The sequence below is a fragment of the Megalops cyprinoides genome, chromosome 16 (assembly GCF_013368585.1).
Source record: "Megalops cyprinoides isolate fMegCyp1 chromosome 16, fMegCyp1.pri, whole genome shotgun sequence".
In the NCBI taxonomy this organism is placed as follows: domain Eukaryota; kingdom Metazoa; phylum Chordata; class Actinopteri; order Elopiformes; family Megalopidae; genus Megalops; species Megalops cyprinoides.
In genome coordinates this window covers 16,722,330-16,783,277 of record NC_050598.1, presented here as the reverse complement: position 1 = coordinate 16,783,277, position 60,948 = coordinate 16,722,330, and the positions used below count along the sequence as shown (strand labels likewise).

Genomic DNA, 60,948 nt, shown 5'->3' with positions numbered 1-60,948 from the left:
AGCAAGTCCAGTTTATGTAGAATCCAGCTTTTATTCCCTGACAGTGTTTGTACATTGTAGTGTTTACTGTAGAGAAGTGTGGTGTTAAAAGCAGTACTTGTATAGCATCAAGAAAGTGGTAGGTGTGAGACTTTCAAAGCCTTCTGAAAGCTTTAAATTACTTGGCTGAATCTCTGGAATGTGCTCTTTCCTTTAAAAGTGTAGACATTTTTTCACTCTCTCCGTCTGTCTTCATATGCGCACTTAGAACTTTGTAATGGATGTAAAAAAAAAACAACTGCCATTTTCCTTGAAGAGAAACCACGCAAAAGATTTACAATTACATTAACGACACTAAGGATTGAAGGCCCATGTTCTCATGATAAATTGAGTCAGAATACGAACTGTGTGCTTTTTGTGTGAGAAGAGGGAAATTATGCCAGTTCCATTTCGTCCAATTTCTTTCTACTGTCGAGACCAGTTAAATATCAAAAAATCAGTGTCCGCCTGTAGTGCATTATATTGGGCTGCATGATATGTTTCCCTAAGCATAAAATAAATGATAAATAGATGTTCACTTGCTGTAGCAAATGCATTTTTCCTGCTGTTCTTCCTGAGCTTCTCTCTGCCTTGCTCTCTGGATTCTGGGACGACTTCACATAGGTCATGTGCTAAAATGTGACATCAATGATGTCTAAGGAGGATGACTGCAGGATTGTGTGTTGTGCATATGGAACATTCAAAGGTAAAAATTGCACCTGTGGTAGACATTATGATGCTGTGAGTAAAATTCTATGAAAGGTCTACACTACTGTTCAAAAGGATTACTCTACATCTGTGGATGTTCGGAAGTATCCCATGTTTTCAGTCGAGGTAAAGGGCAATTCTTACTTTTTTAATGGCCTCTCAGTGTTTTTGTCTGATACAGACATAGGTACATTACTGGTGTTGTGGCAAGTTTGCATATAGGCATTCATTTCTTATCTGCCATTAAATCTTCGAAAAACACTATAGTGGTTTCCTGTTCTCTCCCCAGTCCACTGCCTCAATTACAAATAGCTGGAAGCCCAAAAATCCCACTCCTCACACCCTCATGGCCAGCCCTGGCAATTAACACAAACCAACACCGCCTCAGCTGCAACTACATCCGTCAGAAGGACCGTGATATTTCTCCCTCCACAATGCTGCTCATTAAAGGAACCTTAGGACTGAGCCCAGCCTTCCAGAACACAATCGGGCACTTCACCCGACCAAGCACCAGTCGAGTGAACGTCAATCAAGCCAGTGGTGTTTTTGAAGAAATTGTCCACTAACAGCCACTCCCATGCTATCACCACGGTATGTATAGGGAAGCATGACTTGTCTCTGGAGTTTCTTACAGCACACATATTTGTTTTTTTTTATACCAAACAAGGATTCATGGGATATGCTTGCGATAAATGCCATCATGGACAGCAGGTAGATAAGATTTCTATTGATGAGAAATGATAATAATCACACCTACAATCTAAAACAATCTACAATCTAAAACTCTATGTACTTAACATCAAAACATACTTAATCTTAAATCACTGCTGGTAGCTCACTGGGCAGCAACAGACCCTACACACTAGCCATAGCACTCAGCATCAGACCCTACACACCAGCTATGCTGCTCTGTTCTGCAACTTTAGGACATCTGAAGACCTGCCACTTCAGACTATACCTTGCCTCCCCTGCCCAAGCATGAACTATCGTCCCTCTTCATTTGTGTAGTTTTACTGTAGACTATGTTGTGATTTTGCTGCATTGTATATTGTAACTTTTCCGTAAGGTGCCATCCCTACGCACTAGTTATCTCAGCACTCTTGGGGGCTGATATATGTTGGGACATGGTCAGTTGTGTCCTGTATGTCCAGTCTTTCATTCCACTTTAATAAATGCCCTTGGTACTTGCACTTTTTAAGTTATCCTGGATAAGAGCATAATTTTGAAAGTTTTGTCCCTGCGTTGTTGCATTTAGAGTTCCATCACTCCTAAGTTCTACAGTTTAATTTGTATCTGGAGCACTTAGTCTGGATCAGCAAGGAGCACAAAGGAACACAGTCTCCCTTATGATGAAGGGTACCTGTCGATATTGCTATTTCTGCTGTGTGTTTGTGCAGGACTAGTCCGCTAGTACATTTGTACGCACATGTTACCAAGGCAACAACAAATCTTTGCTCCAATCAGTTCTTCACTTAACTGAAAAGTACTTTTAATTGGAGGTCTGATGGGAGCAATAAATTCCTGCACAGATCCGGCTTCAGAGGACCGTTCTGGGATTAGCTGGTGCGCTGCTCTTTCTTCCAGCGCTCAGTCTCTCCTGTGTTACATGATCATTCTGCAGCAAGAGAACAGAGGAACACATTAATGAGAAAAGCCAATTGCGGTAGACTCCAGTCCCTCCACACTGACACCGCTACTCTGGGACTGGCTGCGAGAGTCAGCCGGGGAGCCAGGCAAACGAACGGGGGATGGGGACTGAGAGAGGAACCCATCACACGTAACATGTCACTCTGCTTCAGGAGCCGTCCACGCAGGCGGGTAAAAAGCAATCTGTTTGAAAAGGGAACCGTAATGCACAGTGGCAGGCCTCAGTATATGTGCCGGATCGTTCCTCTGGCTCCTGGATCACTCTCACAGACAGGGACAGGGAGGTAATGTTGGAACAGGGGCACCAGAGCATGCAGGGGGGAGCATTACTCATAACTGGCCGAGATTCGCAACATTTAGCGCCGCGCATTCAACAGCGGCCTCTCTTTCATTTTTGGGGTCGCCAGTCATCCGGCCTGGCATTTCAAAGATGTGCAACATTGATGCTGAAACGGTTCCCGGTAGTTCAGGCTCAGTGGACCGGGCCTGGAAAACATAATAGGGCAAAAATTGACAAATCATTTCAGTACAGGAGTGGGAGGGGGAGTTTGGACAGTGAGATTGATCACACTGAGCACTGAGACAGAGGTGCTGGGTGGGGGGTCACTTTAAAAATGGCTGAACAGGTCCACCAGTGATTCACACCTGGAGGCAACACTGACCTTTGCTGACCTCTCAATCATGGTAAAGTTAATGTGCATGAATAGGCTTTGTTGGCATTTGGTGGTGCTATTTCTATGACAAGTAAGTATCTATGAAAAGCATTTTTCTGGGATGTTGCTGTTATGTTAAAAATTTGTACCCATACAAAACACAGAGAACTTATTTTAGAGAAGATATATTTTTGCACATTCTATATATTGAAAAAAATTATTGCATTATGACTGCAATTTATTTGTAAACATTAACATTATTATATAATACAATAATAATATATCCCAATATATTCTTGGAATGAACAACATATTTCTCAGTACATTGCAATATATACAGTATTTATATTTTGTATGGGTGGTTCTATTGGTCTCTTTTGTGTGTGTTTTTGTATTATCGTATTACTGTAACCTGACCATGAGTGCAGATGAAACTGATGACTGGCAAGTACAATAGTGTCTAGTACAATACTTCAAATATTTTCATTTATGCAAGCAGTAGTTTTAAATGAACACAAGATGGTCTATTCCTTCACCATGAGCTGGAATGGAATGTGTAGGTTTTTGCTTGACTGGTGGTGAGAAAAACACTAAGTCCATTGGAACATTATGTACTGTCAATAAAGAGCACAAATCTGTGGAGTTCGCAGCTGGGCAGTCTGAGGACCTCAGCGGGTAATGCCCATCTAACTATGCCTTCAGAATAAAGTAGGACATCTCAGTGTATGGAATAGTACTCAGCCCCCAATTACACAGAGTAGCATCTGTTTTATGTTATGGTTCTGGCCTGGGTCAGGGATTGTAGAAGTCAAGCCAAATTTGTCAGTATAGGTCAGTTGTGTTTCCACTAACCATAGGTTAGTATGCAAATTTTCACCACTTTACAAAAGAAGTGGTTTTAAAAGTTGTTAGTTTGTCAGTGTGTCTGTGCTGGTACCCAGCAATGTCAAAAGAAATTACAGTTTGTGAAGTCACTACCGTTTGATGTGATTTGTCATTTTTTCTTGATCCGTTAGATCAATTACTTTCTCCAGAAAGCTTCCAATTATTTATAAGCTCAAATTAGATATGCATGTTAAACAAACAAGAATGATAAACTGCTTTCAGGGAACGGCCCTTGCTGCCCTTTAAAAAAGTCAATAGCAACAAACTGAACGCTAGTCAGTGCCCTGTGTGTGCGTGCGTGCATGCGTGCATGCGTGCATGCGTGCATGCGTGCGTGTGCGTGTGCGTGTGCTGTGTGCTGTGTGTGTGTGTGTGTGTGCGTGTGTGTGTGTGTGTGTGTGTGTGTGTGTGTGTGTGTGTGTGCCTGTCTCTCTTCCAGGATCCAAGGCAATTAGTGGAATACACCATATGGCAAATACAAGTCAAAAAATGTCTCCATTCTGAAATTACACAGCCTGTTGGATGACCAGGTATATTAGAAAAAGACAGAAACAGAAAAAAGACTCATTTCAGAGAGCACAAACATAACACTCAAATTATCAGAGGCTGGTGTTGAGTATTGGCGTGTCGGTTTGGAACTTTCTTCAGGCATTAAAGCAGTAACCCTCTCAGGGAGCTGATTACATCCACAATTTATAAGAGGAAGCCCTGGAGAGAGGAGTCATTAAACAAGGCTCAATTAGGCCTGTGGCGTGATTAAGACACGGCAGCCATTGGCTGAGAAGGTATGCAGACCGGAGGTGTATGAAAGTTTAAAACGGTCTCGAGCAGGTTTCGGCGGAGGAGCCGGGGGCACGCTGCCATGGCTTCAGACACCAGGGGCCCGCCGAGACCGTTTGCTTAAATCCTTCTCTTTCACTGTGATTCTGCTCAGGGATGGGATGCGCAATCTCGCAGATCTCATCCCCACTTTTCCTCCATTCCTGCTTGCCCCACAGCCTTACTGGGTCAGGCCAGGATTTGATTACTTTCCTCAGAATCTGAAAGTGAGGACTCTGAAATTTCTCACAGCCATCTAATCTGGCAGTATGTAGGTGATGGGTTTTGAGGACGGTGCCGAGCGGACCTCAGTCAGATTAGAGTTGAAAGGAGGCTGGTGAACAGTGAGGAGGCAGTTCTGACAGTATTTAACATATGTTGGTCTCGTTGGTCATGTTCATATTTGCACCATGCTATGTCAGCTACAGGCCCCTCTTTTTGAATGAGCAGGTATATTTTATCCAGCGCTACAGTACCCTGTACTTCAGCATAAATAAAGAAATCCACCAACATTTAATCTCCAACCAGTTTTCCACATTGAGGGTCCAAATCATCTCATGCAATTACAGTCAATCACAATCATATTGGGGAAGATCCGGACCAGTAGCATGGAGTAGGAATGGCTTTGAGGATTACATCTGATGCTGAAGGGAGAGAGAGAGACTAAGAGGGGGGAAAGATTTCTTCCAATCCCAAGTGGTCTGCTTCTGTCTTTCTTTGTGTGGCTCTCCTTCCTATTCAGTCATGTGTCCTCATGGTAACAAGATACAGCTGTGCTTCAACGGAATGAGTCCCAGCCAACTCTCCGTTCAGCACCCGGACAGCTCCCGCGGCTTTCAGCTGTGCACTTCAGTGTCCACAGGAGTGCAGCTGAGGAGGGAGCTGTCTTCTGACCCAGTAGTGAGTCTGCCAATACAGTTTAATGAAGTAGGTGATTACTTAGCTAGTAACATCAATGTACAACTGCACCATATTGCAGAGTTCTCCTTCTGAACGTTTTGTAAGGTTTATAGCCATAAACTATTCCGGAAAAAAAATATTTGCTGCATTGTTTAGTCATGGGAGTCTTGTGCTAAGGAAAAAATACTCTTCCTGCCTCAAGGTAAAAAAGTCCACTTTTGCCCACGCTGAGTATCTTATTGGAAGGTGAATCTACAGCCACCCAGTTTTCCACAAAACAGAGACAGCAAAAGTATTGCACATTTTGATTTGATCCTGAAAATATCAACACATTTAAACACCCAATGTACTGTAGTTTCATTTTCCACTGTAATTCCTCCTGTAACTCAGCGAAGAGGAAAACTAATCAAACCTCATAACCTAAGCCTAAAATAGTTTTTTTTTATCTGACTTGCAGAAATTGCATTCACAAATAAAGAAGCTCAGCAAAGTGTATTGAATCATACATCTACCCACATAACAAAATTGATTCCATGGCTGCAAATGAATGTGGATTCATTATCATTTCTTTTTCTATAGTTGTATGGCTCCAGTATTGCAGGGGGACAGAGGTCCAGACCAGTCTAGGTCCACCAGGTTCCACCATTCTGTGGCCATAGCAGGGGACTGTTATTGTTGTAGGCAATGCAGCGTGTGAAAAGATGCATCTGTACATCACCTCAGCGCAGGTCAGTCAAACGCATGGAGAAAGTGTGATACAAGGTAATACATTACTCCCTCACTGCAGTGTTCACACTCTCTGCGTGAATACTATGTATGACAGTCTACCATGTTTTTGTTTTATTTTTTCATTATATGGGTTTTTTAAATGCATCAAACCCACAAATAAGACATTATATATAGGGAGGGACTGAATTTATGCAGCACCTTTCAACGATCCCACAATGCCTCACTCATCAGCCCATGTCTGTCATCTCCCACTTGAGTGATGCAAGGCAGTCGTTTTCAAATAGATAAATAGACCTTGGGGTAATTACTTACCCGTACTGGGGATATGCCCGGAACACTGGAGTTAATAGCCCTAGTCCTGGGACAAGTGCCATGGGATTACTATCACAGTGAGTATCAAGCTCAGTTTGCCATACCATCGGAAAGATAGAACCCACTGTAACACGGTGTCACCAGCAAACCACAGCAGATCCTGGATTTTTGCACTTTGCACAGAGTTCCCCCTACTGGCCCACCAACACTATATCATGCAGGAACTGGATTTTCCTCTGTGATTTCCCATCTAACTGAGATTCTTAGTGCAACCCTGTTTTGCTGTAGCCCTTTGTTGAAGTATTTGTAGCATAGTATGTATACAGTTTTCATTGATACAATTACAAAATATAATAATGCACGGTATCATTTGTCTTCAGTGACAATGTTTTATAAGTTGTGTTATCTGTCGGAGATTGAACATTCTCCATCTGAATATATACATACTGTTCACTCTGGTTCTCACATGATGAAACTCTTCCCACAAAAATCAAGAACTGGAAGAATGCTGGTTTTTATTTAGTTACACATGTAATTGTTACAGACATAGTACGCCTTTGGGTTCAGTGATTGTTGAAGGGTATGGGAATGTTTTTGGTTTTTTTTTTTTTTTTTGTCAAGATTTTCATTTTTTTTAAAGGAGATTTTGAGAAATTTTTGAGGGATGTTGTGGGATCATACTGGTCAACATGGTAAAATAGTCTTTTTACAAAAAAGAAACATTTTTCAGATGTGAGATGTTGATCAGTACAACCTGAAGGAATCCATCTAGGTCATTTTTGTGTAACCTATAGAAGAGCAATAAAAAGTAATATACGTATGTAAGTCTTGCACCTCGGTACAGCCTCTGTCATCACCAGAGGGAACTACAGCCTGACAAGCAATGGGAGTGCAGAGCACAGTGGCATTGCTTACCAGCATACACAAAGCAGTGGCGTATGGGGGGAGTAAAGCTCCACTCAGCAGGCCAGTAGCAAACAGTCCCAGGATCACAGACACATTCCTTTGTGTTTTTGTTCTTTACCTGATCTATTTTAATTGATCCCATTGATTCTTGTAACCCAACCCTTAGCAATGGGGTCGCTGTGCCATTACTCCATTAGCTGCTCAGCGCAGTGCCTGTGTTCAATTATTCCCATTGCAGAGCTGAGGTCATCTCCATGCCGAGGATCAACAGACACATTTCTGAGGCTGCAGAGTCGTGGTTCAGTTTCCCTTGTTGCCTGACAGTGACTCGAATAGAATATTTCTCCCCAGCACAGAGAATCCTCTATAGCCCGCAACAGTTGTATGAATGCAAGTATATGCATGCACCTGTGTTAGGCAGGGATAGCCCAAACTAAAAATGGTCTCAGGTGCTGTACAGTGTACATCAGAGCAGTTTCTGACCACCAAATCCTGTAATAATCTCCACTAGGAGAAATATCTAGTGCCGCATAGAGTGCTGTATGGTGAATTTTCATCTGTGGGAATAATATCCTCATTTAGAAACCAGATCTAACAAAACAAGCTGCAGAGTTTATTAAAAGCTATCAGAGCAGAACTGTGGTTCATAGTCCATCTTTGTTGCGTTTTTCAACTCCTCATTGAAATATTTATTTATTGTACACCCACGATCCCTCTATGTCTCTTTGAGGACCAGATCCCTGTTTTTGAATGAATGAGGTTTCTAACAACACATTTCCAATGCGGGGCGCATTCAGAGCTGAAATGGAGACATATGTGTTGGCGGTGTATGCACTGAATAGCCATTGTTCCCAACAGCAAGCAGCTTTTTGTGCGCAGCTCATTACAGAGCTGAAAGCCATTAGTGGCCTGCCGCAGATCTGCATAATGGAGGTATTCCAGGGGTGATGTGCCTGTGTGCTTCAGCCTCTCTGAGTCTCGCCGCTGACAGGCGGGCCGGGTCGACTCAGTGCTTCCGCTCTCTCTGCCGGCGCTCGGATTAAAGCACAGGGGGGATGTGGAAGATGAAACTGCTCGAACGCAGCCTACCGTGATATTACAGCAAGCCCCCTCCACCCCCCACCCCCCCGACTCCACTGACACCGCCCTTCCACACTATTGCCACAGAGAGAGCAGCTGAGACGGGGCCTTTTCCGCCGCCTGCACTCCCTGCCCACATCCGCACGCGGATGGCACTTCGATAGAGGGCGTGGAAATCTGTTCAAATTGCCGCGCGCTGTGTGAATGAAACCTATGCTGCTGTTTATTCAAACCGACTGGTAAATACCCAGTGTGTCGCCTGGAGGCGGGGCCCCCGTCCTGCCCGTTTGCGGTGCACTGTGATGAAGAATAATGTTTGCCTTTGCTCGGCTCCCGTCAGCTCCCGCCCTCTCTCAAAATGAAACCTGAAACATGAAATAAGAAACGTCCACGCCTTCTTTTCTATCGCATCGCAAGTTTTCAGGGCCTCCCCTTGCTGAAAATGTATTTCACAGAACACAGCATACGCAATGAGATTCAGATAGATATGATAAGCACTAACTATGACAGCCATTTTTTTTTTCAATCTCTGCCATTATTGACACATCCGGAGAAGTCAGTCTGTGACGAAAATGATACTTTTCACTTTTGCAAAAGTGGAAAAACCCGGCTGAACAGGTCTGTCTGTGGGAAATTGGCAATGAGGTGACCAAGGTGGTTTATGCAATCACTCCTGCTGGTGACATGATTCTGTGACAGCAATGTAACCACAGCTTGCTTTGGCAGTCAGGTCTTGGTCACAGAAGCCGAAAAGGTTCCATCAGACTGTAAATGTAGGAACAGAGGAAAGCCCCTGGTGAACAGATACAGTCACAATACATGGCTCAGGCTATTCTGAATGGTGAACCAGTTCAATTCCACAAGACCTGTAGTGCTAATTTCAATTCTTCTAAAAACCATCTATAAAAGTGTCTTGAGCTTCAATAGCTTTAATGTTTAGGCACAGAAAAAATGAATTCAGGATTTCATTCATTGTATATAATGGTGCGCTGAATCGCATTACACAGTGACATTAATTCTTCATTGGGATATTAAAATCCCAATTAATGGAGAATTGTGCGCACTTTTTGATTAAGTATGGAAATTAATAAAGAGAGTGTCACAGTAAAACTGTGCTGACCCCATTAGGATTCTAATACTAGTGCAGCAATACAGACCTAGTCCATGGCTCAGCAGTGCTTTGGAAGCACATTTGACCAATTTTGTTGTTGGTTTCTTTGTTTTGTAATCAAGAAGAGCCTTCATGGCTAATTGCAGCTGCTATCCTATTGATGACTAATTTTATAACAGTGACTAGTTATAATTTCTTTGTTCTGTATTTACATTACAATACATTATTGCCATTTAGCAAATGCTTTTATCCAGAGTGACTTACCTATGCTACAATGTTTACATGTTATCCATTTATACAGTCAAATATTTACTGAGGCAATTAGGGGTTAAGTACCTTGCTCCAAGGTACAGCAGCAGTGCCCTAGTGGAGAATGGAACCAGCAACCTTTTGGTTACAAGCCCCTCTCCTTACAACTATACTACACTATGCAAAGAATGTACAACAAAACGACACAGAACCGTTTCCTAATCAACATGACAAGGTGAGACAAAATCTTATCCTGTCATTCTGTACATTCTCCTGTCCCGGTGGTATCACTATATACAGTAAACACAGCCCCACTCCACCGATACTATCTTCACAGGTAACCCATCAGCATGTTTCACACAGCGCCATTCAACAGCTGTCGGTAGTAGTGTGGCGGAGAGCCAGAAACATGATAGCCATGATATGCTTACAACAATCAGTTTAATTTAAAAATTGCAAATCTTTATTTTTCTGTATTCTGTTAGCGAGAAACTAGATACAGCAAGTGTAGGGAACGGAATGTTCAAGAGATCATCAATACTACTTCTCTGCTCATAAGTGCTGTAAATAAATGGTTATTTTTCCATTCTCTTTTGTTCTGTTTGCTTTTTAAACTGTCATTCCCATTTAGATGAATATTTTATTTGGCCTTGATCTGTTTGTAAAAGATTTTAGGAGCTGTCGGATGAGATTTTTCTCTGTGCCGTCTAATGGCTGTTATCTCTGCACTGTGCATCATAGCTTCTTTTCTCATTTTATTTTCAAGGAGTAAAATTTGTTCTGGTCCCTACGCCTTTCCACCTTCTCCAGTATTTATCTGGTATTAATTACAGAGTTGACCCCCCCCCCCCCCCCCCCCCACCGCCCCATCTGTCAATACTCACTCCACTGTGTTGCAGTTAGCTGTCAGTCTCAGAATCTCACCATAGTGCAGACACCATTTATTTCTCTGTTTTGTTCTCAAAAGGTCCTATCTATAAATAAATACGTCATGTACATCTGTGATATATCCTCGAGCATGTTCAGACTGTGTGTGTGTGTGTGTGTGTGTGTGTGTGTGTGTGTGTGTGTGTGTGTGTGTGTGTGTGTGCATGTGTGTGTGCGTGTGTGTGTGTGTGTGTATGTGTGTGTGTGTGTGCGTGTGCGCGTCTGTCTCTCTGTGTCTGTTTGTCTGTGTCCATGCACTGTTTGTGCACACGTGGGTCTCCTTGTGTCCACATGAGTATGTGTGCATGTGTGTCACACTATTCAGCCACATAAAGAAGCACAGATGTCATAACTTCACAGCAATACTGTATATCAGAACCTTGTGAGCTAGACTTGCTACCTGTCTTCTCAAAACAAACTCCTTTACAATGTGTCTTTGAGACCATGAGCTAGAACCAAATCAAATCAATCTGCAAAAACAACATTTTGTTCTGGATGTTGAGGTATTTATCTGTAGATAACTGTGCTTGTAAATACAACAAAATCCAATTTGTCTACCTAGGCTGATATCCAAGCACATGTTCCTAATAACCTTGTCAAGAAATACTCTTAGGACAGAAATTTTGTACATAACTCAAGCGTAGACATTGTCCCATGCAGTACAAATTTAGTCTTCAGTACCTGTCAATCAGGAAGAGGAACCAACACTGTTAGAAGATGAGGGTGAAGCAGACATTGGATTAATATACTGCGCTTAATCTCTTAAAGATTTCCTGTGAACTCTTTAAGAGATTAAGTTAATCCACAATGGGGGTTAAGGGTGAGGAATATTTCTGCAATAGACTGTCAGCCTGCATCGTGTACAGGGATGCTTACTCCAGTTTCAGGAGACACCCTTTCTATTTCAGAATTAACGAGCTTCCACTAAACAACTATGATACAGAGATACTGCTCCTCTAGGTCTTATCTTATACGCCTCAGTCCTGATCTGAAATGTCGTGTGTCCAATACACTGGCAGACAAATAATCTCTCTCTCCCTCTCTCTCTCTCTCTCACACACACACACTTGCCAGCCCTGCCTTGTCACAGATGCACTCTAAACTGAAGAACGTAATGTATGCACACAGGCCATGTAATCTAAAGCAGTGGGTGTAAATCACTACATAAATCAGCACAGCCGCAGCAGGTATTTCTTTTTACATAAGGGACAAGTGGGTATCTCCTCCCTGCGATCTGGACATATTTAACTCAGTTAAGCACACTGTTATCATGGGACATATTTAAGGACAGCTGAACGAGGCAGGCCTGACACACAACTGATAAGTAAGGCTAGCACACGTTCACATACCCCTTTACAGTATTTCCTTTTCAAACTTATCTATGCAGAAGAACAGATACCGAGATTGCGGTCCTGTCAAATAGAGCGCTTAATTAAAAAGCCCTTTTATTATTGACAGCGCTTGCGATCGCACTGACCTTCATTTCCGCGCATGTACACTCATTTGTCTTCCTAACGGAACAGGGTGATTTATTACCTGCCCCTGACAGGTATGGCATTCCGGTGATTTGCATTGGGTCAGTGGTGGATAAGGCTTCAATGTGACGTCGTCTTACTCAATGGAGTCCATGCCCTGGGGTCAGGGGTCGTGGGGTCAGCTTTCGATTATTTCAGACTGGCGCTGTTTCAGACTGGTGACTTTTTATCCCGTGTTCTGATAGCAGACATTTGTTTTCCAGGGCAAAACTCCTTGAGGTGTACCATATTGTTTTCAAGAAACAAACAAAGCTGCAGGGGGTCATCTTTATTTAGCCAATTAAACTGGCAGTGATTAGATGAGCAGATTTCAACAAAGAGACTGGGGGTTTGACCAGAACACTAATGAACCCTCTACGCATTACAATTAGTGCAACAGAATCTTTAATAACAACACTGAATCAGTGTCTCAGTTTGATGTCTCATCCATACAACAGTGTTTCCAAAAACAGAGTGTCTCCATCAGTGTACCAGTGCATGTTTTTTTTTTTTTTTTGTTTGTTTGTCTTTATCTACGTAATCCACAGCGATGATTGCCTTGCACAGATCCACCTACTGTACAACCATTACTTCCAAAAGTAGCATGGTTTTTTCCAATGCTGCAAGTGTTTCATGCAAGCACAAGCCAGCCCAAGCCCCATTTTAGCTTCAGTGGTTTGGCAGGGGAAGGCAAGAGCGTATTGTGGTTCCTCTGTATTCAGTTGGAGAGAAGGTGTTAAACAGTCCAATCAGTGTTTGATAAACACAGCAAGATGTGGAGTCCTGTGAAGTACTGTTCAACAGTCCTGCTCTCATCTACTATGCAGCTGACATGCTAATGCATTATCAACTACCTCCAAAGGAAGGTAATAGAATGGACACTGGGGTTATAGACAATGACTGTGTCAGCTGTAAGGGTAGTCTTAGGGACTTGTGTGGGAGGAGAGAACAGCGTTAACATACAGGTGAGAATATAGCTACAAAAAAAAACATAGGTGCTATGGTGTTCATCAAACAGACAATATAGTTTGTGCATGAGGGCAAAACCAAGCCAAAGGTATGCTGCCAGGGTCCTTCTTCTATGCAAAAAAAAAGCCTGTATGAGTGTCTTGGTGAGTGAGGAAAGAGTCTTATCTCATTGTCACCACAAAGGGACAAACTGGGCAAAAAAACAGCCTTACCTCAAGAGACAATGTTTAAATATTAGTTATTTCAATACCAATGTTTCTGTTTTTTTTTTTTTTTTCTATCGGGAACACCATTGGTGCACTTGCCATGAAATACATAACAACAAAAACTGGAAGCCATATTCAAGGTAAACATTTACAACTATTGTACAACAAACAGCAGATTATTCAGAGACAGATGTAATCTCTGAACTGCATCATCAATTAACTACGTAGTATAACCATGTGCAGGTGTAGCCTTCTGAGTGGTGAGACTACAGAAAGTGGAGACGTTCCTGTTGTTTGTCTCAACTGAATTTCTAAACCACTAGTCAATACCCTTCAGAGGAAACAGTGAAGTCTATAGCTCAAGCCACTAGACTTCAGAAGAAGCAGTGTATTTTTTATTGGATTGTGACAAATCAAGTTGACAGCTTCCATGGTAGCAGCCTCAATTCTATCACAACACCCCCCAGCCCCTTCCCCATTCCCCTGATGCATTTTGACCAAACAACTTTTGAACTCTTGATTTTGAAACACTGTCAAATAATGCTGAAACCAAGTTCAAATGAATGACAGAACACAAATAAAACAGGAGTCTGTGTTCAAGTGCCTGAGTAGCTAGCAAGCCTCATGCAAAGAAGAAATTTTGGTCTACCTACTTAGCAGGCTATCCACAGAACACCGTAGCTTCAGACAGTGGAGAGGGCTACAGCGAACAATGTATTAATTGCATGATTCCTGTTAGCTAACTATTTTTTTTTAACCAGAGTGGAGAGCCAGGGGAGAGGACAGACTTGTTGGACTGAAAACAATGCATTGGACACCGTAAATTTCGGACACCAAATAGAGGAAGCTAGACAGCAATTTTAAAATGTAAGTTGCAACAGGTTTACAATGACAATGTAATTTTTGAAATCTTATTGAAATTAATTACCCAGCAGCATGCCTTGGAAACATGACCCAATCTTACGGTTTGAAAAGAGCAAAATTATGTGTTGCCTTGTTCTCAGCTGATGGATATAGTGGCTCATCTGGTTTGACAGTCCATATTCCAGCAGCTCTAACCCCCACAAGCTCCATAGCTCTGATAACTTGTACACCCCCGTCCCCCAAGACTGGGTGGCAGTTCCCCACACTAACAGTCAATCTCCACCTAATGTCACACATCTTTCACACCCCAGTGGCTGTTGACAAATTTAGCTCTCTGTGTACTAGTTAAAAACTGGGGTGATGTTTCCAAGAATCCCCACACTGATGAATTTGTTTAAACATTTGACCTGCTGTCATCAGTGCGGCTTTACCCACAGAACAAGGACTGATTATTATTATTATATTTTTTTTTGTTAGGTTTTTTTTCCATCTAAGGGAATTCAGGAAGAAACCTTCATCACATTGCATGTGTCACTCACCAGAAGTCTGAGAATGGCATGAAGTAATATACCACATGTCAATCACTGGCCTGTCCACAGCAGCCCCTGGTCCCCATCTCCCCTATAGTCCCAGCCTGCTATCCCATGTTTGGGAAAAATCGATCCCACCCATGTAGCTGTGGGCAATTTGTCCTCAGCCTTGACAGCAACTTCAGTCAATAAAACTATTGCGCTGCTTCTTTCTCCTGGGCCATAGCAGGGGCCCATGCTAGACACAGCAATACTGTTGACTGTCATGATGTACAGCAGTCGCATTTCCACTCACTCACCCAAGCGCAAGCATCCCAGAATGCATCCATCCATCTCTCTGTCCTTCTGTTTTTCCTGTGTTGTGAGTCCCCTTTGAGGAAAACATGCTTGTATGAAGCACCAGCAAGTGCAGATGACGGGAAACTCACCCTTATCTGTTTGCTTAAGTCAGTGATGACTATCTGGGGACAGAAATGAATGTAAAAGGGTGGGAATAATTTTAAGTTCTCACTGTGCACTTTGACAAGAACACCTTCGGAGTGAGGAGTGGTTTGGTTTAGTGATACATAAACATGTTCTTCAAGGCTATCAGTCACAGGAAAGTGGTGTGTCCAAACACTCATAAGTCTTTGAATGTCTTACAGCTTGTGATATGGTTTTGGTCATCATCACCAAATTGATCATATCATAGGTTACTTATCATCAACAAAGGCTTACATTCCACTGGCTTACTGCTTCTGTCCAATTCATGCCAACTTTCTGTTTCTCTACTAGTCTTTGCTTTGCCTCTGTGAAAGCTGTGTGATATCAATGGAATAGATTTAGATATATAAAAGTCTTGTTGAGTCTTTTTGAATGTAGAACATTCGAATATTTGAATGTATGACATTCAGGATTGTACAAAGATAATTGTTGTCATTCAAATTAGATTGGATAGTACAGAAGTAAGTATTTGCTTCAGGATACTTCATGTTCTATGTAGAATATGCAGTGTAGTGAAGTTAATAAACTGGATGTTCGCCTGTTGTCTGTGCTGGAGATGTTAATACTGAAAATGCACAAACTGCACAATGGTCCAATTTTGGCCATGTATTATGGTGTTGTTTGGTGTTAATTGTTTCTGATTTCTCTGCATTCAAATTAGATTGGATAGTACAGAAGTAAGTATTTGCAATACTTCAGGATCATTGTGGTTATTTCTATAGGACAGCTATACTATTTAGGTACAGGATATGCCAGGTCAACCCATGACTTGGCAGAAGGCATAATTGCAACTGTGCAGTGCAGAAACACTGTTAAAATGGCATTTCTATTGCTTAAACATTGTCTTCATTGTTCCAGTACAGCAACCCTCAATTTGCTGATTTGTTCTAGATGTTGCTGATATGTTTTAGATGTTGTGTTTCAGCGCAGCTGAGAGATTTGAAAATATACCACTGGCAAAAGTCTCCCCACAGTATTTTACCCACTAAAATTGTTGCTGCTGCTGACCGCTCGATTGGATGATGCATTATTCTGATAACTTTTAGCCTTCCAGAGTTAGCGAGGGGGAGATATTATTTTCTCCTTTTTCACATCAGATGACAATAAATCCTCATTTTGTGCTGAAAAAAAAAAAAAACACGTCTTGGTGTCCTTCCAAGGAGGCAGACATGATTGAAAACTTTGTGAAACTGGGTCGCATATTTCAACTTCTGAAAGGAAAAAAAGAGAAAAATACTGCGAGAAAAAAAGGAGAAAAGAAGCTTCACTTTGCGTATGTCTGTGAAATTTAATTTGGCTAGAGAGATGTGGTTTGACCAGTGACTGTCTCACAGTTTAGTGTAGCTGTGGCCACAAGGCAGTGCCATCAATGCTGACCTCTGGACTGACATTTCTGTGCCCATGATCTGCTGAAAACCACTTGGACGTATCACTGATGCCAAGCTATCCATCAGGTCTTGTGACTCGCAGCACTGTGTGAATGTTCAAATGGATGAGTGAAATACTTTTAATATCTGGTATATTTCAATATAATCTCAAAGATATATTTTCTATTATGACATTGCAAAGGCATTGTAAAGTGTCCCTCATCCAAGGCAAAAGTATAGGAATTGATCACTCTCGTTTGCTTCTTAATGTATTGCACTACATTATTGTCATTTTGCAGATGCTCTTAGCCAGAGTGACTCACATAGGTTACAATTTCATCCATTTATACGGCTGGATATTTAAGGAGAAAACTGTGGGCTGAGTACCTTGCACAAGGGTACAAAAACAGTGTCTAAGCAGGGAGGGTGTCAAAGCAGCAACCCCCTCAGTTACGAACCCTATGACTTTCAGTAAGTGAATGTTCATTATGTATGGAATAGGCATATCACAAAGGCCACTGCTGGGAATTGCATGCTGCTTCTGTTTGTGATGCAGAGCCATTCTGTAACGACAGAACCATCAGGTACTCAGAAGATTCAATTCTGGCTTTCCTTCAGAACCAGATGCTGAATTAGGGAGAGGTGCACATTTCACCCAGTGGTAGTACGTGCATGTAGAGGGTCATGCAATGGATTGGGACTGACTGCTGGCAGCTACTCTAAAATGGAATGAGTGAACAGTCTCTACAAGTGGTAACAGTGCAGGTTTAGACCATTTGTATCAGTAATCACAAGCCATAGAAGGCAATGCCAGATTTCATCATTTCCAAGATCTTTTCCATCTTTTTCTTTTGCACTGGAGGTCTGTGGTAAGGGATTAGCTGTACATTTTAGGCGCGGTTCCAGTGTGGGGTCTGGTCTGTGTGTTTTCATTAGGGCTGTGCTTGTGAACTGGGATAGTGAGAATGCGATTATGTCTCTTATCTTTGTTTTCTAGGTACACTGTTCACCCCACAGCCCAGCTTTGCTCTGCAGTTTGTTCTTGTTTTCATTTCCCAAGCCCTTCCAACCGTAGGAGTGGAAGCCATTTACCACACAGCGAAATTACCATAAATTAACATTCTAACAGCTTTTCTAGGAGTTATTCTTAATATATAATATGATGTTCGGGTAATGGAAACAGTATACATAAATCTAATATTCTGCTGTAATCTTCTTTGGAAAATGAATTATGTAAAGAGAGGTAAACTAAGGGGAAGAATTTTGGTTTTACAGGTTTGTATTGTTTTGTTATTTGTATTTGTACTGTTATTTTACATACAAGGTCAAATGGCTGAAACTTTGAAAATATGAAAACCAGGCTGAATACAATGAATAATAAACTGCAAATGTAATTCCTGGAAGTATGTGGCAGCATACTGAGAATGGATAAATTTTAATTTGGTCACACACAGATTGAAAGCAAATAATCAACAAATACCCCTGTGGTCTCTAGTGTCTATTTAAAAGGGAACTCTGTATGTGGCTTAAGATGGAATTTTTTAGAGGCTGCAGCCAGATGGGTTCGGGGTGGGGGGGCTGTTGCAAAGATTGGTGAAAAATTAAGAGGACCCTGATTAATGAGGAGGCAGAATAAGAGGAAGTTGTTCTCAGTGAGTCAGACAGTAAGCAGCTGCACACTGGACCCTCTGCTCTGAATTCAATGTGACGAAGACAGAAAAAGGGGAAGCTGGAGACCGTATGAGCCGAGGTGTGGTTCTGGCCTCTGTCTGTCACGCTGAGCCTAAATCAGTGAAGTGGCCACTCTCAGCTTCCCTTTCAGAGAGACACTCCCCTGACTGGGTGTTTTCTGCACCGTGTCAGAATGTGTCACGGTGAGTGGGGAAAGAAAGTGGAAATCACAGACCCGGTCGGACCAGCAGTCTCACTGCAGATATACATCACAGCGGCGAGACAGCATGGTGTGAGCAGCACAGGCTTAGCTATGCCACCTCAGCTAGGATGCTTCTGTCATGATGGACTCCTTGTATTCAGTACACGTAACTGCAACATGGTGAGCCAGTGTAGCATAGTGGTAAAGATTCGGAATAGAGCTTGTAACTGGAAGGTTGGTGGTTTGATTTCCCACTAGGCCACTGCTGCTGTAACCTTGGGCAAGGTACTTAACCCACAGTTGCCTCAGTAAAATATTTGTATAGCTGTACAAATGGATAACATGTATAAATTGTAACCCACTTTGGAAAAGAGTGTCTGCTAAATGCCACTAATATAATATAATATAAACTTAAGATGATAATAATAATATATGGTTGGCCTGTAGAGCACTGGCACATTTGGGATTGAGACAGTCATGTTTTCATGGGAAGGTCGTCAGCGCCACTGGCCTGTTGTAACCGTGAGGCCGACTGTAGCCGCCAGTGCACGTGCATTGCCGCTTTGTGGAGTTCGGTTTTGGTGTTTGTGATAGTGTCATTGCTACGCTCAGTTGCACTATGAACATGTGCGCGTATTGTGGGCGTTCCAGGGCAGCAGATGCCATCTCGCAGGGGGACAGGCTGTTGTCCGAGGAGGAGCAGGTGACCCTGATCACGGAGAGCATGTCGGTCACCTCGGCCGACGAGGAGAAGCTGCTGCTGCTGAACAAGAACACGGAGCTGCGCAGACTCAACAAGGAGGTGAGGGACGCCGCGGGTGTGGGTGCAGGTACAGCGGGCCCCCTCCGTAGCAGGATGCTCATCCAAAGTGTTACATTACAGTCATTATCTGCTTAGCAAACACCCTTATTCAGGGTGGCATATGTTGCTTACTTCTCATGTATTATCCGTTAGTCCTGTTGCCAAAACATGGTGAGTCACTACCATCAAGGGTTGGCCTGGGAGCCTAGGAGGAAGGCAGGGGGAGGGGGAAAGGGGGGATGAAGAGGGCGTTAATACAGTGCATTTATTGGATTGCACGCCTGCGTCCGCACGCTGGAGGCTGCACATCGGTGTGTGCACGCAGCGGACTCTAACCCCCCTGCTTTGTGTGTGTGCCAGCTGATGAAGCTGAATGAGGACTGGGACCACATCTACCGCAGCACCACCATGGGCCTGGAGCAGCGTCTGGGAGCCGTGGAGCAGGAGAGCTCCGCCCTCAAGCAGCTCAACAGCAGGCTGCTGCTGAAAGTGGAGCACGAGCAGGTACCTGCGTGTGGAGAGCGGGAGGCTTGGGAAGCGTGGGGTGTAGCGCTGTCGAGGACCCTGTGGGCTGCGCATGGGTGGGCTGCTGAATTCAAGTGTGTGTGTATGTGTATGTGTGTGTGTGTGTGTGTGTGTGTGTATGTGTGTGTGGGTGTGAGTGTGTTAATAGCATTGCTCCAAGGGGCTAGTGGTATGTGTGATGTTTAAGTGGATACCTTCTCCACAGACAGAGATCTATGAGGCCGACTACAAGATGGAGCACAAGATGTCAAAGTCACAGTGAAAGTCACAGTGTTTCCATATTAAAGCCGGCTGGTTCAAATGGCATGGTTTTGCCATCAGTTTTGCATAAATTAAGTACAGTATGTGTACTCATGTATTGGTCCGCACGCATGTGTGTGTGTGTGCGCATGTTTCTGAGACTGCCCACTGACACACGCTGTGGGTCCTGTTTCTTTAGAGTAAGAGGGAGTACTATGAGCAGACTCTACTGCAAGAGCTCAAGAAGAACCAGCACCTGCAGGAGTATGTTCGACTGCTGGAAGCCCGTCTGCACCACAGCAAAACTGACAGAGATTGGCTAGGGGGCGCTCTGGTGAGTATTTGCATGCTTGTATCTTTACCCCTCGGTGTGCTCACCCCTGTCTTTCCTGATTTTACTCTTGCTTAGAAAGTTGTTCGGAATAAGAGCATCTGCTGAACGGATACATGTAAATGTAAATGTCCCCTCTTGCAGAATGGATTGGAGGTGACTCGACCCCCACAAACAGGCAGCCCGTCTGAGTCTAGCCGAGAGGAATGCCAGGGGTCCAGCTGTAACCCCGCTCTGCCGCTGGGGTCACCCTCTGCTGTTTCAGGCAGAAGGAGCAGGAGCCAGGCAAACAGGAGCTCTCCCTGCAGGGAGTCGGAGGAAGAAGCAATCACTGTGAAACAGGTGCAGGACCTGAAAGATCAGCTAGAGGCACTGCGATGCCAGGTGAGTCATCAAGACACAGCTGCATGCACACACACACACACTCACTCACTCACTCACACACACACACACGCACACACACGCACACACATACACACACACACACACACACACACACACACACACACACACACACACACACACACACACATACAGACACACACACACAGGTTCAAAAGCACAGCTAATCCCTTAAAAACAGTTAAATGTCTATGTGTACTGTGCTGATCACATCCACTATTTAATACTGTATTTTAAATTATTTATTAAAAATAAATTATTTATTAAAAATGTATTATTTCTTATCACGCTTGTCACTGTTATAGAAATGGGGTGTAATAAAGCATGCCAAAAATCTGAGATTGCAAAATATAATTATTAATTACTAGCAATGATATCCATTGAGTCTCCCTGCCACCTCACTACCCCTGAGCTCCTGAATTAGTGTGACACTTCTATATAGGTATGTAGACAATCACGTAGATCATTTGTCCCCATGCAGCTACAGCTGTAAAAGATTTCTGAGCTGGACAGCCACTCACAGAAATGGTGTTGTACAGATTTACATTCTTGTACTGTTCCTGGATTTTGTTTTCTTGTACAGACATTGGGAGCCCTCACTGTCATGGTAGCATCTTGCAACATTACCATCTAGTGGTCAAATAATGTAACCACAACAATCCCCTCCCTTGTGCAATTGTTTGGGCTTGTAGCTTTGGATGCTGTATTTTGTTAAATGTGTACAGTTCTGAAACGCTATGGGGCAATTGCTATGTCAGCTAGCTTAGCTGCGCTTTAGAACTATACTACTTAAACCGGAAATATCACGAGTTTAATGCGCAGCTGTGTGTTAAGATAAATCTGATCGCAGTTAAACTGTATGGAAACTGGAAGCTGGAGATCTACCCAGAACCAGAGCCCGTCTATATAGATATTCTCTGCCAGAACATAGAGTGAACAAGAATGCCACTTAATGACATAAATTAGGATTCTTTGGATCCTTGATGTAATATAAATATTATAGGCTATTGTAATTGTTATTAGGTTTATATATTTCTTATACAATTGACATCATATCCGCCAAAAATAAAGTTTAGTTCCCTGCAATGAATAAATAATAAGACCCTTCCTGGATCCTGTCATCACTGAAGTGTCTGAAAGGGAACTAAAGTTACGACTTTATTGTAACCCTCTATTTATAAGCACTTTGGTCTGGACCGTGTTTGAATTATTATCATTACTCAGGGATGTGCATACACATTAAATAAATGTGTTTGATCGCTAAATTGTTTGTTGTATATATATAATCTTTTTGTTGAGTGCTGCAAGGCGCAGAAATCCTGGTGATGAATAAAGAATGCACTATTTAGATTAACCGTGTTTTGTCTGTCTTTGTGATTAGAAATAAACAGCCTACAATTTTTCAAAGAAGATGCAGAAAGTTATCTCAGCAAACCTTAATTATGTGACTATATAAAGAGATATGCCTATATAGCTTTTATTTCACACAGTCAAAGTAAGTGACGACATAGGCCTACATGGGGCCAGACACAAAATATTACTACAGTTTGTGTGTAGGATGTGATGTAGGTCTCATTCTGCAAATGAGATGGTTTAGTCGCTCCTTAAACCACCTCAGTGTCAGGTTTAAGCAAATATACACAAAAAGTGACCTCTAGTGGATGATATGAAATTTCTTGAAGACACAGCAACTGATATCAAGCTAAACCTCAGCAGTAGGTTAAACCACCTGTACCGATGACACAGCAATTGGGCTTAAGAAGCCACGTGGCTTCTTCCACAACATGCACATTTAAAACCGTGTTAAACTCTAAACCGCAGCTAAGCTAACAACAGAGCAGTTGCCCCTATATGGTTGGTACATATTTTACGTATGTAGTAAAGGATATGATGTTATCTAGCAACCACATAAAGTGTGTGTGGGTCAATATATGAGGATGTCTACAAGACATGGCTGTTGGCTCTGTGTGTATATCCATGTGTGTCTGTATATGTGTGCGTGTGTGTGTGTGTGTGTGTGTGTGTGTGTGTGCATTTGCGCAGGTATGCATGTGTGTGTCTATGTCTTTGTGTTTGTTTATGTGTGTGTGTGTTTGTGTGTGTGTGTGTATGTTTACACAGCATTGCTCCAAGGGGCTGGTGGTACATGTGACATTTAACTTGTTACCCTCTCCGCAGACACGGATCTATGAGGCCGACTACAAGATGGAGCACAAAGGCCACCAGCGCATGCTGTTGGAGAACAAGAAACTGCGCAGGAAGGAGGGCGAGATGCGCCAGCAGATGGCACTGTTGCAGGAGCAGGTCAGTGCTTGACCTTATTTTATCTTCTGGACAGAGCTGAGCCAAATGTGACATCCCAAAGCAAAATTAACTTTGTGGCAAGTGAATATCACAATTGTAGGATTATGTTTTTTCATATTGGAATCATGCTTTATATATGGTTTGGAATGGGTCCATAGTTTGTTCTACAAGGCTACTGGTGGATCCCTATCCTGGTGGGCTAAGCAGCAAGTAACTTAACATAAATAAAATAAAGTTTTATTTCTATTAAGTAAAAAAAAAAAAATTATTTCATCTACTTATTTTTTATGTCTGTGCTGCAGCCTACTGTTATATGAATATTGGCTTGACTTCTACATGACTCCCCTCGTGTAGCTGAAGGTTTATGAAGACGACTTCCAGAAGGAACGCTCAGATAAACAGGTGCTGCAGCGCCTCCTGTTGAAGAAGTCCCCTCCCAATGACCCCGTCCTTGTCCACCGCTGCAACAACGACCAAGAGCACCCAGTAGGGGAGAGGGAGTGGCGGAGGGACAGGGAGAAAGGCGGCACACGGCACCCTCCCTCCACCAAGCATAGCGAGCGGCGTGGGCACAAGGCAGACTGCCCCCACCACCCATGCCCTCAGCGGCATGCAGAGGACAAGTCACCCTTCTCTGTAGACTACAACTAGACCCCTGCACTCAGACACAAATGTGCAAATACAAACACAAACACACACACTCAAACGGTACACATATACACATACACAAACACACACATACAAATCTGAATACAGATATCCACACATATACAAATACACACATAATCATGCATGCATTTTTGTTATGGGAATAATGTTCATGTTAGCTATTTACAGGTCTTTTATCATTGCAAAGGAATGAGGATCAGGATTTTGTTTCATAGAGGTAATGTATGAATTCAAAAAGGGAAAGCTTATCCAGACCTCTGTACACTCTATCTCAGAATGACTGGTGCACTCTGCAAAAATTTGACAAACTAATGTGATTGGGAACATTATCAGTGTTTATCACACTCAGGAAATACATTTTTCATTGCATATTATCAGTTTTGTTGGTTGGATTTTCTGTTAGCCGGGAATGATGCCCAGTCAATATGATGGTAAAGGAAACCCTACTCCTACATACACACTGATTGTACATTACAACTATAATGTGATATTTTCAGATTATATAAAGCTTTGTACAGTATGTGTCCTGTTTTGTCAGGCCAAATTACAGGCAGCTGTTCTTACTTATTGTGTGTCAGGAAACATTTTAAAGCATGTTCTACAGAGCCTGAAACAGAGCCAAGGTCAGTGTACTGGCTGATGTTCACCTTTCAATAACTGTTAAGAGCCTTTCTTTTTATATTGAGCTGGCAATATTTTAATATAATAATATTAATATTTTAATATAAATTGAGAGAGTAAGAATATTTCATAGATGGTCACTGAACTGACCAGAACTGAATTAAACTGAACTGAACTGAACTGAACTGAACTGAACCATTTCTGCACAAACACTGGTAGCACCAGGAAGGAGTAGCCACCATAAGTGGACCGTGGTCCTGACTTGTCTGTGACAGGAGTCATTCAGCTCAGTCTAAAAATCTGCAGTATGCATAGATCACTCCATGGAATGATGAAGGACACAATGAAATGTTTTGTACTGACTATGAAATGCACACCTTTTGGAGGATAGAGCAATCGGCTTGAAAGGTGTCTCTGTTAATAATATATTCTGCTAAAACCATTTATATAGTCTTTGTGTGTCTTACATGCATCTGTATATAACCACTGTGCATTGTTTGATTAACAACTTCTTTAATGTTTTTTAATGTTTAATGCATATTTGAATCTGTTAGAAGTATTCGAATACGGACATACATTCTAACATTTGCAACATGAATGTACAAAGAAATATGTATTTATGTGTATGTTATATATTATATATGTGTGTAATTTTTTACTATTCGTGGTCTGAAGTGTTATTACTTATACTGATACTTTTAATATTGATTTGAACTGAGGTTTCATTGCTGTGTTTTAGTGAAACAGCATTTTTAAATATTTTTATATATTTATATTTTCATAATTCTTTATGACATCTACCACTGTTGTAATGTTTTCTTATTTTTGCAAAGAAAAAGTGTGACATTGCCAGTGATTTATTGACTGGACAGGATTACCCTGGAGGCAAAGAGCAGGTGCGAAGGTCTTTTCCTTTCTCCTTTCTTTCCTTTGTCACAGATGTTTCCTCAACTGTCACAGCTATCCTTCATAGTCACCTCTGTAAATGCATCTCCTGCCACATTATATTAATGAAGATGTAATAATCACAGAGAATTAAAGGAGCTAAACTTCTGCAGATACTATCCATTTTTAATGCTTTGGTGAGCTTGAATGGAGTGTATTCATCTGAAAAAGTAATATACTTTCATATTAAACATGCTTCGCTGTTGTTAATCCGCAAAAGAATTACCGAAACATCCTCTAAACAGTGTTACGAAAGAAGGGACAGCTGAGCCACATGAATCATTTTGTGGGAACAGATGAAGCTGGGGCCTAATGATGTGGTTAGAGTGTGATAAGTCAGGACGATGCAATGAGGATGTGTGAGCTGGAAACGGGGAGGAAAAAACTCGCCTTTTATCTGTTACCTTGATAACTAATTGGCCTATTTTTTTTATTGTTTGGTGTGATTAATGAGTGAAGTGAATGTAAAAGATTACCACTGCTGATTTCCTTTTTTATTGCATCTGACATAGGGCCATATCACTTTAAATCACGTTAAATCATTACAATTACAAACTTGGTGTGTTAAGGACTTTTCATTATGAGAGGGAAATCAGATGTTCGTCTTGACTTCATACCAGTCTTTTTGTCATAATTAAAACTTTCATGTGAAGTGCACCTTCAGTGGCATCTTGCATCAGTATTCATGTGGCGTGCTTGTTAATCAAGCAAATAATCAAAAACACAATGAGGACACTTAGCAGAAAGTAATCTTTTACCGTCACTATTTTCACACAGTTGCAGACAGGGTCACAGAGGAGGACCTAGATGCCTACATTATTTTCAGTTCAGTTAGTCAAACTACCTCTCTGTTACCTGTATTCATATAACTTTTTTCCTACTTTTTTATAAATTGCCTGTCCCTTTTTACGTAATTTCCATCTGGCTTGGGTAATGTGTAAGACTAAACATTTATCCAAGTGAAAAATGTGAATAAATGAATAATTAAATTGATGCAGAACATCAGTGCATAAACCAGTGGAATTGTGGCTGTTCCGCCAGGAGCTAGGGTGGCAGTGTTTACCTCAACAGACTTTTACAGGACACCAAATCGTCATGGCAACAAAGATTTTGTTCTTCAAAGTTTTTATGCAAATATATTATAGTAATAATAAAAACATGCCATGAACTGAATCTGGAGATAAAATGAAACATTGAAAATGCGCACTCAGTGGCATTTGGGTTTACCAGTAAGTGTGTTAGACAAGAGGGACACGGCCTTGGTTCTGCAGTGCAGCAGATGTTTCTGGCTCTGGTTCCATCCAAGATCTTAATTAACCAGTTGGGTCAGATGTCACATTAAATTAACACAAGTGAGCCTGACACAGTCCCTGAAGTTACGAGTAAAATGAGTACCACAATCATTTTGTTGTGGTGCATCAACTCGTAGTACAGAAGTGAGCTCACGGTTTCCCCTTCAGTTACAGGGAGTTTGCAAATCGCTGATTTGAAAAGTCACCTATCGTAAGTCTGAGGCAGAATAATCTGTGAAAAATGTAATTTAAACACTCTGGTGTCAGACAAGCTGCAGCACAAACAAAATTAATCCATTGGGACACTCTCAAGGAAGCAGGCTGAAGTGCCCCAAACACAGTACACTTTGATAGTGTATCTGAATGAATAACACACCAAGGACGAGCCGGTGAGCACAGCGTTACGATATTAATTTAGATTTCCATGTAAAAATAATGTCAAAATAAATGGTTCTCATACAAAGCTTATGAAAACAGCAGTGACATGTCAAACTCTTTGCCAGGATTTGAATGGCAATGGTGTTACTTGTAAAATGAGGAAGTGTGACAAAAATTAATCATCCCTTCTCTACTATTACAATAATCCCTTCTCCAATATTTCCAATTAGGATTAAATTCTTGCACAAATGGTTTATATGGAGGTGTTGTAGGTGTTGGCATGACTGCAGTGTGTCTTTGATCATATAGGTTTTGATTGAACAATGAAGGCCTTGATGCCCAGTTTCAGATTTCCAGGTGTTACAGGAATGCCCCCATTGTTTACCTTGTCAAAGAATGAAGGATTGTTTTCTTTAAATGGAAAATCAACCCATATTTAAACATTTTCCTGGAATAACCAGGACCTGTTTCCTTGTTGGTCACTTCCCCTAAGACAAGGGCTGTCGTCAAGTATGATTATGTGTATATATAAGAGATAAGTCTTTGGTTTCTTGCCCATAGGTTTTCCCCCGCTGGCCTTTGTCCCTGAGTGTCATATTATGTCACACCTTTGTTTTTCTTTCAGTTCTTCCTCACACACCCCAGGTAAGGAGAATCACTGTGGTTCTTAGTGAGCCGTATCCCATTACCCCGATGCAGTGTAGCAGTCAGGATTTCCTGAGGTTAGAAAAATTGCCACAAGGTGGCAGTACACAGTCACGTTTTCCTGCCCGTAAGACCGTTAAAAAAGTTCTGATTCACGATTCAGCTACTGTTGAGCTTGCTCAGAAGCACCTTGTGGGCTAATGATGAGAGAGCAGTTAAGACAAAGTAAAAAAATTAAATCATAATAGCAATTCATTTTCTACTGAAGCATTAGTATATGCTTATCTCAGCACTGCTGTAAGCAAAAAAAAAAGAAAGGAAATTGGCATAAGACCTTGTGGCTCATAGAGGGCCTTCCTCTTTTGGCTTTTACATCTGCTCTCCTTTAATTCATCCCCTTTTTAGCAACTACAGCATGTCTGCTGCAAGTCATCTGTCTGGGTTGCTGATGCAAGATTCATTCACCAAGAAAGAGGGGTCCAGAAAGCTGGCACTGCCTCATACAGTTAAGATGCACCTTCCGCTGCTATAATACAAGATGTGTGATCTCACTGTTTGTGAAGTGGGTTTTGGTGCTGGACCTTTGTTTACTAGTAGGTGACTGTTTGATTGAACCATTCTAACCAGCTGGGGTTCTGCTTAACTATGACCACAGAATCCAGCTCTGAGTGTGATTGAAGAGACACTGGATAATCCCCAGATCTTTGTGATTCCTGAGCCAAGCAAGTGAAAGAGTGAGCATTAATAACCTCCACAGCTGAACAGTGAAAGATAAATAATGTCAAGTTAAAAGTTAATAATTCTTTGGGTGTAACTATTAACAAGAACACTATAAAGCAAAGTGAGATATTAACAGTTACCTCTACACGATATCCTCTCAGGGAGACTCACGTGAGACGCCTAGGTTTCCAATGTTTTTTTTTTCACATTTTATGATGCAAGCCATTACATTGTAGGGTTTTTTGAGGACAGCCATTGTGGGCCCTTTCTCCTCTGTGTCATTCTGAGGATGGTTTAACAGTCACGAGACATGCATTGTGTTTCAGCCAGTGATCACACCACCCTAACACATTCCCAGGTAGCTGGATTGTCCCACTAAATCAGGAAACTGGTTGAAGCATGAGGTGCGGCGATACCCAATGTGAAGAAATTCCAGTGACTCAGCAGGGGTGTTGTGACCGGCCTAAGCCCTTGTGGCATATATAGGGCCTTCCTCCTTTGGATTTTAAATGTTTTCCTTTCGTTTCAGAGTCTCATACCCTTGTAAGCATCTGTCTTCCACAAGTCGTCTGTCCTGGTTGCTGGTGCAAGATTCACTCACCAAAACAAAGCGGTCCAGAAAACTGGCTCTGCCTCATACAGGTAAGATGGATCCTCCGCTGCTATAATACAAGATGTGTGACATGAAGCGAAAAATGGGTTTTGGTGCTGTCCACCATCAGCTGTACCTTTATTTACTGGTAAGTGAGTGTTTGATTGAACCATTCTAATCAGATGGGGTTCTGCTTAACCATAACCACAGCATCCAGCTCTGAGTGTGACTGAAGAGACACTGGATAATCTTCAGACCTATGTGAGACAAGCAAGTGAAAGAGTGAGCAGTAATGACCTCCACAGCCGAACGCTGTGTCCCACTATTTTGGGCACTGAACCCAAGCACTGTTGTAAGGATGATAGCGTCTGTGTTTCACAGCTCCCCGAAGGGAGGAGGGCTCCTTGTCTGCGTAACCGTCAATATGTTTTTATCCCATTAAGTCCGTCACAGCACACTTCTTCTGGGCACATTGGAATGTCTTGCCCCTCCATAAACAACCCAGAATAAATTTGTCTTGAATGGAGGGAAAAGAGAGAGAGAGAAAGAATCAGACAAGGCAGTTTTCAGAGGAAAAAAACGGAAATGCCTCTGTCACACTAGCTTTTAATGGGCTTAGCACATAGCTCTCTCTCACTCTCTCTCTTTCTCTCACTCTGGCTCCCACCCCTCCAACAGGAAGACATCGCAGGTTATAAAAACAGCCCTCCACTTGTGAGGTTGACACAGTCGGGCCAGAGCTACGGCGCGAGAGCCGGCCAGTGTTGTGCAGGAGCGCTGAAGAGAGCCGGTGAGACCACCACACAGAGAGGGGGCAGCAGGGCCATGAGCACTTCCACAGCAGAGCTTCACTCCTCCTTTGCGCAGCAGGGATTCCTGACGGGGGTGCCAGTGCTGAGCGCTGCTGAGCTACAGGCAGCCAGGGAGGCCTTTGGCGAGCTGGAAAGGGAGTTTGGTGAGTGACTCAGTGGAACAAGGAAAGAGGGAGAAGGGAGATCCCCAATGCATCCAGCAGGTAGCTTGTAACCCATAGTGACAGAGTGAGGTTCCACTGTAAACGCCTGCAAAGTGAATGAAATTGCTCCAACTGAATGTAATTGCTCAGTGTAATTGGTCAGAGCTAAAAGCCATGTCTGGTTCCATGTGTACCATGCAATGCCAGGTGCCTTTTAAATGTTGATTATTTTTGCACTCACCAGTGGATTTGTATTGAAGCAGACTAGGAGTGAAATTTTGATGGGACTGAGCGTTTGTGTGATATGTCTATACAGGTGAGGAATACACCCAGTACAGTCTACACAATGTCCATCTGAAGTACAACTGGGTTATGTCCCTGGCCAAACATCCCAGAATCCTGGACACCATCAAGGCACTCCTGGGGCCTGATGTCATCTTGCTTGACTCTCGCTTCATCTGCAAATACCCTGCCCTGGGCAACAGCACCCCTGGTGGAAATGAGGGGAAAGACATCACAATTTTGACCGAGGAGAAGAGAGAGAACTCTGATGAGGACTGGAATAACAAAAGACCCCACACTGAACAGATGGAAAAATCAGGTCTGCCCTTTGTTGCCTGGCACCAGGACATGAGGTAAGTCAATATGTAAAGGTGTATACATATGACAGTAGCACAATTAGCTATAAGGGATTTATAATTATAGTCCAATTGTGACCTGGTTACAGGTACTGGGGTGTGGATGGAGGACCGGTGCTCTCTGTATGGCTGGCACTTGATGACTCTCTGAAGGACAATGGGGCCCTGCAGGTCATTCCAGGTATTGCAGTCTGAGGGGTTTCCAAAAAAATCCACAGAATCTCCTGCCCCTTCTTTGTTGCTTGGTTGAATGTATGGATTTTACTGTTATACAACATCCTCATAAGGTCCCTGAGTAAAGTTTAAACATGGAGTTGTGTCTTAGACCAATTCGTTGTGTTCCCTGCATTCTTATTAATACTTCATAAAAGGCTTTCATTTAAATTTAGCAGCGCTGTGGGTATGACTCAAAATTAATACTGGAATAGACTCTTCTCTTGTGTGCAAACACAGGGACTGAAAGATTTCTGAATTGCTGGCTTTGTCTCTTTGAATAGGTAGTCACTGTTCTGGGATGTTCCCCCATCGGCAGTCACTCCACCCTGGAAACATGCTGTCCGTCAATCAGGAGATCCCAGAGGAACTGGTACCAACTGATGAAGCTGTACTATGCCCCCTGTTGGCAGGGCAGATGTCAGTAAGTGCCACTTTCAGTCAGTATCATTCCCGTATTGCTCTACTCATGCATTATTACATTATATTACTGGTATTTAGCAGACACTCTAATCCAGAGCTACTTACATAGGTTACAATTTTTTTACATGTTTTCCATTTATACATCTGGATATATACTGAGGCAATTGTGGGTTAAGTGCCTTTCCCAAGGGTACCACAGCAGAGCCCCAGCGGGGAATCTTTGGTACCGTTTGGTTACGAGTCCTGCCCCTTACCACTATGCTACAGTGCCAACCACATGCTTATGCCTCTTATTCCTATGACAGTGTACAGGTCCACATCCTGCTACATTATTCAACTGCCTATACAACTGTATTCAAAGATGTTATGCCCTCTGACCTTTGACTTGTGCCCCTCGGACCAGGTGCATGATGGGCTTCTGATTCACGGCAGTGATCCCAACACATCAGGAAGAAGGCGCTGTGGGTTTGTGATGCGTTTCACCCCCACCTGTGCATATCCTATCCAGGTGAGCAACACTGTCCTGTCACGACACCGCAGATGCGGCTCGTATCATCTGAGAAACAGATATTAATGCATGCTGTGTGTCTCCCTGGCAGGATCCGGATCGGCCACGACGCTTCAATGCCACAGTGCTGGTGTGTGGCAGTGACCAGTTCAGGAACTTTCCCAACAACAGCCTCACACTGCAATAAGCGGAACTGCACCAGTAGCTTCAGAGTTCCTGCTGCTTCCTTGAAAATGGCTTCATGTCACTCTGCTATTATTATTATTTTACCTATAGGCCTATATACTATGTTTGACATGAATTGCATCAAAATTGCCTGTCATAGCTTCGGTTTTCCTGTGTATGATACAATATTGGTATGTAATTTATGATTTACTAATAAATTATTCAGTGATGAACATCATCTTATCTAATCTACAGTACTGATTGCATATTATCATAATTACAACTCTTCTGTGCAGCTATTGCAGAATGAATGTGTCCTTTGCCGTTGCTAGAATTCTCCCCACTTGGTTGGAGAGTACACAAGCAGACAAGCAGCCATAATGTTTTTTGATTAGTCCATGGCACAACTGTGACTCTCACTCCATGCTGCATGTGCATAAAATCTCACCATTTAAATTAGCTGTTGTCAGCAGTGATCCTAGGGCTGTTTTTCTTGGCTTCTTACTTGCCTGTTGTCTGATATTATATCATCTCCCAATAAAGTAACTTTAAAGTAGTAAAGTGATTATCTCTATTTTTCATTAATTTCTCTAAGTGACCCACATCTTCTTCCAGTTCCTCTGTCTGCTTTCATGCATCTCATGGTCTGAACTTTTCGTCTAGCTACAGATGACTTTAAACATCCTTTTTTAATTGAATTCATGTGTTCCTTTGTGTGTTCTATATAACTGAATAATACATTCATGAGAGTATATTACATGCTTGGATTGGCAAAAGAAGTCATTTAAAAAATAAATAAATGAATGAAAATTAAAAACCACACAATATGACTTATACCGATCAGCATGAGCCAGCATATCTGTATATGTGATTAGATGAAGATTTTAGTTTATGGCCACACCACAAAATATGATAATGGTTTTATCCTGTATTTTTGTTACAACTATAGAAAAAGTCAGAACTCTCACTTCTGATCTCCAGTTTCTCCGAATAGAAACACAGTAAAATAAAAAGAGTGCAAGGCACAACTGTGACTCTTACCCTAATACTGCACGTGCATTCATTCTGTAAATTTGTATCTTACAAATTAATTTATACCTACTGTATTTTGGATCCTGACTGAATATTACAGTCTACAGAATGTAGAAGAAAAGACAATATGGCATATGCATGAAAGGAAAAGGAGCAATGAATATGAATAAATAGGTATTAAGATACAGTAGATTTAGATAAATTTTATGAAGAGGGCCTGGCCTAAAAAGGAGTACTAAAAAGTATTTAAAAGGTAGCAGTCAAACCATGGGTATTGCTCATAAGAAGGGGTCATAGCAATTTCATTTACTCTATGATTGACAAACCAACATTTATTTTTTTCCCCCATTTTTTTTTATTGAATTGAAACAAACAAAATGCTCACAAATAAACAAAGTAGGCAGATGAAAATCAAACACAAAAGTCAGACACATTGCAGTGTTTTTTTTCTTCTTCTTCAGTCAGTGTGGATAATGATTGATTATGGTATAATAAACTGCTCACACTGGAGAAACAATAGCTTGGTCTCAATTCAGAGAAATGTGGAATTCAATGGAGGGTGTTGATGAGAGATAAATAAATTGATAAAACATTCAATTTGTTTCCCCACTTCTCTAGCCCCACTGTTTCTAGGCCAGTTTGAGTACCTCGGTTACCATGACACCCACTCCATCAAATATCTCGTGAATTGGGGCATTGCACATGAAAGCGCCGGTGGTCACTAGCTTATTCTTGACATCGACGTGCACCTCCCCAACATTCTTATTCACGTGCTTGCAGCCCATCTCCTTCATAGTGCAAGCAGTCTGAGCATAGGGCCACCTAGTGGTGGGAGGAAAAAGACCAACAAGCGTCAGTTACAAGGAAGGACAGGCAGATTTTACAGGAGATTTATGCCACTCCGTGACTCTCCCTTTTAATTGGTCATTTATGGAAATGGAATCTTGTCTATCATTTACTGCCTTCCTGCATATCCACATTTGATCATTTGGCAGACACTCTTGAAAATGTCAGACCACATTTCAATGTGCCATAATGAAAAGGGAAGTTCTGCAATAATCAAAGTGTCAGCAACAGAACTGACATGTCAATTTAGAAATCACTGCCATAGTACCACTTAAGCATCACACAGAAAGCAGGACTCAAGCACCAGGGTAATTTGATTAGAGGAACAAAGAGGCAGCTTCAAAAGGCCATTACTGCTAGCAGGTGGATGGAGATGAGTAGAAAGGTAATAATATTAATGTAGGTCAAAGAGTCAAGTGGCCAAGCTTTGCCCTCATGCACTCCTATACTTACTTGTCACACTCCTTGTCATGGCCCACGGTGATCTCACAGCCTGGCAGGATCTTGGCGGCGAGGACAGGTGAAATGCAGCACAAGCCAAGGGGCTTGCCCACCTTGTGGAAGCTCTTGATGGCCTGCTCCACCTCGGGCTGGACTGTGCAGTCCTTCCCTTGTGTGGCCCAGCTACAGAGGTTCTTAGCCACTCCAAAGCCCCCTGTAAAAAGACAACCAGAGGAAGTTTGAGCGCAGTGTGTGCAGGGTTTCTCAGGTGGGGGAATTCCGTGTGTTCATTTAGAGGGTGTGTCTGTGCGTATTAGTGTGTATCTGGACTGTGAGGGTGTGTTCTCACTTATGTCTCATTGTGGGTGCTAAGCGTAGCGATGATGGTTCGGTGTGCCTGTCCCCAGCACTCACCAGGAATGATCAGAGCGTCCTGGCCTGCCACATCCAGCTTCTTCAGGTCGGTGACATCGCCGCGAGCGATACGGGCGCTCTCCTGCAGCACGTTGCGCTTCTCTGTCGTGGGCTTGCCTTCTATGTGGTTCACCACATGCATCTGTTCCACGTTCGGGGCAAACATCTGAACCTGGAAAATGAAGCACAGCAGCTCAGGGACACCATCCACAGAGCTTGGGCTCTTAATCAAACCACAGTCTGCCAGGGACTTTGTGTTATCAGATTTAATTAAATTGTCTTCTCGTTTACTGTATTTAAATTACTTAAATGACTGTAATTGAAAAATTTTCAACATGTACAATATTGTATAAAAAATGTGATGTATGGCTCATGTGTGAAAAAGAATGTAATGTAATATAATGTGTCTGTTGTGTGCCCATAGAATTAATCTTTGAGAGATATATTCAAATGTTTATGTGTCAACTTGAGCGCTACGTCAATGTGCATGAATTAAAATTGCATGAGTAACAAATAGCAACCTGACAAGTTATTCATGTTTGTCAGGCATCAGATATCAACACAGAGTACAAGAACATTCATGGAATGCTATCTCCAGTCATTGTTAACAAATCAAACAGTAATTTGAATACCTGCAGGCTATAGTTTTGAGGGGGCAGAAAGTGCTGTACTCTATGAAGCATGAGGAGTTTTTATTAGGGGCACTGTAATCTGTCATGCTGTAGGTAGGAATGTCTGGGTTAGTGCATTTGTAGGCTCTCATTCTGTGTGCATGCAAGCCTGCGTGCATGCGTGTGTGCGTGCATGCGTGCATGCGTGTGTGCGTGCATGCATGCATGCGTGCATGGTTCGCCCCTTACCTTGGCCCCAGCCCGGCTCAGGTGCACAAGCACAGCCGAGGCCTCATGGACCTCTGTCCCATCATACACTCCACATCCTGAGAGCACCACTGCTACACGTTTCGCCATGGTTCCTGAGCCAGAGGGAAACCAGGCACAGACTGCTGTTTATGGCCTGCCTCACACTCTCAAGTACAAGAGAAACCTGAAACCTCACACTTGTAACATACAGATAGACAGCAACACCAGCATGTATTACATTTCACTCATTAATAAACCACCATAATGTATGAACACACAGCATTTTGCACACTGTAGTAACATTATATACACAGTGCTATCCTGTAACAATGTGGAGGAAACTAAAAACAGATTAATACAAAAGGCAATGCATTTTTGCCTCTTGTCCTTGGCCGCTCCATTCAGCCTCAGCTGCCAGGTGGAGCAGTGTTACAGGTGAGCCGGGGGTGCTAATGAGTCAGCACCTCAGGTCACTAATTATTCATATCTTCCTGTGTGCAAATAAAGCCTCTGAAAGGCTTTGCCACGGCAACCTATCCTCCCAGCTCACATGGTATCCAAGGTGCTGGTGTAACCAGGCACAAGGGAGAATGAGGAGGCGCTTGCCTTTAACAGCAGCTTTCTACCTTATACTCCAAAACTGGAGGTAGGCAGCCATACTTTCCCCACCTGCACAAAGCACCCACATGTAACAGAACAGCTGGCTGATGCCCTACATCACACTCATAAATTTTCCACATTCAGAGTGTTTAATCCTCCTCAAGGGAAGCAATAATCAATGAACTTCTTTCTTACACTTCAGCAAGAGCAAGCAATGAACAAACTGCCAGAGAGGCCTATATGATGTACTCTGAATTTGTGTGGTTGTTCTCACCTTGTTTAAAAAGTAGACTGAGCAGTGAGTTAGAGATGTGTCTTTCGCTTGATGGCTCCTCCTGTGTGAGTGGTTGGGCTGGCTGCTGAGAAATGCTTTATATACTAACCCTGCGCTGTTACCATGGACCCACCCATGAGGGCGGGTCTGGGTTTTCCAGCACCGCCCTCAAAGCAGAAGTGATCTCATTCGTCCCTGTTAGCAAATAAGGGGGTTTGCATACAGAGAAGGAAAAAGGAAGTGGAACCACGACTACCATGACTAAAATAAAAATGCTAAGTCATCCCTCATCCCGCCCACTGAACACTTGCATCAACATTGATTGGAAGTCTATGAACAGTACATCTATTATTCGCAGTGCCCGCATTTTTTATCTAGATATTTACCTGATATTTACCTAATATTTACCTGTGTTATCATGCTTTTTTCTGTTTGCTTTTTTAACCTTTTAAGGCGAACTCATTGCTCTGTGCCATTCTCAGTTTTAACCCGATGCATTTTGTTGGGAGTGCCAGAGAATTCTGTGTAATGTACCCTTTATTCTCTTGCTTTCACACTAGTGTGCAGTGTGTGTACTGTCTCAGGGGTACACACTCTCTGAAAGAATGATTTGAAGAAGTTCATGTTTCAAAAGTTGTCAGTAGTTATAATAGCGGACTTACTTAACTAAAAATTTTATATTAGCTAAGATTATCTAAAATTTATTTTCATACAGTAATTTATGCAACTGTAGATACGTGTACAACATATAGCATTGAATGTATGTAGTATGTTCTACAGAGCATGAACTATGTGCAATTCAAGCTTTTCATAATTGTGGCATTTTAAAGCTGTTTCAGCTCACTCATTAAATGCATTTTACAAATGATTATACCTGCAGACATGGGAGGAAGTGAAGAATTAGTTGATGGGAGTGACTCTGAAGCACCTTTTGTACATAAGATTAGTGTTCTGGGTGTCACCTACAGTAAGTTATGTAATAATGTCATTTCCTCATACAGCAATGAAGTGTGCACATCTTTCCCTCACACTGTGTTAAGTATTCAGTGGATAGCATTGGATTGACCCCTCTTACTTACAAAGAATCAATCAGCCAGTTAATCCAGTTTCGTTTAAAGTAATCTCTTGTAATGACACTGAAGCAGACTGGTACAAATGACCATACATGCCACTCAACGGGAGTCAATGGGAGATTTCGAGCTGAAAAGTAACCCACCAGTGTGCATGCCAATACGGTAATATATGTGCCATTCTCTTTCTATGTGGCAGAATTCCGTAGCTATGTGTTGCGAGGACATCTTTCTCGGCAAAGGGGAGCTGGTTGACATAGGATGTAAATAGATTGAAACCTCCAACTTCCCTTTTCATATTTTTGTCTCAGCCTCAGCCCACCAACATTAAAAATAACCTGTGTTTGATGTCTGGGCTGAGAACAGAAGAGCTTCCACCTCTGTTCTGCACACCCAGGAGGGTGTCATACCACACTGCTATTAATGTTCCACCAACTCCCCTGTGACGCAAGCTTTGTAGCTGAAACATGAATAATATGTGATCTGGAGCTGGACAAGGGATTGTACATGTAGAACTATCTGTAAACATTCCATTTTGTACCTTTATTACCTTTATCTACTGCAAAAATATATTCTATAAAGACATTTAGAAGACCAGTTTTTTCCCTCAGCTTGTGCTATAAATTCAAACTTCTTTACAAAAACACGCATTTTCTGAAGTGTAGTAAATACTACCCTAATCCTGTTGAGATGCAGCATGCAGGTGAATGTATGTATTAGCTAATATGCTGCTGGCGTTACTTGTGTGTATGTGCGCTGTAAATCCTGTTGAGATGCAGGTGAATGTATGTGTTAGTTATGCTGCTGGCGTTACTTGTGTGTATGTGCGCTGTAAATCCTGTTGAGGCACAGGTGAATTTAGTTATTGTGCTGTTGGCTCCAAATCAACCTGTGTACCTGCCCTGCCGGGAGGGGGGGCCTTTATGCGTCCGTGCCCAGGGGCCCATTGTCTCATAATCCGCCTATGGTTACCCATACAACAAAAATGCGGAAATAAACCATGAGGAAATATTTCTTTCGGTCTGCATTACCATACAATACAATATGTAGCAAAAGGCGCATTGCTATAATTAGACACTATTTCTTCAGAAAAATGTGAAACAATAACTTACAAAGATTTCCTCACCCTGTGACACATTTCTCCGGAAGAAAATATAGGCTAGTAATAAAACGGTTTAGCAACCTCTGAGTTGCCAAGAAATCTCTTCCTTGTACAGTTGGTGTGTCTGTGCAAATGCGCGGGGTTGCGCTAAGTGACGTAAATTGGGGTGTGTTTAAAATACTTTTACAGTTATCCGCGTTTGACTCAGGCATCATTTGTCTGTCACCTGCCTGAAGTTGCCATGGCCGAGCCGCGGGTAGAAGTCGAGTCGTTGCATTTCTCAGTTGGTATCCTCGGAATCACTGGAGGTAAGGATTTTTCTGTTTTTCATATTCGTCTTAAAGTATTAGCTACGCGTACTTAAAAGTTGGTGAGAGTACACCTTTAATTTAATTTATAAAGGGAGTCAAAACTACTGTAGATAATATTTTGCATCAGGTTGTGATGTTGTACCACGCTTTATCATTCGTTTATTTGTTGTTGTCTTTATTCACGTTATATTTTAATAATTGTCTTTATTGTTATTTGGTGTTCGTACAGTTTAATTGGAATGCACTTACACAAGATTGATGTTTTCTCTATAACGATATTCCTGTCCGTATAGACAACCACGTTATCATCAAAAGAAAATAAAGACTAATTTTATGCGAGAACGTGGCTTTATTACCTTAGGTATACTTCTATACAGTATTTGTATGTTTTTATTTGTTCGTTTGTTTTTGTACCTACAATGGATATGGATTGCTCTTTCTCAAAAATAGTCTTGTAAGGCTTTTTTAAATTGTATGTACAATGGAAACGTGCAATAAACCTACAGCTCGATATCTTTTAAAAGTGATAAAAAAATAACAATGTCTAAGATTCGGCTCTTTAAATCTTTGAAGCCGCTGCATTTTATTGGTGTTATTTGGAATGACTATAGTTAATACCAGAGAATGTTAGAAAACATTATTTCAAAAGAAATTAGCAGTAAGGGATTAACACAGAGGAATTGCCTCGGGAGATAGCAACCCTCTGTTGTAAGTGAAGAGTGAATGAGAAAACGTGTTTCTTTATTAGCCACGCATTATTTCAAAAAAATATTTTCAGCCCAGAACGTCTAGTCCAGATTTTTGTGTTGAAGAAATTTATTAATTTTAATCTGTATGTAAATTATACCATGTATAGAATCCATTATTTGTCATTACATTACATTATTGTCATTTCACAGATGCTCTCATTTAGATCGACTTACATAGGTTGCAGTTTTTACATCACATTCTCTTATATGGCTGGATATTTTACTGAGGCAGTTCTGGGTTAAGCACCTTGCCTAAGGACACAATGGCAGTGCCTCACTGGGGAATCAAACCAGCAACCTTTTGGTTATGAGCCCTGCTCCTTACCACTAAGCTACACTGCCACCCCTCATGTTTATCTTAAGACCCCTCTTCAACCTACTCTTGACCTATCAGTGGGTAAAAGCCCCCAGTTTGTGTAACCCTGCTGCCTTAGACGAACGCACATCTGTGTTAGTAATTGTAGTTCACAGACATCACCAGCAGAGGTCAGAAATATAACTCTGTTTACAACTATGTTTGTAGTTTACTTTTGCAGATAGGTAGAGGAGATATTGGATGGATTTTGGTCAAGAGCCAAAACTGAATATGCACTGATTTTCCCTGCAGGTTCTTTGCTCCTTCTGGTGAATGATTATGCCCACACTCCTGGAAATGACCTCATCCCCAGTACTGCACTGGGTGTCTTGCTACTCATCATCGCCGCCCTGTTGGCCTACGCAGGTATATTTATAAGGGTGGAAACAGAATCAACTGAAAAGTAGTTGCAGATGTATTTAATGACACCTAACTGTAGCATAAAGAACATTTGTATTTCCACCACCTTTTAAATCAATAAGCATCACTGAACTGATTGAGGTTTTGATCTCTGTCTCTCTCTGTCTATAACAGGAGTGCGCCGCAGTCTGTCCCACACCCCACTCTTTGTGTCCCTCTGCCTGTCCATTTCTGCCCTGTGGTGTGGCTCAGGGCTGGTGCACATTCTGGTGGGGGAGGGGGTGGTAAAGGGTCCAGAAGGGCTCAGGACAGCCATGGTTCCGGGGCTGGCGGCCTTCACACTGGCACTGCTGATCATCGGGGTGGTCGGGGTCCTGCAGAGAGAGGTGGTCCTCTCAATCATAGCCTTTGCAGTCAGCCTGGCCTGCGCTCACCAGATCGCTGGCCTGTTTAATGTCAGCTTTGGCCTGGGTGCCACCGCTGCCAACTACCTCCTGGTCTGTCTGGTGGGAGCGTACTTTGGGAGCGGCCGCCTGCTCTCTTACATCACCAAGGGGAAGGTGCAGCCGCCGGGCACAGGGCTGCAGAAGAAGAGCAAGCTGACGCCCTCTCAGGCTCAAGAGCGTAACGATGCCATCCCCGTGGGTCTGGTGATGAACCTGCTGTCCGCCAGCGTGCTAGCCTGCCCCCTGCTGGGCGTGGTGCCGCAGCTCACCCCCGGCCTGGTGCCGTGGCTGTGGACAGCCGGTGTTTTCCAGCTGGGCGTGTGTGTCCTGTCCTACCGTGCCATGGACACCCTGGCCGCCACCTTCTATGGCTTCATGTCAGTGCTGAAGTTTGCAGAGGGGTACAGCCTACTGCTGAAGGCCTTTAACCATGTTCCGTACTCCCCAGTGCCTTTCCCCACTGTCTTTGCAGTGCTGTTTTTCATCTTGGCTCTATTCAGCACTCAGAAGAGCCTTGTGGAGGGGCTGTACCAGTTGTTCTTCGTAGCCTACTGCATTGCCATCGCTGCCCAGCCAAAGGGATTCTTTCAGGGCGGCACACAAGGTGTGGCGGCGGCCATCTTTATAGCGACTGCATTGGTGTTCCTAGTCACCCTGCACAACATGGTGTCTCCCTGGAGAGTGCCCACAGGTGAGGGCCTGCTGAGGGCCGCCCTGAGCCGCAACAGCCGCCTGACCCTGCGCCCCCATGACAAGGACCTGCACGCCCCCTACCTGGGCTACTCCAAGTATGCCGACGCCGAGGTGCTGGGGCATGCATGCAGCGTCCTGGCGGCCTTCGCCATCACCGCCACAGTGGGCGCCAGCGGGCCCCTGGACGTGCTGGTGTTGCCGTGGGCCGTGGTGGCAGGCGGCGCCCTGCAGCTGCTGTGCGGCTCAGTGGCCTTCGCCCGGGGGAAGACGCTGGAGAGCACCGCCTTCATCCTGTACGGCATCATGTGGACGGTGTGGGGGCTGACGCGCTATGGCGGGCTTTACGGCACCACCCGGGGCTTCAACGTGGCCGTGGGCATCATCTGCTTCATGCTCTTCAACTGCTTCGTGACGATCGGCGCCCTCTTTCTCAGCAAGGCCTGGTTCGCCTACTCTCTGACCTTCCAGCTCATCCTCATCAGCTTCCTGCTGGACGCGGTGGGCGCACTGCCCTACGGCTACGACATTGGCGTCACCATCATCTTCGGCCTGGTCAGCTTCTACTGTTTCCTGGCCAACCTGTTCAACAGCAGCTTCCAGACCCCGCAGATGCCCCTGGGAGACCCCTTCATCAAGCTCAGTGGCTTTGGTGGAGGCAGGGAAAGCTGTCCGCATGTGCCAGCCCGCAAGGCCACCTCTGTCCAGCAGATTGCAGGTGAGAAAGCACCCTGTTGAAAACACTTGTCTCTCCCCTTTAAGTTTTTACTGTTTTGTTTAAAGGTGTGCTTTTTCTCCATCTCTTTGTTTTCAGAGATCCTGAAGAACGGAGGGACTTGTGGGATGCCCACAGACACAGTGTACGTGCTCGTGGCAGCTTGCAATAGGCCTGACGCAGTGGAGAAGGCCTACAAGTAAGTCCCTTCTCCAGGAATGGCGGGAGTCGGGTCTTATGTTGGCTGCTCCGTATCTTTAATGGTGCAGCGTGTGTGATGACAGTCAGTTTAATGGGATTCTTCTGTGCGGTCATCTCTGCAGGATCAAGGTGCATGCCCAGGACCGGCCCATGTCACTGTGGATCTCCAGCGTGAAGCAGCTTGAGCCGGCCAGACACCTGATCGACCCTGTGCTCTGGGACTTCATGGAGGCTGCCTGGCCTTCCTCCATCAGTATGGTCATCCCCAGAGGTGGGTGCAATCATCAGACAGTGATTGCATGATTGGCTTGCTTTGCAGATTACAGTGCTTGCATTTTTTCCCCTTTTTATATGGAAGTCATTCATACACCAATATTGTATAATTGAGCTAACGTCCCTTGTATTGGAGTCACCAGCAGTGTCCCATCACAGGATGTGAACCTCTAACCCTCAGGTGTGGAATTCAGTGCTCAGACCACTTCCCCATCACCACCTTCCCCTTCTTACAACCAACATTTCTCCATCACAGTGACTTGCATTTTATACCAGATTGGTAAAGTGTGCAGGGCTGAACGCACAATCCTAGCCACACGTTAAAACGAGATGCAGATAAATGTGTGAATTTAGGGTGAGGTGCATAATACCATTCATTAAAATTGGTGTGTCAGGGGTTAACACGGAGCTTAAGGACAATGTTGCATAAGCGCGGGGCATTATTTTGAAGCAGCGGCTGCCTGTGTCTGTGCCTGCAGGTCCCTGGATGGATTGCTTTGGTTTGGGAGAATCTGCAAAATACATTGGCACGCCGCAGAGCATCGCCATCAGAAACCCAGACTGCACTGTGGCTACACACCTCATGGACCTGGTATTTTTAATTGAATGCAACTCTATGAAATGGCAGTTATTCTCCATTGTGATGTTGATACCTAGAGGTGGTAAAATGAGGATGCTTTGAGCAGGCTTGTCCATCTTCATCCCACAGCAACCCAGTCTGTGTTTTTCAGGTGGGACCCATTGCTACAATGTCAGCCAATCCCACAGGCGAGGCTGACACCACACATCACAACCAGGTGTATGCCAAGTTGGGTGATAAGGTAAATGAGTGCAGTAGACGTGACCAGACCATCTGCCTTTAAGCGGCCCTGATAACATAGCCTTTTGTTTCACACTGTTTTGCATAGAGTGTTTGCCTCTGACTCGATTACCAGTGACTGAAGCTGTTCTTGCGACGCTCGTCTCTAGGTAGATGGAGTTCTGTGTGATGGGCCCTCACCAGAGAACATTGCCTCCACTGTGGTAGACTGCACCAAGATTCAGAGCGGCCAAATTGGCTTCTTCAGAGTTGGAGTCATACCTAAGTCTCAGGTATCCTCTCTTTCTCTAATAGCCCAAATAACCTTTTCCACAGTAGAACTGAAAGCTGGCTGGCTCACTTAGGTCAGGATCTGGGTGGTTTTCCATTAGCCTTATTTAGTGTGCTGAAAATTGACAGCTCAGCCAGCTGGTGTTACTGAAGCTGACCTATATAAGAGAGAACTGTGTGCAGGATCAGCAAGCTGTGTAATTATGGCACTGAAAGCACAAGAGATTAACAGGGAAAGGAGCATACCACCATCACGAATCAGAGAAATTAACCAGAGAAAGACAGAAACAGCATGAAGGCTAGCCTTGTTATTTTTTATGAGAAAACTCAGTCCAACCAGATGCCAGCATTCAGTGGGAATGCCATTCGCTGCAGTGCTGGTTGCTGAATGTTTGACTGAAAAGAAGCTGTCCTGTATAGATAGCACTAGAGTCAGGGACCACATGTTGTTCAACCTATATGTTTAAACTCTTACTTCCTTGTGCATGATGGCTGTGTTGCATCTGCCTGTTTCAGGTGCTGCAGATCTTCGAGGAGGTGCAAAAGAAACATATGGCAGGGCAGGTGAATCCCACCTTTGAGCCAGATGTCTTGGAGCCCAGTGAGGAGGAAAAGGAGCCTAAGATAGAGACACTAGTGCCAGTCCAGCTGAGCCCTGTGAAAGAGGAGGAAGAGTCCCTTTAGCTCATCCCCATGACTGTAAACCCCGATACAGTCCCCTCCTGTCAAAAGCACAGGATGTGGTGTAGTTACGGAACTGAGCTTGTAATCAGAGTGTTGCAAGGCCCTCGTTACGGCCCTGCTGGTGTACCCTTGTGCAAGGTACACCGTTGCTCTGTTAAAACATGTCCTGCAGTATAAACATTCATTATAGATACAATAATGTATGCTTTGGGCTAGTTCTGTGCTTTATGTATTAGTAATGATTGCTGTCTTCAAGCTTGGTTAGGACAGGTTGTGAAGTGTCTGCCTGCAAAACATTTCCTGGCAAAAGTCCTGGGTGTGGATGGCTCTCTGCTAAAACCACATCATTGATGTCTTACTTTCTTGCCATTTTTGTAAAGCTGAGCACCTTTTGTTTCAACTGAAGAGTGCCTTGTGAACACGTCAGACTGGAACAACTGAAGCACATGTGTGTATGTGTATGTGTTGGCTTAATGTATGTCCTCTAATTATATTGATTTAAATTTTGTGGTTTGTTATGGTACTTGTTTTCTGATATTTATGGGTCTTCAACAACATGTTAATAGAAGTAATTAATCGAGCTGAGAGTGTGCAAGCCTATTCCTTTCAGGATGACTGTAAAAGAAATTTTATCTCTGTGAGCTTGAAGATTGTTGTACTGTAAAAGGCATTTTTAAAATTAAATTATTTTTGCAGACTTTTTATAAACATAAATTATGCAGTGAGTGTTTTCGTTCCAAACAATGCTGTACAGCACTGCTCTGTACTCAAATCACTTGAATATGACTATATAATGTAGGTCCACACATCATGAATGTGCATAACCTTATGCATGGCATTTGTCATGTGCCTCCATTTCTTAATTGAATTTTCTATACTCCCTCTTGTATTCTGAACCCACAACTCTCTGATCAGGTGAAGAGACCTCTCTTCTCCTGCAGTCCAGTGGGGGCTGTGGTGATAATATCAATGTCAGTAACTGTTTCTATGCAATAATACTGTGACCAGGACAATGAAGATCTGAAATCTGAAGTCATAAAAAGGAAAGTTTAATTCAAAACACAGCACATCAACAAAATATGCTAATCTGTTTCCACAACAGTTGAAAACCACATACTTGCAGCATCACGGGTTACAAAGTATATTGCTATATGCACATTTCTATCATTTCTGAAAAAGTGATGTAAGCATGACCTTTGCATCACAGAAACATATTTTAGATTATTTTACATATTTACTTCAGCAATTTTATCTGAAAACATTAAGTGCTAACTCATTGAAATATGATGATGTCATACCATATACATTTTCTAAAAATACATAAGACTACTTAATAGTGGATGTCACTTTATTTGATGTTCTAGATAATTATCTTACAGAGCTAAATAGTGAGTTTGTTATTAATCATTCATAAAATTGCTATTTTGTTAAAATATACCTCAATTTTTGTGAAACATGAGTAGTTTGCGGTATCAGATATACTACATACAAACACCAACATTGGATGACACCACCTATCTCTCTGACTGCACTTATCAGGTAACATGAGAGGCGGTCTCTCATCAACACCCACCCTACCCTCGGCATCGTACTTCCTACTTGACACAGCTCCTAGTGCAGTTTCTTACAGCCTCTGTCCTTGAATACAGCATCTTACTACTGGCAGACCTCCTGTCAAGTGCTACTAGATCAGTACAGCTGGTCCAGAATGTTTCAACTTGTCTAATTTATATTTATGCCTCCCCACTCATCTCCTCACCCCACTGGTAACCGATCGGGATCAGGTATAAAACCCTGGTGCTGGAGTATCATGCAGCCTTAGCGCCAGCTGCCCAACACCAAAAATTATTTGTCCGAAACTAGATCCCATTCAGTAACCTCTAGCCACCTGGCTGCACTACCCATAGGGGGTGGTGCCACCCACCCACAGAGGTGGAATGAGTTGCACACTGTAGCGAAGGGCAAGAGTAGTCACCCCACCCAACCTTGAAGCCAGGTTTACGGGGTACCAACCATGTGACTTTGACCGCAATGCCAAAGAGCCAGGCTCATTGGTATGGCAGTCAGAGCACATACTCAACCGTAGTGACGGCACTTTATGTTGAGTAACTTTGTCAAGCCTATGTTCAATTATAATAATACAACTGAATATTGCTCAGCACTGCAGAGTTGAGTTACTTTTAACTAGGTTTTGTTGCCTATAGGCATCGCTTGTTATCTGCACTTGATACCACTTTCCATAATGGCTTTGTAAGTAGCTGTGGATAAAAATGTCTACTACATGAATAAATGTAAAAAATATATATCTTTACAATATGTTGAAGTGCATGATAATATATTCCATTTCATACATTTTTGGAGATTTAAATCACATTTCATCATCTCTCTAATTATAGTCCAGAAAGAGTAATGTAAAAAAATAATTTTTCTTTACCTGTCCTTAAATGCAGGAAAATTGCAGGAAATGTTTGCAGTTTCCCATGGCTAGAGTACCTTGTTACAAAATCTATTGCAATGGGGTCATATTTTGGACTTTGAGAGGGATGGAAAAGAGATCATTTTGAATACACTCAAATACTGTGAACCTATGTGTGGAGTCAGGTACAGGTAATAGGTCTGTGACTCATTAGAATGGCACGTACCAGGGAAACACAATAGTGGCAAGGGCACCTAAACAGTGCCTTCTGGCTCATAAGCGTTCTAGTCAAGCAGAATTTATTACCATTTTAGCTGAATAAGGAAGGCTTATTCAAGCAGCACTATCAAGATGTGACAGGAATTTATGATGGGCAGTTCCGGGTTGCTACATCCTGAATATGTGGAACTCAAAAAGAAAACACAGTCTTTCTCCAGAAATGGCAGTGTTTGGGTAAAGGTTAATTTATGTGTCACATACATTAGGCATCATTGATGGAAATAATTACTTTTGCATTGATATAAATGCCAACGTATTCTGTGATAAAAACCTACCCCATAGACAGATGTGGCAGAATGGAATTAATGACACATTGTACTGTGTGGGACATAATTACATTAGATTGTATGTTTGTGTCAATATATGAGGTTGTGATGATTTTTTTAAAATATAAATATGCATTACAAATACATAGGTATTTTAATTTCAATTACATCTGGAGTCTGTTAAAATACACCCTCACTTGTGGCATATTCAAACATCAGACCACAGTTTACAGTGAATGAAGATATGGAAGAAAAATTCAATTTAAAACCTATTCAGATGCACTGTAGAGTGTTTCCCCTGAACTGTCAACTGTCTGGCCATTACTCCATAAGCAAGGCTTTTTCTTTGACTGAGAACCTTTTATTATAGCCTACAGACTTATATAGCCCACACATTGATATCTATATGCTATATGGATCACACATTCTGATTGTCTGTGTCCAGTATCAGAAAACATTTTTGATGATTTTTGGGAAGACTAGCAAACAACCACTGTGATGTGAGTTGTCATGTTGTTGCTAACTTCTCAATCTAAAGACAACCTGTTGATCTGCATTTGTGAACACAACCATAATATCTTGTATCATAACTGTGTATATTATCTGAGGAAAGCAGGTTGTAATCAATGCGGTTCTCTCAATGTGGCAACATGTGCACTTGGCACTCCTGCTGACTAGATTTACAAAGGTGAAATTCCCCTCCAACAAATAAAAATGTCAGTGGGGGGCCGGCCAAACGACAATCTGTGAAAAATCTGTTATAGATTAATCATCTACCCACCCTGCTAGTTATGTCAGTGACAGAATCAAGCAAATGTCAGTATTTATGAGAGATAACATTGGGTCAATAAAGCAGCGAGCATTTTCTTTCCATTTACACTTCAGTTTCAGAATTCTTTTGCTATCCACCTTTGATGCCACATTGTGTGAGTTGTTGAGGGGTTGTTTTAGAAACGGCAATTGACTCATTCATTTGTACCGTATACTGGGAACATTTACCGGAACAGTCTGGAATTTACTGAAATAACTTCCTTGTTGATCACAGTCCTATTAACCTGACAAAAGCAGCTCTCCTATTGACCTATACAGCAGGGAGCCCTTTGTTCAGCATTACTGGGTTTCCCCAGTCCACTTGTGCATAGAAATCACATCTGGATTGTCGCTATTTCCTCCAAAACAAAAGGTTCTTTCATTTGTCACCTAATAGATTTTCAGTCTTACCAAATAAAAAAAACCTCTTTATTCAGTTATCACTGTGGGATTTCTCAAAGATAATTTAATAATTTTACAAAGAAGGTGATTTAAAAGTGGCTGAAATTAGGCATAGTCTTGTTTCCTCACTATCATCTAGATGTCCTGAATGTTATCATAATTGTAGTCAGAAATGTTATTACAAAGACTACATGCCTTGGTTTAGAATAGATTTATCATACAGAATGTTCACTGAGCTCATTGTCAGATATTGCCTTAGCATTGACTGCTGACATTGTTTATAGTGTCACAATGCTTTCTTATTTTAGTTTGTTCTACTTATTATACATGATTAGAATTCAGATACTTTTAGCAATAAATATATGGAAGATTTTTTCCTCACTTCATTTATAAGATTTATAACAATAAGTAGGAGGAGCTGGAGACTTTGACCTCAGTAGTATGAAGCATCTGCCAGAAATGTAACGAAAGATACAAAGTCAGCCTTATATTTGGGGAGCCGTAGTGTTAGAGGGAGGATGCCAAATAAAGCTGTAACAACAGCAGGTTCAACTGCTGCTTCAGCTACCTCAGAAATTGTCTCAAAGATCTTCGACCAATACTCATGTAAAGATGAAAGGACTAATACATGTGTATTAAGGTTGCAAGGGGTGGATGACAACGGTCAGAAGTAGAATCGACATCAGGTGGATCTTGAAGTCTAACCTTGGTCCGGCGAGTGTGGTGGAGAATTTTACACTGGGTCAAGCCATGTCTGGCACATACTGTATAGATGAGGAGTGCACCTGATGCAAAAAATCCTCTCATAGCTCCTCTGGAATTTCCACCCCTGTGTCCTCTTCCCATTTAGATATTATAGAAATAAGTGTGGTCTGATGCAATTTCATTATAAATATATGAAATTGTCCCCTTCACGTTTCAGATAGGAGTCAATAGGATTGGCAGTCAGAAGATTAGGAAACTGAGGGTGCATATCATGGTCAAAACTATGAATTTGCAAATTACTGAAAAACTGATTTCTAGGCAGTGAGAATTTATCTCACTGATAAATCTGAAAAAATGCTATATGCTAAAAAAAAAGATATTGTATTACAAATTCTTGAACATTGTAATACCAAGCATTGACCGCAAGGAGAATGTTCTATCCATTAGTGAGGGTGGGCAAGCAGGATTTGCCGCTAGAGCGGTAGTGGTAGAAAATGCGTGTAACCCCAATCGGTGTCTACACTGTCTCAAGATTCATGTTTCATGTTTTACCATGATCATCCATGGATTATTGCCTTGCCTTGTTCAAGTCCCGTGTTCAACGGTCATCTTCAGAGGATCGTCATGTCATACAATTCGACAGGAAATAACGGAAACAGAATTATTCCAGACTTTACAATAAGATTTAATAAACACACACTTGGTATTTTTACCTTGGAATCAAGAAATTAATGAACTATAAATCCGGGTTGCTAATAGGAGCTGCATGTTGAGAGAGATTTTTTAAGAACTTATTCGATTGCAGAGAAAATATTAGAATAAAAACTCAGTATATGTTTGCAATGTCCTTTTAGATGATGGTGATAAAATAATTTATTCCTCTAAATATTTTATTGCTGCCTAGTTGTCTTGCTTTTTCCCCATGAAGTAACAAACTATCACAGAGGAATACAGATTGCATTGTGAAGCTCATCTTACCAACATTATACTGAGACTGATGAAGACAATCATATTTACCACTCAAGTCATAAGCTCAATGGGCTCATGAAACAAAAAACACAATAATAAAACATGGAAACTGTGCTCTTTTACTTATTTAAGACAGGAGAGAACAATATCATCACTCTCATATCATTAAAAAAAACTGGTTTTGAGGGACAAATGTTGAGCTCAGATTCATGTAAAATATATGGACATTATTTAAAATCTGACAATATCAATAATAACAGTCTGTAAGATCCTCTAGGATTTTATGTCACAAGTCTGTTGGGCTATCTGTTGGGAGAGGTGTCATCCCTCATTTCCATGAATAGAAGAAACAAATAAAGGCAAACAAAAGGTATTTTCAGCTGTTACCTTGACAAGTGAACATTTGCCAGAGCCAATATTTATTCTATTATTGAAGACTTTTCAGAAGGCATTCAAAGCATTGTTTTGTGCATGGGTTTCCTTGTTAGCATTTAAGATAAATTGCACACTTTCAAACAATACCAGTCTATTGGCAGACACGTGATTTCTGCAAACCTTCTGATTACAAAGGACAAATGGCACCACTATTTCCAGGAAACCTCCAGGTGCTTGGATGTTTTAAACTGACATTTTTTGCTCCCTTATCCCTATGCTGTTTAAGTGTGTGACCCAGGTGGAAATTGTTTAGTCCTTTTTGTAGGATAAATATCTTGCCGATGCTTATCTCTGCAATGAACTGATTTTGCAGTCTGTGAAAGAATTTGAAATGAGGAAACAGAATGAAGGAGTTGAGTAAAATTTTCAGAGCTTGCACAAGTATGTCTGAAATTTGGCTTTCTTCAGAACTGTTGATGTCAACACATCCTGTGTGTTTGAGCTACATGCATTCACAGAAGCTTCATGTTCTTCAAACACATAGTCATTTCCTTTGAATGGGAGAAGGACACATTTTCAAAATGTATGAGCTGGACATACAGAAATAATTCAAGACCTTTGAAGACTTATTTACTGCTGAATTACTGTGAAAGACTCACCTTCCTAGCTGGAAATGGAAATGACTGTATTATTTCATATGATAACAGTTACAATAACAGTGAAGTAATTACACTCCCTTATAATGGATCACATACAGTATAATAGTGATATTTCATAGTGTTCAACCGCATATCATGTCTTATACAGGGAGTGACTGGTGATTTTCTGAAATTAAATAATAACTGCAAAGTATCATTGACATGAAGGGGTACCACACTGTGACCAAATAACCACAGTGTGTCCTCAGATAAGCTCACAGATCAAAGCACATCAAGTTTCAGGCTCTTCAGAAGAGGTTCACTCTGAGCAGAGAAAGCACCTTGTAACTCAGGGTGACCCTGGCATACTGCAGCATTAAATGACAATGATACCAGGAACTTTGTTCATTTATCTACTTAACTGCTGCTTTACTCTGCCTTGGTTTTCACATCATGCCCAGGTGCCACTTTAGCATCTCTGCCAATTTCCTCTTACTGACAACCTGAAACTAAGGGTCTATCCACCACATCACAGACTTATGTAAGGGTGACAGGTCACATGTTAATCAGCTATATCTATTGTTCTGTAGTTTCCCTACCTTTGTGTTCACATTTCTCCAAGGTGTCACTATAGCATTGCTTTTGGTTCCTTTTTTGACAATAAAACATTGTATTGACAAGTCCATTCCACCCTGATTACAAACCACACCCAGATAACATTCTTTACATAATGTGCACGAAGTACTAACTATAATGAACAAAGGGAACTCTACATCCAACAACAACAGATGTCTTGAAAAAAAATTAATTTGGTCTAGTTCCAGTTGCAGTTCCTTTAAGCATTGCCAGAACAAACAAAAAGTCAGTTTCCATCACTTGGATGTCAAAACAGGTTTAAGATAGTTTGCTGCACGCAAAGGTGCTTTACAATCTCATAAGATGGGAAAGATACATGCCTATAAATGAAAACGATGTCAGACAGGCATTCAAACATAGACCGTGACAGGACAAATGTGATGTTGGGTGTCTACGGGGTACCAAACTGCAGCTTTGACCACGACGCCAAAGAGCCAGGCTCGTTGGTATGGCAGTCAGAGCATACTCAACTGTAGTGACTCTGTCACAGCAAATCATGAAATAGCATTGTACTTGCACTTCTGCAGCAAAAGATCAGATAACACACTTTGTGACTAAGGGTCAGTCTGCCACAGTCAAGTGTTATGTAATGATCACACAAGGAACACACACAAGGTAACCCCTCACCATCTTTGCCAACTTCTGTCCTTTTGATGGAAAAATTATCCATCCAAAGGCTCATTTGAGCACAATTATAAGATATGCCTAGTCTGCATTCATTGTATGTCACACATAAAAAATTTGGTATCACGATAAAAACTCAGAATTGTAACTTTTTACCAAAAAAAACCAAAAAGACCCATTAATAATATTCTAATCTGATTTCAGAATTCTTTACAGGCTCCTAAAATAAAGAAATTAATTTTTTTCAATCTTAGCGATGGGTTTATTCACACGACAAGCCATTTCTTGCTGTCAGAATCTGAATAGATCATGTCCTTATAAAACAAGCAGTTCCAAATAGACAGACAAATCATGAAATAAAACTTTGAATATAGATTCAGAGCTAAAGACCCGAGGACACACCCTGTAACTGAGGGTCTATCGACCACATCGTAGACTTACGTAAGGATGACACGAACAATGCTAATCAGCTAGCTATTGTTCTGTAGCTCCCTCACCTTTGTGTTCACATTTTGCCAAGGTACCACTCTAGCATTGCTATTGGTTTCCTTTTGTTAGCAGTAAAACATCATATTGAAAGATCCATTGAACCCTGGTAAGAATATACACCCTGAGATATCATTCTTTACATATCACACATGCACTACTCTTAATGATCATGTACAAAGAGAATCATAACAATATCAAAAGACAACAGATGGCTTAAAAAAAATTAATCTGGTCTAATAACTCTTCATGCCTTTCCAGAACAACCAAGTCAGTTTTTGTCTCTTGGATGGCAAAAGAGGTTTATTTTGAACATCTTAAAGATAGTTTGCAGCATGAAAAGCTTCATGCTCTAGGAAATTGCACTTTTGGAGCAAAAGTTTGTGATTGAGGGTCAGTCTGCCACAGTCAATGATCACACAAGGAACTTTATTAATTTAGCTACTAAACTGCTGCCTCACTGTACCTTTGTTTTGACATGGTGCCAAGGTACTCTTTAATATCTCTGGCAACTTCCCTTTGTTAATGACAAAAACTTTCCATTGAAAGGCTCATTTGAGTAGAATCACAAGATATACCTAGTGAACATTTATTGTATGTCATACATAAAGGTTTGTTAACATAAGACCAAGATAATTGTAACTTTATATAAAGAAAACCCAAAATGATCCATAATAATTCTATTCTAACCTGGTCTAAGAAGTCTTTATAAGTTCCTAGAATAAAGAAATGTTTTATCCATCTTTCAGAGCAAAAGAGCAAAGAATACACCTTGTGAATAGGAGTTAATCTGGAACATTCAAGCATTACGTAATGATAACACACGGAACTTTATTTATTTAGCTACTAAACTGCTGCTTCACTCTAGTACACGTAATTACTACACGTAATTCATTAATTAAAAAATACACCTACACCTATTATATATCATACAGAACAATTTGGTATCACAAAATAAAATGAATCATAACTTTATATCAAAAGCCAACAAGAGTCATAATCATGATGTTCTAATATGGTGTCAGAAGTCTTTATGAGTTCCTAGAAAAAAAGAAATGATAGGTTTATTCACACAACAAGCCACATCATGCTGTTAGAATCTGAATAAAAAAGATGAACCAAACAATCTAAAGTACACATAGACAAATCATGAAATGAAACATTAAATGTATATTCAGAGCTAAAGACTCAAGGACACACCCTGTAACTATGGGTCTGTCAACCACATCGTAGACTTATGTAAGGATGACAATGCTAATCAGCTAGCTATTGTTCTGTAGCTCCCTCACCTTTGTGTTCACATTTAGCCCAAGGTACCACTCTAGCATTGCTATTGGTTTCCTTTTGTTGATGGCAATACTTTCAGTTCAAAAACTCATTTGACTGTACTTATAAAATACACACAGATAACATTATTAATATGTCACACAAAGCTTGTCTTGGCATAAAAATGTTAAATTATCAAAACTGAGATATATTATTGATAACAATAAATAAAAGCAAATGTTATCCACAAGGGGCCTTGGCATGCTCTGATCTGATATAATAAAACCAAGCATGAGTTTCCCTAGGAAATTAAGCCTTCTCTCTGTCTGAAATCAGTTTCAGCACCTGAATGTTAAATAATGATGGGCGAATTCGATAACCATGAATAACGATCACAGATATCTCTTTTTTTTGGCCTCCACTGCAAAACTTAATCGTGACATCTTTATTGAGTGATTCACTGAAGTAATTATTCAAACCAGGTGGTCACGCAAATCTACTGAAACCTTTTCCACACCTGCCTAAACCTATAGCTGATAGCGACAATACAAACACATACAGTAACAATATACACAGGTGGAGAAAGGGTTAGGCATCTGCTAAATGACGTAATGTATTATAATGTAATGAAAATAAATGAGGCGGTTTCATGGTTTTCTTCATGTCATAAGTATTTCAGGTGATGACATTTACTCCTGTCTAATCCAGTACCTATGCCAAACTATTGTAAATGTTGGTTCTATTTCACAATTTTTTTTAGCTTTGCACTTGAAATCGATGGCCCTTACCCAGAGACACAAGTTATCTCCTAATGAATTACAAACTCGTAAAAGAGCAAATCCAGCTGTGGTTTAGTACATGTTGCGCATCAGAGACAGCGTTGAAATTCATATTAATTACCTTGCATTATTTAGCAGACACTCTTACCCAGAACGACTTACATAGGTTACAGTTCTTTACAACATTATCCATTTATCCAGATGGATATTTACTGAGGCAACTGGGGGTTAAGTACCTTGCCCAAGGGTACAGCGGCAGTGCCCCGGTGGGGAATCGAACATGCAACCTTTCAGTTACAAGTCCTGCTCCTTAACCATTATGCAGCTATGCTATGCTGGCTGCCACATTAATGGTAGGCATACCAATGATACACAAATTCCCTATCTTGTTTCCATGACTTTTGCCATGTGATGGTCTTACTATATGCCTGGTATGTCTATAGTTCAGCTAATTCAGCAATGGCAGCATTTTTCAGCATTGTGTTATGTCTGCTGTGACACTGGTAGAAATGTCTCTTTTATTCAATATTATCAGGACCAAGGTCCAACTCCATGACCAGTGGTGTTATAAAAGGGATGTAGTGTAATGTTGTGAATATACGACTGGGCGCTGTGACTTTAACCCTCAGTACTGATTTTTATTTAATCACATAGCAACACATAGTCAAATAAGAGACTGTGTGCAATATTTTCCTCCAAGGGGATTTCCACTGGCTCTGTTTGCCCAGTTCAAGACAAAAAAAGCCTGTGAAAATTCCTAGCTGTGATGTCAATCCGCATATCCTACAGAGCAATGACAGACCAGAGAGAAACATTTGTTTATTTTCCAAAAATTGTGTGTCTCTATATTTCTGTCTTGTAGTGTATCATAGAGGGAGGGGAGTTGGACAGCACAGAGGTGCAGTGTTTTTGTCGGAAGTTGCGGGTGACTAAGTGGAAGGGGGCAGGAGAGTGCAGTAAAAGGCAGACATGAATCGTGAATGGAAAGCCCAAGAAGAGAGCCTGCAGAGACGGGATCCTTGCTTGGCCCGCAGCTCAGATGTTTGCGGTGTTCGGCTGGGAGAGGCTCTCGGGCCCGGCTGTTTATTTGTGGGCTGGGCACAGGGCAGTTCCACAGCCCCGAATTCTCAGACTGTGTGCTGATGTCTCAGACAGTTGCCAGGACTCAACTGTGCATCCAGTCTGCACTGGCTTTGCAGTGTGCAACACCTACACCAAAGGACTGCACAGGCTGTGCAATTTGTACCATATACACCACTCTGTACCATATACACTGGTTAAATGTTGTACACCACTTACACCACCAGTCTATACTGGCCAACAGAGGTCTGCTACTTGACCGGAGTCTGATGGGAGAAAATTCTAGAGCTGGGTCAAGCAGATATTTTATGTCTAGCACTTGGGCTTGGATGAGGTTGGATCTGGTGTTATTTTAGGTTATTCATGGATTTACATAAAATTGTGAATTAAAATAGGTCCAACTTGCTATACTCTAAAGTTCAGTTAAATTGTATTATGTCATCTTTGTACCATGCCTCTATGATGCATGACATTTTGAGGAGAGAAAAGCAAGATGGTAGGAAAGTTTTGCATTTTCAGAGCAGCTTCTAAGCAAAACTGATGCCAATGAAATCAAACAACTCATCAGATGTGCTAACAGTGGTAGCAAATCAGATAAGTACACTGTCAGATTGGAAATTCTTTTCAGTTGATATTGTCGGCTAACGTAGCCAGAACAAGGAGCAAAATTAAAGGAAGGATGGGTTCGTCTACCATTCATTGGCTAGATGAAACTTGATTCATTGGCTAGATGCTTGAGTGTTGTTTTTATGTTAGCCAGTAACTTAAATGTGGATATTGTGGTTGCATTCTGTTGTGGATGTCTCATTTTTTCTTACAGGTATGCGCTTCATGTGGTTCATAGCCTGCAATATTTCTTGAAAGAGAGCTGGTTGGGAAGCTAACTTTAGGGGTAGAATGATTTGTTTACTGGGATTCCCTAGCAACCATGTTTATATTGGGTCTGATATATACAGTGCCACACCACACTGCATTTTGGACAATTTAGAAAGTGGCAGGCAGATATTTTCCCCAAATGCTCAAGGGTTTTATTTTTACTTCATGAACATAAACATGTAGCATTTGTCACTGTGATTTCAGGTTCGTTTCACATCAAGCAACAAAATAAAATAAACTCATTGCATTCAAGTCAGTCTTTCTTTTCTAGGGCTTGGGTTGCAAACTCACAATCCTCTACAATGCTCTAATGCACACTATCTACACTACCAGTCTACTAATGTACAACACACACACCACCAGTCTACAATGACCACATCATGTACAAGGTGTGTACATGCTGCATGGAACTACATGGATCCTTGCCATCACTGTGCCCCACTATGTCACAGTTGCACAGTTCACTCCTTTGGTCTGGGGATATCCCCGGGCCTGGATTGTTTGTGTTAGTGTAAGAGACACCATTCACCAATTGCATTGTAGTACAAGTGGAAAGGGAGTCGAGTGTCCTATTTTGGGTTTCCCTATGAGCTCCTTCCAGGAACCCAATGCCTGAGACATTATGTGACAGACAGCTACAGTGCATTCATCATGAATCACACATTGTCTGCCGCACAATAACTGAGAATCACCGGGGAGTTTGTGAAATATTGGTGACAATGCTGGTATTGTTGCGTCCGCCCTACCCTCTGATGAAAGACAATATTAAGGGCATGCAGAAGATGGGTGCAGCCTGGAAGGGACAACCAAATACTGTCCACTGGAATTGGGTTTCATCCTTGGACTTTACAGTACCTCATGTGACGGTCACCTTTGACTAAGTAATCACAACAGGTTCTTTTTCATGGGACTGGCATTCTAGAGACCTGTGCTATGGCCTGAGGAAACTGCCTAAAATATCAGTATTGTTTAATAAACCACAGCAGCTAAGTTCCCCCTGAATAATGATGTAGCACTTTTAACAGAACCCTTTTGACTAAGAGTCTCTTTAAAGCACTAAGGGTTGTAAACTATGCTTTGAAAAACACATATATGACTATGAAGACAATTACCGTTTATCCTGTCTACTTACACTTTTCTCTGACCATTTTCCTGCTTTTATATTTTATTTTCTGCCTCCTTTCACTGCCCATTGAAAGCCGTCTGGCTTTTTTATGGGATACTGTTAGGTCTGCAATGCTGTATTTCAGCAATATTTTATTGTTAGTCAGTTTTTCTGTATTTTATAACAGGCTTCCCCCAAAGTCCTGATGCTAAATTGCTGGGCTGGGATGTGCTCTGTTGTTCTGTAGCAGTCACACTTAAACAGAGTGCACAGCACACACTCAGGAAGAAGGAAATAAGAAAGGTTGTTCACTCACCTGTGAAACCCAGTAAGAATATTTCGCAAGGGGTTCGCAAACACAGTCACTCCTCCTGTACAGCATCAGTGGGCATTTTGACCTCCCCTCATCCCCTTTCCCCCTCCTCAGGTGAGCCTGTTCTTCACAGCACACAGCATTTTAAGATGCTCACAGGGGGCCAACAAGCATGTTCACAGATACCAATCACGTGATGTCATCAAACCAATTTCTCCATGTTCACCATTCTATTTTTCTCTGTGTTTATGTTACCAAATGTAATTCATTTGTTTAAATGTAAATGTTATAGTTTTCAGTACTTTAGCATTTTGAAGGACATAAAGGAAAATGGCATTAAATTAAATAGAAAGGGGGCCACAGATATTACAGTGGTTTGCCTGTGCTGATGTAAAAGACTTCTGAAATATATCCCCATAGTCACTAACCTCCTTGGAGATATTCACCTGATACAAGCAGGAAACAAATACAGTCACACGCTATCACACAAAACCTTTAGATAGTAACATTTTTTGTATGAACTATACGTCACGTCTTTTGAAAATCTTATCTGATTAAAAAGTCCAGTGTCACACGCCACATGTCCCAAGTGGCTCAGTCATCAAAGCATTCACTTTGAACATAGGCTGAGCCATACAGCTGGGGTCCAATACCTTTGGATGCTTGCAATGACCAGGGTTCTACAGCAGCAGAACAAATTGGTTTAGATGTAGCTTCATCAGGCAACTGTGAGTTGCTCGGAAAATGTCAATGGCATTGCACTTGTGCTCCAGTGAGCATCCACTGTAGAGCTGTAGAGGGCTATGTGACTTGTACTGGGGAAAATAGCTACTGCCAGCATGCAAGTGTATTGGAGGATTGCATTTGTCTCACTCAGCTCTGCTGTGCAAATGCAGAGGCTGTCATTGTAAGACAAGTCTAATATACAATTGGCAATTTCAAAATAGGGTTGCATTCAGGGAAAACATAAAGCATAAAAAGCATGAAAAAAGATTAAAAATGCAGTTCCAATAGTTCAGAGTCCTCTATTCTAAGATGTGTAAATCACATATTCCATATGCCATTAACTAGAATATTTTCATTGAATAATTGAGGTAAATGACTTGTGCTGGAAGTCAGTTTTATTGTGCTGGAAGTCACTCTGCTAAATGCATGTAATGTACCATAATGTAAAGAATTAGACTAGCATTTACTCTCTGTGAGCTCTATGATTGTTCAGCCATACCTCAGCTAGTAAGAAGAGCCACACTCTCAAACTTGCCAATCAGTGAAATTGCTAGTCAGATCAGTTATTTTTGTCCTTTAACCTTCTCATCTTCCCAAGAAAGATACATTCTCACATATATCTATATAAAGGCATCACAGAACGATAAAACGCCTCATGACTAATGATAATGAATCATGATATTTCATAAAAGCTCATGACCAGTTTGCTGACCAAATTTTCACAACCTGTTTTTGCCCTTGCCTTATTTTCCTCCCCAGCGTCCTAGTGGTATGATCACATGCGACCACCATTTGCTATCCTCCCGTATTTATATTAATTCAAAATTATATTCTGCAACAAGCGCCTGTTCTCATTGTGTAAACAAATGTATTACACCCTGGAGCATAGCAGGAAAGGAAATTTTTATTGCAGTACTATGCTAAAAAACTGAGGCAAAGCTCCAGAGGAATGGTTTAGTGGTCAAAAACATGCAATTTTTTATGTTTATATGCTTTAAATAAGCTGGCCTTTAAAAATTTTACAGAACACCATTTGGGCCATAGACTGCATATTTCCTGAAAAAAGCTGCGAAAGGTAAATGATCCAAAATGGAGGTTCCATGAATTAGGGAAGAGTCAAGCTTTGAAACAAGCCCTCATTGGTCATTATACCCCTGTCATTACCCGATCAAGGATCGGGCAGCAGGCACTCAGCAGGCACGAATCGGAATACGTTGTGTTTCCGGGTGCGCATGTGCGCACATGTGCAGAACGGATTGGGCAGCAGGCACGGATCGGGTAATGACAACCCCCCGTGTCTCAATAGCCAGAAGTCTGAACGTCAGCTGAATCTAGAGAAAGAGTGGAGCTATATATATATAGCTATATTGTCTTAGTTTGTGCACCACCCCTACCTCTCACAGACACTTTGTTTACAACTCAGTTGTAACCTGCTCCCTTTATCAGCAGGACCCCCGCAGGTAACCCGAGGCACAGGCACACCCCCAAGGATGGTCCCCAGGTCACCACTTGCCCTCTGACCTGTCCATATCCTTTGGCCACCAATAAGAACCCCAACAGGGCCAA

The 60,948-nt window shown here is 41.9% G+C and overlaps 4 protein-coding genes across 4 annotated transcripts; 3 read left to right on the top strand and 1 right to left on the bottom strand.

Annotated features, from left to right (window-relative positions):
- Nucleotides 1-5,516: 5,516 nt before the first annotated feature.
- si:ch211-153b23.7 lies at nucleotides 5,517-24,085 on the top strand. The gene is made up of 8 exons (XM_036548531.1): nucleotides 5,517-5,630; nucleotides 18,741-18,751; nucleotides 19,402-19,552; nucleotides 19,913-20,056; nucleotides 20,517-20,651; nucleotides 20,793-21,032; nucleotides 23,229-23,354; nucleotides 23,709-24,085. The coding sequence occupies exons 1-8, from the start codon at nucleotides 5,517-5,519 to the stop codon at nucleotides 24,003-24,005; spliced, it is 1,218 nt and encodes a 405-aa protein (XP_036404424.1). The 3' UTR covers nucleotides 24,006-24,085.
- A 5,787-nt stretch (nucleotides 24,086-29,872) lies between these two features.
- Nucleotides 29,873-32,653, top strand: zgc:174917 (uncharacterized protein LOC565650 homolog). The gene is made up of 6 exons (XM_036548920.1): nucleotides 29,873-30,171; nucleotides 30,488-30,806; nucleotides 30,899-30,990; nucleotides 31,307-31,446; nucleotides 31,849-31,953; nucleotides 32,045-32,653. The coding sequence occupies exons 1-6, from the start codon at nucleotides 30,042-30,044 to the stop codon at nucleotides 32,138-32,140; spliced, it is 882 nt and encodes a 293-aa protein (XP_036404813.1). The 5' UTR covers nucleotides 29,873-30,041; the 3' UTR covers nucleotides 32,141-32,653.
- Nucleotides 32,654-33,577: 924 nt separating this feature from the next.
- si:ch211-153b23.5 (uncharacterized protein LOC321177 homolog) lies at nucleotides 33,578-36,651 on the bottom strand. The gene is made up of 5 exons (XM_036548871.1): nucleotides 36,586-36,651; nucleotides 35,712-35,824; nucleotides 34,852-35,023; nucleotides 34,450-34,651; nucleotides 33,578-33,972 (listed from the first exon to the last, which is right to left on the bottom strand). The coding sequence occupies exons 2-5, from the start codon at nucleotides 35,817-35,819 to the stop codon at nucleotides 33,780-33,782; spliced, it is 675 nt and encodes a 224-aa protein (XP_036404764.1). The 5' UTR covers nucleotides 35,820-35,824; nucleotides 36,586-36,651; the 3' UTR covers nucleotides 33,578-33,779.
- Nucleotides 36,652-38,988: 2,337 nt separating this feature from the next.
- On the top strand, nucleotides 38,989-45,179 carry si:ch211-153b23.4 (uncharacterized protein LOC335392 homolog). The gene is made up of 9 exons (XM_036548832.1): nucleotides 38,989-39,065; nucleotides 40,425-40,538; nucleotides 40,707-42,386; nucleotides 42,483-42,582; nucleotides 42,707-42,855; nucleotides 43,337-43,449; nucleotides 43,589-43,678; nucleotides 43,827-43,949; nucleotides 44,464-45,179. Exons 1-9 carry the CDS (start codon nucleotides 38,999-39,001, stop codon nucleotides 44,629-44,631), a joined length of 2,604 nt encoding a protein of 867 aa, XP_036404725.1. The 5' UTR covers nucleotides 38,989-38,998; the 3' UTR covers nucleotides 44,632-45,179.
- The last annotated feature ends 15,769 nt before the right edge of the window (nucleotides 45,180-60,948 follow it).

Bases quoted from the DNA above. Each gene is read 5' to 3' on its own strand.
- si:ch211-153b23.7 (XM_036548531.1), top strand. From the start codon at position 5,517: ATGAGTCCCAGCCAACTCTCCGTTCAGCACCCGGACAGCTCCCGCGGC. The intron at 21,033-23,228 runs GTGAGTCATCAA...CCCTCTCCGCAG, and splicing joins TAGAGGCACTGCGATGCCAG to ACACGGATCTATGAGGCCGA. The intron at 23,355-23,708 runs GTCAGTGCTTGA...CCCCTCGTGTAG, and splicing joins TGGCACTGTTGCAGGAGCAG to CTGAAGGTTTATGAAGACGA.
- zgc:174917 (XM_036548920.1), top strand. From the start codon at position 30,042: ATGAGCACTTCCACAGCAGAGCTTCACTCCTCCTTTGCGCAGCAGGGA. The intron at 31,447-31,848 runs GTAAGTGCCACT...CCCTCGGACCAG, and splicing joins TGTTGGCAGGGCAGATGTCA to GTGCATGATGGGCTTCTGAT. The intron at 31,954-32,044 runs GTGAGCAACACT...TCTCCCTGGCAG, and splicing joins CCTGTGCATATCCTATCCAG to GATCCGGATCGGCCACGACG.
- si:ch211-153b23.5 (XM_036548871.1), bottom strand. From the start codon at position 35,819: ATGGCGAAACGTGTAGCAGTGGTGCTCTCAGGATGTGGAGTGTATGAT. The intron at 35,024-35,711 runs GTAAGGGGCGAA...TTCATTTTCCAG, and splicing joins TGAGCCGGGCTGGGGCCAAG to GTTCAGATGTTTGCCCCGAA. The intron at 33,973-34,449 runs GTAAGTATAGGA...TCCCACCACTAG, and splicing joins CATGACAAGGAGTGTGACAA to GTGGCCCTATGCTCAGACTG.
- si:ch211-153b23.4 (XM_036548832.1), top strand. From the start codon at position 38,999: ATGGCCGAGCCGCGGGTAGAAGTCGAGTCGTTGCATTTCTCAGTTGGT. The intron at 40,539-40,706 runs GTATATTTATAA...TGTCTATAACAG, and splicing joins CGCCCTGTTGGCCTACGCAG to GAGTGCGCCGCAGTCTGTCC. The intron at 43,950-44,463 runs GTATCCTCTCTT...TGCCTGTTTCAG, and splicing joins GAGTCATACCTAAGTCTCAG to GTGCTGCAGATCTTCGAGGA.